Source organism: Peromyscus eremicus, chromosome 4, assembly GCF_949786415.1.
Source record: "Peromyscus eremicus chromosome 4, PerEre_H2_v1, whole genome shotgun sequence".
Lineage (NCBI taxonomy): Eukaryota > Metazoa > Chordata > Mammalia > Rodentia > Cricetidae > Peromyscus > Peromyscus eremicus.
Window position 1 is genome coordinate 113,080,986 of NC_081419.1, and position 72,089 is coordinate 113,153,074.

At 38.6% G+C, this 72,089-nt stretch overlaps 1 long non-coding RNA gene and 1 pseudogene across 2 annotated transcripts in view; both read right to left on the bottom strand.

Annotated features, from left to right (window-relative positions):
• Nucleotides 1–7,530: 7,530 nt before the first annotated feature.
• Nucleotides 7,531–55,722, bottom strand: LOC131907888 (mortality factor 4-like protein 1; annotated as a pseudogene).
• Nucleotides 55,723–71,927: 16,205 nt separating this feature from the next.
• The window catches only part of LOC131908573 (uncharacterized), a 7,828-nt gene continuing 7,666 nt past the window's right edge, over nucleotides 71,928–72,089 (bottom strand). For both annotated transcript variants that reach the window (XR_009378626.1, XR_009378623.1), the window contains one exon: nucleotides 71,928–72,089. This exon is cut by the window's right edge and continues 521 nt beyond it. This is a non-coding gene — a long non-coding RNA (uncharacterized LOC131908573).

Below are 72,089 nucleotides of genomic sequence, written 5' to 3' on the forward strand. Positions count from 1 at the left end.
TAGCATACAATAGGTGACTCAAAACCATTGCCACTGATTTGTCTTTCCTTTAATACTGGGCCTGACTGAATGCATTAGGAAATCTGCAAACTGGGTAATTAGCCTGACAAATCTCCTTTAGCAAACTCAGTCATCACCACACTGTGCTCCTAGCTCACCAATTCACTGGATCAGATGTTCAAGGACAGTGCCAAGAGCCACTGTTCAGTCTACAAACACGCAGGGTGATGGGATCTAGCTGGCAATGGGCACCTTCTGTCCACATTCCTTGTCTAAAAGAGCAAGCACTCTTCTTCCTGCCATTTCCTGCCTAGAGGCTCCTAGGAGCCTCAACTTTCTGGAAATATTCCTGAAAGAATTGATGGCTATCAAGAGCACAATCGCAGGCAAATTATTTTCTTTGTATAAGAACTGACTAGATTAAGAATCTTCCTTTGAGTTAGCAGACTTTCAGCAGTTTTATATTTTAAATTATTCTTACAATTGTCATTTTAAATTACTGTGCATGCTTTCTTGGCAATTTTACTTACTTTTAGACAATTAGCTTTACAGAACATTTACTATGTATAATGCTCCATCGTAGAGGATTATGAAAGTCCTGAGATGATTCTGTGGAGCCTATCCTGATGGAGCAAGCCCATTATTTCAGCTCTTCAGGAGACCAAAGTAAGACAATTCCAAATCCAAGGACTGACTGGGCTACAAAATAGGTTCAAGGCCAGCCTGAGCAACAAAGTGAGACTCCATTTCTAAATAAATAAAGTAAAAAGAAGGCTGGGGCTTTAATTCAGAGATAGACTACTGGCTGGTTTATATGAGACCCTGGGTTCAAGCCTCAGTACTACAAAAGAAAGAAAGACAGAAGGAAGGCAGGGTGGGAGAAAGGGAGGGAGGGATAGAATAATTAGGGTGACAGGCACATGAAAAGCATCATGCTGGACTCAGCCCAGCGGGTATTAGATGCCCTCCATTAAGGAGCTCCTAGGCTTATAATTAATCTCTGCAGCAATCTGTAGCTCAGTGAATGAGAAGCTTCTAAGTGAAGAAGGTCCTTCTTATGCAGTCAGCCTCTATTAAAGTGATTGACAAATGGTACCCTTGCTTTTTGGTACTTAATGAATGTGAGCACACTAAAATGCAAGCCAGAAGGTAGTGTCTACATCAGCTTAGGCTGAGTATCATGAGTAAGAGGACAGGACAATTCATAAGGAATGCTAAGATGCACTCTCCATACTAAACCTAAGAAGAGAGAAGACTTCCTGTGTGCAGGGTGCAACTTCAACACTCAAGTGAAGGCAAGTGTACCTGGAGCTCTGGGACAATGTTAGCTTCAAGGAGCTGAGACTTCTTTTTAAAAGTAGGAAAAATAATAGTGAAAGCTATGATGTTTACATGGATCATCTGTCTGCTGCCCTGTACCAAAGCTACACAGCAGCCAGTGTTATTAACCTTGCTTTGGAGATGAGCAGAGATTCTGGGAAAATGTCCCTTTTTTGCTTTGCATCACAGGTCTAGACTAGTAGGGATAGGTTGGAATGCAGCCATCTGTATACATGATCTAGGTTGGTAACCACTGGCAGTGGATCATGAGACCACGACGAGGCCTCGCAGCCTCAAGTCAAGAATCAGTTGCCTGAAATCATTGAGTTTACTTGGCATTCTGTGGAACTATGGGTTCTATCAGACTAATGCTAGGGTTGGAAATCAGAAAGTGTCATAGTTGTCTGTGGAAAAGCAATATTTCTTCAACTATATGATATTGGTGGCTGGTTTGAGTCAACACAGGAGATAAAAGTCAACACATTAAAGAAGAAATAAGTTATCTGAGGCAAAGACAAGACCCTTGGGACTAGGTTGATCATAAGGACTTCCTCTGCATTTGAGCTAGTATAGAAAAACAGGGCTGGAAAGACGGCACAGCAATTAAGACCACAAACTGCTCTTGCTGAGGACACGAGTTCAGTTCTTGGAACCTGTTTCTGGAAGCTCACAACCACCTTTAACTCTAGCTGAAGAGAATCTGACTTCTTCTGGCCTTCCCATGTACCAGAATACACCTACACACACACATACCACACACCACACACACACCACACACACACACACACACACACACACACACACACACACACACCACAGCACACCACACACATAAAATAAAATACTTTTTTAAAATGAAGGAAAACAGGGTAAACTAGAGGCACTTGAAAAGGAAAAGAAGTAAGTCTCTCACCTCTCACTGGCTAAGAGAAAAGAATTTCAATAATTGACCTAACGTGAGACACTATTCTCATTCTGTGAGATATTTTAAATAAGGGTTATACTAGCTAATTAACCACATTATAGGCTAAAATGTATATGACCTTTGGACATAATCTTACTCTTTGCTCATCTGTAAACCTATTATTTTTCTGAGAAAATTTCACAAACAAAATCGCAAACCATATTTACAGACAAAGCAAGTATCTTGACATCCCTGTGCCCTATGTATGGCAAGGATCCCTCTGGCCTTTATTTATCTTTTTTCATCATTTCTACATTCTGTTCTTATCTGTACACCAGCATGAAACACTTCATAAACCAATAAACCAATTTTCAATCTCATCATGAAAGAAGATTTTTATATAATATTTTTTCAATACACCCTTATTTCATTCTCTGGACTTGGATATAGGTTACATTCTATGAGCAACGAAGCTCCAGAAGCCACAGAAGCTATGCCTCTGCTATTCTTTACAGACTCTGGTGTGATTCTCTCCTAAGATACTCTATTTCTTCTGGAGTGCATACTGTTATACTTCTCTTTGTTCTTTAGTTTTTGAGATCATAACATAGTTGTGTCATTTATCCCTACCCTTTTCTCCCTCCAGACCCTCCCATACACCTCCTCTTTGCTCTCTTTCAAATTCATGGCCTCTTTTTTCATTAATTGTTGTTACATGCATATAGGTATAGGAATTTACATATGTATTCCTAAATATAACCTTCTCCAGTTGTATAATGTTACTTGTGTGTTTTTTAAGGATGACCATTTGGTATTGAATACCCAATCAGTGTATTCTTCTCTGGAGAAGGTGATTTCTCCCATTCTCAGCATTCATTAGCTGCCTGTAGTTCTTTGTGTTGTGTTGATGCCTGGGGGCTTTCCCCACCTACTTTGTCTTAAGTGCATGTATATGTGTATCTCATTGTCCACTTTTACAACTAAGCATGTATTTTTTTAATACACCACACTTTACTTAGTAAACCTTTTCTTAGTAAATCAAACTTGTTCCGTATTTTGACTCACTCTAAAATTTTTTACCTTGGCATAAATCAAGATCTTGGCTTTACTTGAGTAGTGGTCTACTTAGGCTTCCCACACTGGCAATGTTGAACTGTAGCTGTTTAACTAGTGTGATCTGCTGAATCCATCACTAATTTAGGCACAGTGAGTTTTTTTTTTTTTTTTTTTTTTTTTTTTTTTTTTTTTTTTTTTTTTTTTTTTTTTTAATTTTTATTTTGCAATACAATTCAGTTCTACATATCAGCCACAGATTCCCTTGTTCTCCCCCCTCCCGCCCCCCTCACCTTCCCCCCAGCCCGCCCCCCATTCCAATCTCCTCCAGGGCAAAGCCTTCCCCACAGACTGAGATCAACCTGGTGGACTCAGTCCAGGTAGGTCCAGTCCCCTCCTCCCATGCTGAGCCAAGGGACCCTGCATAGGCCCCAGGTTTCAAACAGCCAACTCATGCAATGAGCACAGGACCCGGTCCCACTGCCTGGATGCCTCCCAAACAGATCAGGCCAATCAACTGTCTCACCCACTCAGAGGGCCTGATCCAGTTGGTGACCCCTCAGCCATTGGTTCATATTTCATGTGTTTCTGTTTGTTTGGCTATTTGTCTCTGTGCTTTATCCGACCTTGGTCTCAACAATTCTCTCTCATATAAACCCTCCTCATTCTCACTAATTGGACAATCCGAACTGACCTACTCTGGTGATGGGATGGCCAAACACCCTAATTGTCGTGCTAGAAACCTCATCCAACTACTGATGGACCTGGAGGCAGAGATCCACAGTGAGTTTTGTTATGAAGACCATTATTTGAATATATCTTAGCCACCTTAATACATTTCCTAGGGGTTCCTACAGGGGAAGAGGCAGCTGAGGACAAGTGACCTGTTACCATGTCAATACCAAAAGCATTATGTTGTTTACTAAATATGCCAAGCAGATTCTGGGATGGGAGAAAAAACTTCAAATGTAGGTGAATTTTTTTCAATATTAAATAAGATACAAGTAATGTAAGCACAATTTTAGAACAAGGAAATACAATGATCAACAAAAGAAAGAACGAAAGAAACAAACAAACAAACAAACAAAGCTGCCCCCAGTTTGATTATTTCTTGCCTTCTATTCCTCTTGGATGTGTTTGCTTCTTTTTGTCTAGAGCTTTCAGGTGTGCTGTTAAGTTGCTAGTATTAGATGTTTCCAATTTCTTGACATAGGCATTTAGTGCTATGAATTTTCCTCCCAGCACAGCTTTCATTGTGTCCCATAAGTTTGGGTATGCTGTGCATTCCTTTTCATTGAATTCTAAGAAGTTTTTAATTTCCTTCTTTATTTCTTCTTTGACACAGTAGTCATTCAATAGAAAGTTGTTCAGTTTCCATGAATTTGTGGGCTTTCTGCTATTTCTGTTGCTTTAATTCATGGTGGTCTGCTAGGACAGAAGGACTTACTTCAGTTTTCTTGTATTTGTTGAGACTTGCTTTGAGACTAAGTATGTGGACAGTTTTGGAGAAGGTTCCATGAGGTACTGAGAAGGTATATTCTTTTGTGTTTGGATGAAATGTTCTGTAGATATCTATTAAGTACATTTGGTTCGTAATATCTGTTAGCTCCATTATTTCTCTTTCCAGTTTTTTGTCTGGATGACCTGTCTATTGGTGAGAGTGAAAGGGCTCATGGAGGGGTGCATGGATCTCCCCAGGAAGGGTAAATAGAAAATTTACAGGTGGACTAGGGGCAAGTGGGGTTGAGAACAGGAGGGATCAGGTGGGTGGGAGGAGGGATCAGGTGGGTGGGAGGAGGGATGGAAGAAAAGAGTAGTGAGAGAGATGACTGGAATGGAGGACATTTTAGTGGGTGAAGCAGAAACCTAGTGCAATGGAAACTCCTTAGAATCTATGAGAGTGACCATAAAGAAGACTCCTAGTAACGGGGGATACAGAGCCCGAACTGGCCCTCTTCTGTAAGCAGTCTGGCTTCTAGTGGAGGAACTGGGACACCAACCCAGCCACAAAATCTTCAACCTACAATTTGTCCTACCTGAAAGTTATGCTTGGGTAAAAGTGGCATAGAACTTGTGGGAGTAGTCAACCAATGACTATTCCAATATGAGACCCAAACCACAAGATGGAGCCCATGCTTAATTGACACTGCTTGGAAGCCCAGTAACAAGAAGCTGGATAGCCCAGAGACCTAGGATAGAACCACACAGGACTGGGGGGAAAAGTTAATGAAATGATACCTAATAATATTCTGGTATACCAGACCAGAGCCTAGCATAATTGTTATCAGAGGGGCTTCATCCAGCAACTGATAGAGGCAAATTCAGAGACCCACAGCCATATATTAGACAGAGCTCTGGGAATCCAGCAGAAGAGGGAGAGGGAGAAATGTAGGGGCCAGAGGGATCAAGGACACCACTAGAACACAGTCCACAGAATCAACTAACCAGTGCTCACAGGGGCTCACAGAGACTGAAGCAACAATCAGGGAGCCTGCATGGGTCTGACTTAGGTCCTCTGCATACATATTATGGTTATACAGCTTGGTGTTCTTGTGGGACTCCTAACAGTGGAAGCAAGGGGCTGTCACTGACTCTTTTGTCTGCTTTTGGGACCCTTTTCCTCCTATTAGGTTGTGTTGCCCAGCCTTAATATGAAGGCATGTGCCTAGTTTTATTGTAACTGGTTATTCTATGTCCAGTTGATATCCTGGAAGGCCTGCTCTTTTCTGATGGGAAATGAAGCATGAGTGGATTTAGGGGAAAGGGGAGGTTTGAGGGAGGAACTGGGAGGAGAGGAAGGAAGATAAACTACAGTCAGGATGTAATATATGAGAGAATAATACATATTTTTAAAAATGTGAAAAAAATAGAAAAAAGAAAACCATTTTTGATGTAATGGAAATATGGACAATAAATTATAATAAGCACAGTATTAGAATAGTACAAAGAAAAATAAGCAAGTTGGGACCAGAAGAATATGAGGTGGGAGTATAGCTTCAGATAAGACAGTTTCCATTAAGGACCTGAAACATAAGCTGAGTCCTGAGCTGCATTAAAGAGAGTGACAGTAAATGTACAGAAGAGGAGTCCAACAAGAAGGTAAGTTCAAAGACCTAACATGGGCGTGAGATGGGAGGGTAGAGAAATGCAAGGCCAGAGGGGCTAAAACAAAATGAAGCAAATCCACTCATCTGCTACCCAAAGTTGGTCCTCAGAGGCCAAAATAAAGAATTGATACATGGGTACTGAAGTTTTGAGAGTAAATTCAAGTTCAGAGTAGAGAGTGAAGGGGGAGAAAAGTGCCATTCAGAGAAGTAATCCACAGAATAGAGGAGATGCAGAGTCATGAAATCAAGTTTCCCTAGTGGAATCAAAGTTCAGGAGGCCTGAGGACACATTGCCCTATGTCTGTCATATGAGGGACTTTCCAACACAAAGCCAATCTTCAAAGGCACAGTCATCTCAGCCCTAAATTGTAATACTAAAAGCCAGATAATTTAAAATGTGGGGTACAAATAAAGCAACAAGTGCAAGGGCAACAAGGTCACAGAACAGGAAAGAATCAGTTCACAAAGGAAAACTGTCTTTACTACATTTACTTGGGATTTTTAACTTAAAATTATTGAATATTTGAAAAACAACTGCAAAATTGACATTTGGATATAACTGTAGATACAAAATGGCAATGTATCTATGATGTTAAAGCATGCATTAAACATGAATTCAAAGACCATAAAATAAGCCACCATTCTTCAGCAATTAAGCAAAGAAAAATGCCTTAGGAACAGCATGGATGAGTTGCTAAGGACAGGCTGTTTAAACACTGTTAAAAGAGAGAGAGGCAGAGTACAAATTGATGCATGTTGAGTTACACACACTGAACTGAACCTTTGGCACTAGGAATCAGAGTATTTTGTTGTATAACATTAAAACATATTATAAAAATGTGCTGTGTCAAAGGAGCACAACCACCAGCATTCAAAAGCAACCTGGCAACAAAATATTCACAGCATGTCTGTCTGTTGTCCACCCATGAATGCCTCTGTAGAAACTTTGAAATGGAAAAAAAAAGAAAAGAAAAAAGAGCCAGTGTGGTTTTTTTTTTCTCTGCTTAAAACCAAACAGAAAACAAATGCCAAATCTGCTCTACTTTAGCATCTTCAAAGTATATTATTTGTATAGAGAAGAACTAAGAACCATTCTGTTTATAGAGGTCCAAACACAAGTGAGTGAGGGTAGTGAGAGCACACCTCTCACGCCGCTTTCTGAGGGTACTCAGGAGCCACTTTGTCATCACTGACACTAAACAAAGTTGCAGAATTCACCTCTAGCTACTTGAAGAAGTTGTGATGGTAATTCAGGGAAAAAGCCAGGCTCTTCTCGTCTAGAGATGTATAGTCTAGTATTGTTCTTATTCCTACAAACGATCTTAGTAAACATGGCACTTAGTGCACCTGAGATATGAGTGCTTGAGGATGAGGCTAAGATGCCAGCATGCTGTGGTCTCTGAAACTTTTAGAGCAGGTGAGTGCCCAGCATTACACAGATGCACTCTTTTATTCTTGCCACAACTTCATTAACAGCATACATTTTATTATCTGTGTTTCCTCCAGACTTCTTATAGTTTGCTTAAGTCTCTGGAAAGGAATTCACATTCTTCTGAGCCGAAAGATAAGTAGCTGAGATAATCAAGTTCTTATCATCAACAAGTCATGGGGTCAACTTTTTGAGAATTTTTAACTTCAACTATACCGATGAATGTCTTTTGTCAACAGTTGGACCAACTGGGCCCTTTCCCCACAGGAGGCTGAGGTGCCTCATTGGTACTTCTATCATCTCCATTACCAGGTATTTTCTCCTTGTTGGTTTTCGCTTTTGTGTCTCCACTTTTCCTGTTGAAGACCAGATGTCTTCTTTCCTGGAGCAGCCCATGTCATCTTGCCCTCTGCATATTGCTCCTGATGGGCCTGTTTCTACACCTATTGGCACACTCTGCTTTCTGTAATTATGCTAGTGATTATTCCAACCACTGTAAGATATAAAGCATTTCACTTATTTGTCCATTGTGACAACTTTTACACACTTTGCTTTACAAAGAAGTCCATAAAAGGAAAGCACTTCAGGTCTTGCTTGGACTTCATTTATAATTGATCCACCAGCTCCTCCCTCTCCCACCACCCTGATTCTTTCTACTTGTTTTTAAACAAATATTTAACTTTAGAATAGCTCTAAGATTACAGAAGAGTTGGGAAAGGAGCACAGAATTTCCATAAACCACAACCAGGTTCTCCTGGTGTCAACATCATCCATAAGTATAGTCATTTATCACAGCTTCTACACCAGCAAGAATACACATTCTTCCCTGAAGTCTATGATTCATTCATATTTCCTTTATCTGGGCCAAGATCTCCTCCAAGGCACCAGGACATCTGGACACCTCTCCTTAGACTCCTTTTGGCTATGACACATTAGTATACTTCCAGAATCTGTGACAATCTTGATGGTGTTCAGGATTACTGACTATATATTTTGTAGACTTTCCCTCAACTGGATTCCTTCTGACTTTTTCCATTACTAGATGAGGCAGCAGATTGAGAGGGAGCTTTCCTATTTTTGGTGAGGCTGTGAGTTCAGAGAAAACTGACATGAGTAAAGTGCCACTTTTGCCATAGATCAACATAGTCGATCCATTCCCATGCTGATGCTCTTGCTCTACGGCAGCTGGGTATTGCTTGTTGGGTTTCTCACTGCAGAGTTATACTCTTACTCCACCATTCACACACTTTACTCACCTGAAGAAATCACTATGCACAGCTCATACTGAGGGGTGGGAAATGATTCTTCCACTCCTCCTTAAAAGGAAAGAACCAGATATTTGTGCAATCTTTTGTTTGAACCAATGGGGACTCACAGATATTTATTTTACACTTTAAATTATGATCAAATATTGTTTTTATTTTACTGCTCACTTATCCAGGCTCATTCTTTAAGATGTCTTTAATTTGGCCGGGCGGTGGTGGCACACGCCTTTAATCCCAGCACTCGGGAGGCAGAGCCAGGCGGATCTCTGTGAGTTCGAGGCCAGCCTGGGCTACCAAGTGAGTTCCAGGAAAGGCGCAAAGCTACACGGAGAAACCCTGTCTCGAAAAACCAAAAAAAAAAAAAAAAAAAAAAAAAAGATTAAAAAAAAAAAAAAAGATGTCTTTAATTTGGCTCCTAAATATATTGTTCCTTTGATATATTCTCAGGATAGTAGAGTATCTTCCTAAGCACTTACTTTATTCCTGGCAATACTATATTCTTCAAACTTTGTTTGTTTTTTTTTTGTTTTGTTTTTTTGTTTTTCGAGACAGGGTTTCTCTGTGTAGCTTTGCGTTTTTCCTGGAACTCGCTTTGGAGAGCAGGCTGGCCTCAAACTCACAGAGATCCGCCTGCCTCTGCCTCCCGAGTGCTGGGATTAAAGGCATGTGCCACCACCGCCCGGCCTTATTCTTCAAACTTAATATGTCAAGAAGCCCTGTACCATTATTGGTGAATGGAATCAGAAAATACTTGTAACCAAGAGTGGCGGCACATAAGTCAAGAGTCAATCAGTAGTACAATTTTAATGTCTACAAAGTGTTTTCAGACCAGCCACAAGCGCATAGCAAAATCTTGATTCAAAAGCAAAACAAAACAAAACAGAACCCAGACTCTATATGATACCATGGTATCACTGTGTCTAGGCATATAAGAATTTATTTATACATGTCTAGAAATATCCATATATATTTTCATTAAGATGAACATGAGTTGGTACAGATGTCTAATTAATTAACTACTTTCTATCTTCCTCCCCTTGCTTATTGATAGCATTTCTTTCACCAACTGGAAATCATGTTTCTGCTTTCCACTGTAAGTCTATTGTATTGTCCCAATCTAGTATGCATGTGTATTGGTATCAGAATGATATCCTGTAAATCCATGAAAATGATTTCATCAATTAGGGTGCAGTGACTATGTATGTGTACTTTTTTTTCTTTTAGCCTTAGAGACTCCACACGTATCCAAGGATCCTGGGCTCAAAATCTTTTCTTCTGGTCTGTTCAATAAGGTTATTTCATGTACTATAATTTATATCACTTTGTCACATAATTCATTCTATCCTGGGCTCTCCCCAATTTCTATATTTTTTTTGCATTTGCATATATTAATATTTATTCTTTGTACTATACGTTTCTATGAGTTTTAAATGTTTGTGTAACTTTATGCACCTACCATTATATTATAAAATTGAAAACCCTACTGTTCTAAAGAAATTCCTGATTTTTCACTTAGACACTTTTCTCCGCTCTCTCCAGCCCTGGCAACCACTGATATTTTTAACATTGCTATGGTACTTGCTTTTCGAAAACATTATACAATTGGAGTTTTGCAGTATGTAGTCTTTTTGCTAGCATTTCCACCTAGGAATATACATTTTTAAACCTGCCCATACCTTCTTATGGTTTAATCACTCACTTCTTATCAATGAATAATACTCTCCTTTAGAGATTATCTATGGATTGTTTATACATTCATATGTTAAAAGATACTTTGATTTCTTATAGATTTCTGTTACCTCATCATCACAAGGCTGTTGCAAACTGTTTTGTTAATGTGTTTTATTGGGGTTATTGTGTTGAAGTGATATAGGTAAAATACTATCTAGGGACACAGTGGCTGGATCACTTGGTAAGAGTATTCTTAACTCCAAAAGCAACTGCTGATCTGTGAATGAAGTAGCTGTGCCATTTATATTTCCTGCAGCAATGGATGAGAATTCTTGTTCTTCCACATTCTTGTCAGTAATTAGTGTCAGATCATTGAAGTTCTGTCTTTATAAAGCAATTCACATTAGGTGTAGAGTGATATTTCAGCTCTGTTTTAATTTGAAATTCCCTAGTTAGAAATTATATAGAGAATGTCATGTGCTAACTTGCCATTCTCTGTGACAAAGTGTCTCTTTAGATAATTTGCCCATTTAAATACATTTGGTTCCTTCTGAGTTTTCTCAGCTCCTTACATATTTTGCATAAGTTCATTAACAGATAAGGTTTTGCAGAAATTTTTCCCACTCCATGGCTTATGTTTACCTCTATCACTGGTATCCTTTGCATAACAGAAGTTGCAGCTTATGGATAAACTCCAGAGAATCAGTAATTTTCATGGATTATGCTATTGGTACTTTCTTTAAAAGGCAACAGAAAATTGAATAGTCATGTACATTTTCTTCTTGATCTATAAATTATTGAGTGACTGTAATGAAGTTTCTAACACAAATAAATTTGTCCCCTGCTTCTTAGTCTATCATATACTCTCCAGGATGTACACATCGAGAATTTTTTGTGTTTTAAGATAAGAGGTCCTTTTCTCTTATGCAATATTTACTTTTGTACTATTCCAACTTCCTCTAGATTACTGCTTTCATGGCATGCCTTTCTTCATCTGTTTAACTTTGAACATTTGAATGCTTCCTGAATATTACTGTTACTGTTTTCCACATAAATCTATCACCCAGGTCTCAAAGTATCATTAATTTTTATATATGTTTAAATACAAGGGATTTTGGTTTATTTGTTTATAATTGATTAACTGCTTCAGGTGGACTAGATGAAGGAGAGGAGCTATGGTCATATATAGCACAAACCTAGTCATTAGAAGTGATTATGGTTCATGTGTTATTATTCAAATTTATTTAGCATTAATGTTAAATTGAATTAATATTTGCCATATGTCAATACAGTTAACACTTGCAGGTCTCATAAAATACTATTCTAGTTTAAATATGTGGTCATTGATTCTTTTAAATAAAAATCACAGTGAAAATTCTTTAATAATACAAAAGCCAGTGGAATAAAATTTAAGGGCTCAATTTTAATAGCAAATGAATCATATTATCAGTATAATTGTAGAAAAAAATTAAGAAAGACTGCCGTGTATTGCATTTCATTTTTCTTCCTTTTAGATCAGTATATATTAATTGTACAAAATATCTGGTTTCATTGTGCAAATCTCATACACTTATGAGAGCTGATCTTGATTTTCAACTTAACACATATGGGAAGAGGGAACCTCAGCTGAGGAATTGCCTCCATCAGCCACCTGATCTGACTTTGGTTATGTCTATGGCCGTGTTCTTTGATTATCAGTTGATGTAGGAGGGCCCAGTCCAAGGTGAACTATACCAGCCATAGGCTGCAGACCTAGCTGTGTAAGAAGGCAGTTGAGTAAGCAAGCTAGTAATCAGTGTAGCTCCATGGCTCTGGCTCTAGTGCTTCCCCTGAGTTATGCTATAAGGCCGTCCCTCCCCCAGCCACATGATGGTTTATAACCAAATATAGCCAAATAGACCCTTTCCATTCTAAGTTGTTTTTTCGTCAGTGTTTTATCACAGCAGAAAACTACTTTGATCATATCTTCACTGAAACCAATGCCCATGTTTATTCTGTCTTATTCTCTAGTCTCCATCTTCTTCCCAAATAGTATCCTTCATACTTTTATATCTTTTAATTTTTTGGCCTAGACATATGAGAGAAAACAGGATATCTTTATTTCAGTGTCTGGTTTACTTTTCTTAACATGCTGATCTCTAGAAACATCTGTTTTTCTACAACTGACAATTTTGCTCTTCCTTATGCTCGAATAATACTCCATTTTTGTGTGCATAAATATATGTGCATATATGTACAATATTTTTCTCATCTATAAGCAAATCCTTCCAAAAAACTGTCTTGGGTATTACTCAGTCAGAGCTGGGAAGATACAGTCCACACTGTGAGAAAACCAAACTGGAGGCTGAACTCAGAGGACAAAGAGGGTGTTGATCCTGGGCTAACCTCAGATGTGCAATAGACAAAGAAAATCATAAATCAATAGATTTCCAACTTGTACAATTCCTGAAAAGCAATCTGAAAATAGAAGGATGGAGCAGAGGGACTGCACAATATCTCAGAACTTGACAAGAGCTGAACACATCCCACCAGAATCAATCAGCCAAGGACAACAGCTCAGCAATCTGGGGAGATGACTACAGAAAAAGGTTGGGGATTTCTAAAGTTGGAGAATCACTCCCTTGTCCCCTCACATGCCTGCTACTAGTTGCACAAGGAGTAAGACCTGTCAGAACTCTGAGAAGAGTGGGGACAGAGCAAGAAGTGTGGTGTGGCATCTGGATCAGAGCAAATGGCTCTGAGCACAGAGACAATGGAAATAGCAACAGCAGTGTGGTAAAGGAATCTAAAACTGAGAGATTTTCAACATTCCCCTGACCCTCGCCATAGCAGGGGAGAGCTAAAGGGATCACAGGACATTTGTGACAGAAGGTGGTGCAGTGTCCTGACAGACAGAACTAAAGTAGATCCAGGTGCTGGGCTCTTCTTCATCGTTGGCTGAGCTTTCAGCATTGGCTAAGAACATATCTTCCACTTCATTGCAGTATTCATTTGTGTCTATATATTTTTAAGATGTTTTTTAAATTTTTTCATTTTCTTTTACATACTATCAGAGTGAGCTTCACTTGTCAGTTTGACACACCTTGCAAGAGAGAACATCTATTGAGGAACTGTCTATATCACATTGGCCTGTGATGTTGATTGCTAATTGGTGAAGACAAGCTTACCCAACTGTGGACAAGATCATCCTGGCCTGGGCCGTATAACAAAGGGAGCTGAACAAACCACAGAAAGCAAGCCCATTAGCAGCATTGCTTTATCATCTCTGCTTTGTTTCTTGCCTCCAGGTTACTGTCTTGAGTTGCCTCTCTGATTTCTTTCACTGATGGATTGTGATATGGAGGTTGGAAGATGAAATAAACCCTTTCCTGTTTTGGGTCATAGTGTTTATCACAAAACAAACAAAACAAAACAAAACAAAACAAAAAAACAGAAAAGCAAACAGGATACAAATATTTTTTTTTAATTTTTAAATCTTTCAATGTTTTCTTAGTCTGCACACTTTTGTACTTCAAGTGTCAATTGATGTGTTGTAACTTGTGCCTTGAAAGATGCTCTTACATCTTTTCTCCAAACTTTTCTCTAATGCTTCTCTTATCTTTAACCCAGATACTTTTCTTCTGTTTCTTTTAAATTATATGCATATGTGTGCGCATGTATGAGGGAACGTGCACATGTGAGAACAGGTTTACTGAGAGTCCAAATAGGTTTTGGGAATTCCCAGAGCTCCAAGTGCAGGTTGTGAGCTGCCCAATGTGGGTGTTGGAACCAAACTCTGGTCCTCTGCAAAAGCAGTGCATGCTCTTAACTACTGATTCTTATTTTCTCTCTTACCTGAACTTATTCCCCATTCACTTAGTTGTTAAAGATACTCCATTTTCCCCCAACTAAGCCCTAGGTACTCCTGTTTCTAAATCTCATAAGTGCTGCAATCAAGAGACAAGTACCTTCTTCTATAGGTAATACGGAAGCCATCATAGGTTGTGCTGTAGTTTACTTTCCCCTTAACATAAATCCAAGTGAAGAGAGCCTACTAGGAGGGCTTTTATAAAATAAAACAAACAAAAACAGTGTGCAAAAGGAGAAAGACTACAAACTAAAAGACATACACACTTCAACAGAGCGGTAAAACACAGCAAAGGATGTAAAACACAAGACAACAGACACACCCCACTGCAGCATCTCCACAAACTGACAGCTTCTTAATACTGCTAATAAAAAAAAACAAACATGATAAAATAGCAAAAATATCAAAAACATTCTACCAAGTTCTGTCTTTATAAAATATCAGCTGAGGCCCAGCCATCAGACTCCAGCAAAGCTCTCACCCCACACCATGTGGCCAGGATGGGCAGAACTCAGCAAAACACCAAGCAGGAGCCCACCCAGGGCACTGTGTGGTTGGGCACTGCAAGGATCTCTTAGTATTGGGGAAGCATGGCCCAACCCAGCGTCATGGAGACCTGAGTAGGACAAGGAGACCCAGATGCAGGACTGGGGCTGTTTGCCCCAGGCTCTGAGGAGAAAACATGGGCCCAACTGGTAGCTTGCAGCACCAGCCAGATGGACATTATTAGAGTGAACAGAGGTATGGTGTATTGTGCTATGGGAGTGAGACACACACACACACACACACACACACACACACACACACACACACACACAGAATGGTTCAGGTTCTATTGATGAGAGCACAGCTGAGCCATTCACACCTGAGAATGTGAGCATAGAAGACCTAACCCCACCCCTCATTTGCCACATGGCAGCGTGGACTGGGGAGAGTTGCCCTTCCCCTGCCCCCACCCATCAATGCCTAAGTCAGGTGGGAGAGTTGACCCTGAGGTAACAAAAGTTGGGAGAGCTGTTCCTGCCCCCGACAAGCTACAACACTCAAGAGAACAGGCATTGAACCTCTCCAGGGCAGCACAATAGAGCCAATCCTGCTGGCTCAGGTGTGGTTGAACCAGTCCTAAAATTGTGAGCATGAGAGAGCTGTCTTCATTATTCATCTGTCTTGTCAGTATGGATGGGGGAGAGACCCTGTCCCCCCTGCCCATCAACACCTGGGGCAAGTGGGAGAGCTGGCCCTGTGGTCATAGGAGGACAGCTGTCCCTGCCCACCCCCCATCAGCTGCAATACTTGGGAGAGCATGCCCTGCACCTCACCTGGGTAACACAATAGATCCAACCTTGCTGGCAAAGGTATGAGTGAGCCAGTCAGGAAGTTGTAAACATGGGAGAGCTGTCAATACTACTCCTCTGTCATGTGGCAGTGTGGGAGGGTGAGAGATACCCCCCTTACCCCTCACCTCTTACCACCTGCAACAGATAAGAGAGCTGACCCTCCCCCTTGCCAGCTGCAGCACTCAGGAGATGGCCCCTGCCCCTTGCCTAGGTAGCACAGCAGAGCTGCCTGGTATTTGGAGGCGATAGTGACCCAGCCCTTATTTATAAACAAAGGAGAGCTGTCTTCATCAGACATGTGGTAGCATGGGAAGAGGAGAAATGCCCTCCCCTGCCACCTCCTGCCCATCAGTGCCTGAGACAGATGGAGGAGCTGGCCCCAGGGTCATAAGAGCAGGAGGGCTGTCCTTCCCCTCACCAGCTGTAGCACTCAGAAGAGTGACTCCTGTACCTCACCTGGGCAACACAACAAAACTGATCCTTAATGGTGTAAGTGTGGGAGAGCCACCCCTGAGGGTGTGAAAGCAAGAGAACCAGCTGTAACCTTCACTCATTGCTACAAGAGGTGAATTAGCCAGGCAATGCTGGAGAACTCATCCTGGTCATAAGGACAGAGGAGAACTGGCTGGAGGACCAACTCTACAGCTGCCCAGGCCCAGAACCAGGGTTATGACTTGGCCCACCCCAACATCCACCCCATCTATGATCTGCTAGAGCATATGAAGGGACCTGACCCACAGACCAGAAAATATAGGATCTCCACAACACAGGGCAACAATGGGATATCCAAGAAGAATCCCAGCATTGGTAGTTTAATAGAAACCAGAGGTCCCGAACCAGACCAATGATTAAAATGAACAAAGGCAAAGAACACTTACAAGTAAAGATACACAGACAAAGTGGTTTACTGTGTGATTCACTGAGTCACACTGCAGCTTCCATGATGAGATTTTTCATTTTTCCCTTCTTTTTCTTTCCTTTTTATCTCTTAAATTTTGTTTTATTTTCAAGGGGAGTGGTGCAGAGGCAGAGGATGGATGAAAAGGGATGGGAAAATGAATAGGATCAAGATACATGATGTGAAAGATGCACAGAATAAATAAAAAGAATATATATATATATATATATAAATTGACCAAATAGGAGATTCAAAGAGATAATGAGTTTAATTCAAGATGTAGACAAGCTTACAAAATCCATTCAAGACATAGTAAGAAAGTTACTCAAGTGAATGAAACATCAATTACTTGGAGGAAAATTAAAAAAAGAAAACGTGGATAAAATCCTCAGAAAAGAAATTGAGGTACTGGAAAAGAACAAACAATTTCTAGAAATGAAAGAATACATCAATTAAATATAAGAAGTCTCCTTAATAGATAAAGCCAAGAGTAAAAAGAATGAGTAAAATATTGAGGTTATAATACACACAGACATAAAGGGTGGGGGGGAAAGGAACATGACCCAAAGTTCCATGAAATCTAGAATACATTTAAGAGATCCAATCTAAGAATTCTTAGGATAGAAGAGGGAGCTGAGATGAAATCAAACACTTTAGACAAGCAATTCAATTCAATTGTAACTAAGAATTGTCTAACCCTATGGGAAGAAACAGACTTCCAAAACATAGGAAGCATTTAGAACCCTAAATAAACTTCATCAAAGAAGAGTGTCTCCATGATATATCAAAGTCAACATGCCAAAAGTATAAAGCAAGCAAGCAGTACTAAAGCTGAAAGGGGAAAAAAGGTAAAAATATCAGAATAAGACTATTCTACTGTCAACAGCCCAGGAAAAAAATGGTCTGATATATTTCAAGACTTGAAAGTAAATAAATACCTAGCAAAAGTATCTACTAAAATAAATGGATAAATAAGAATATTTCCAGGCATACATACCATGTCAACTAAGCTAACATTTCAGAAAATTCTTAAAAGAATGCTATACATAGGAGAAGAAAAGGGTAGTTTCACACACAGGATGGCTACAGGTTTGCTGTGTTGGACATGACTGATTCCTTCTGAGTTCCTCTGTTCATCAATTGTTCTCATAAAATACATTCTTTTCTCTGTACACATTCTACCAAGGGAAGAATAATTACTAATTAACAAACCAATGACAGCAACAAACAGTAAATGATGAATAATAGCAAAGTCTTCTCAATTATAACCTTGAATGCAAGGAGCCTTAATAGACCAATTAAAAGACACAGACTAAATGACTGAATTAAAATCAAGATCCAGAACTGGAAAGATGGCTCAGCAGTTAAGAGCATCCAGTGTTCTTGCAGAAAATCTGACTTCAGTACCTGGCGCCCACATCAGTGGCTCATAATTACCTGTAACTCCAGCTTCAAGGAATCTAAGCCCCTCTTCTGGACTCCTCTGGCACTCACACACATGAATGCATAAATACATGTAGACAAACACACACACATAAATAAAAATTAAAGTATTTAAAAAGAAGACTTAACTGTCATCTGTAAGGAACTCGTAGAGCTAAGAAATACATTCAAAAACCAGAATGAAAGGTTGAAATCAAAATATAAAACAAATGAAAGCTACAAGCCAGTTGTCTTGGCAATTCTCATATCTGATGAAGTAAAGTGCAAACCACAACTTGTCAGAATAGGCAAAAGCCATCACTCTCAATAAGAATCAATTAATCAAGAGGATAAACTATTGTAAATATCAACACACTAAATTTTAAGGGCCTAAATTTCATTAAAAAAAAAAAACCTCAACGGTAAAAGACCACATAGGTCCTGACACAATAATAGTGGGGGAATTTAATACCTGACTCTCACATCCAGATAGATCTATGAAATTAAAAACCAGTCAAGACCCCTCAGATACTACTTATACCATATATCAATTAGATTTTACAGATGTCTATGGAACATTCCACACTACAGGTAGAGAATTCACATTCTTCTCATTAGCATATAGAACCTTCTCTAAAATTGAACACATTATAGGTCCAATTCAATCCTCAATAATTTTTTAAATAAAATAATTCCCTGTCTTATCTGACCTCAATGGGGAAAAACATAGTAATCAATAGTAAGAGTAACATCGGAATACACACAGATACTTGGAGACCAAACAAAACACTTTTGAACAAGCTTTGGATTATTGGCAATATCAGGGAGGTAATTAAAACATTCCAAGAAGCAAATGAAAATAAGCTCACAACCAACCAAACCTCTGGGATACAATGAAGGCAGTCCTCAGAAAAATGTTTATATCTCTAAGTGTTCATATTAAAAATCAGAGAAACCTCAAATAAATAAGCTAACCAGATACTCCAAGCCTCTAGAAAAACAAAAAAGCCAAATCCAAATGCAGCATATGTCAAGAAATAATAAACATTAGGGGAGAAAATAATGAAATAAGGACTGAAAGAAAAATAGACTGAATCAATCAAGTAACTAGTGGTTCTTTAAAAACATTAACAAAACTCACCAACCACAAGACAAACTAACCAAAGATGAAACAGAGAGGGAAAAACAAATTAATAAAATAAGATGAAATTTTTAAAATAGACTCCATCAAAATCCAGAAACTCATCAGGGAATCATTGAAAAACATTCTAAGAAGGTGGAAACTTTGGCAGATATGTAGCTGGAGTTTTTTCTAGTCCCGCTCAGCCCTGCAGCCACTCAGACTCAAATAAACACACAGACACTTATATTATTTGAACTGTTTGGCCTAATGGCTCAGGCTTCTTGCTATCTAGTTCTTATTTCTTAAATTAACCCATTTCTATTAATCTATAAGTTGCCACGTGGATTGTGGCTTACTGGTACCTCACATCTTGCTTCTCATGGTGGCGGCAGCTGGCAGCATCTCCTGACTTAGCCTTCCACATCCCAAAATTCTCTTCTCTCCTTATCCCACCTACACTATACTTCCTGCCTGGCTACTGGCCAATCAGCATTTTATTTATCAATCAATCAGAACAACACATTTACAGCATCCCCAACACAGATATGAACAAATTTCTAAGTTCATGTCATCTACTCAAATTAAAATCAGAGATAGAAACAATTTAAGCAGACACATAGCAAGGAAGGCAATTAAAGAGGCAATTAAATGTCTTCCTGTGGTGGTATTGTGTTCCCCAAAATATTGTGCACCCTAATAAACTTATCTGGAGTCAGAGAACAGAACAGCCACTAGATATAGAAGCCAGAAAACAGTGGCACACACGCCTTTAATCCTAGCATTCCAGAGGCAGAGATCTGCCTGGATCTCTGAGTTCAAGGCCACACTGGAAACAGCTAGGCATGGTGACTCACATGCCTTTAATCCCAGGAAGTGAGCCTTTAATCCCAGGGAGTGATGGCAGAAAGCAGAAAGATATATAAGGCGTGAAGACCAGAAACTAGGAACATTTGGCTGGTTAAGCTTTTAAGCTTTTAGCAGCAGTTCAGCTGAGATTCATTCTGGATGAGAACTCAGAGGCTTCCAGTCTGAGGAAACAGGATCAGCTGAGGAACTGGCAAGGTGAGGTGGCTGTGGCTTGTTCTGCTTCTCTGATCTTCTAGTATTCACCCCAATACCTTGCTTCAGGTTTATTTTCATCAATAAGAACTTTTAAGATTCGTGCTACATCTTCCCACAAACAAAAGCCCAGAGTTGGACAGATTTACTGTCAAATTCTATCAAACTTACGGAATATCTAATGTAAATACCAGTGCTTCTCAAAGTATTTGTTCTAGTTTGGTTTCAATTGCAGTGACAAACACCATGACAAAAAATCAAATTGGAGAAGGAAAGGATCAACTTCATTTTATAGTATAATTTCTACTATTGAGGTAAGTCAAGGCAGAGACTCGAGTAGAAGTTTGAAGTAGTAACTATGGAGGAATGTTGCTTGCTGGCTTGTTTCCATGCCACCTTTCTTATACTGCCCAGGCCCAACTACCCAAGGATGGTACTGCCCACAGTGGGTCAGGTTCTGCTACATCAATTAGCAATTAAGATAATGTTCCCCCCACCACACACACACACACACACACACACACACACACACACAGAGAGAGAGAGAGAGAGAGAGAGAGAGAGAGAGAGAGAGAGAGAGAGAGAGAGAGTGTCCAATCTGATGGAAGCAATTTCTCAATTCAGATTTTCTTTTCACAGTTATGGTTTAGATTTCTATCAGGTTGACACAAACTAAGAGGTACACTATTGCAATACACAGAAAGGAAAACAACACTCCCACACTCATTCTAAATAGTCAATCTAAGCTTGTTACAAAAAAATTAAAGATATACAGAAAACCGTAGAGTAATTTCATGGATGATCACGGATGCAAAAATTTTTGACAAAATACCCTCAAGCAAAATTCAAGATCATATTAAGAGTAGTATATATCATGAACAAGTTGATTATGATCCCAGTTATATGATACTGCTTCAATACACACTAATCAATAAATGTAATGTAACATTTTAATAGAATTAAAGACAGAAATCACATGATTGTCTTAATAGAAGCAGAGAAGACATTTGACAAAGTTCACACTTTTATTTTAGAAGAACTGAAGAAACTGGGAATAGACAGAATTAGGCTCAACATGATAAAGGATGCATACAGCATACCAATAGGCATATGCAACACTTGTGTGGCCTCTTCAACTCAACTGAGCAAATATTAAAGAGTATGATGGCTGGATCACAGTGGGAGTGTGTTCAGATTCATTAGAAAATAACTCATCTTCCAAAGTCACTGTGCCATTTTGCATGCTCACCAACAATGAATGAGGCTTTTTCACAACTCTCTTGGCATTTGATGTTGTCATTATTTTCAACATAAATCTTTTAAAGAGGTATTTACTGGTACTTGGTTTTAATCTGAAATCATTTAATGGACATGGTGCTGACATTCTTTTAATATGCACATTTTTCTTTGTATGTATTTAGAGGAGTTTCTGTTATATTATATATATTATATATGTAGTTTGCTCATAATTGTGTTATTTCCCTATTTTTGAGATTTATGAACTCACAGTACTTTAGCAGATATGTGTTTTGAAAATATTTTCTCCCCTTGTATGGCTGAATATTTTATTTTAGGGGTAGCATTTTTTCCTAAGCAGAAGTCCTTTGTTTTAAGAATTCCCACTTAATTTTTTTCTCTCCTGGGCCATATTGTGTTATTGTATCTTAGTCATTGTCAAACTCAAGCCTGACTAGATTTTGCCCTATGTTATCTTCTAGTTAGAGATTTGTACTTTATACTCAGATCTGTAATTTATACTTATATCTATAATCCATTTTAATTGATTTTTTAAGGTACAATGCTTAGAATCTGGGGGTTTTGTTGTTTATTTGTCCAACTGTCCCAACATCATTTGTTACAGTGGCTGTTTTTCATCCAGTGTCCTTATTACAAAGATCAATTGATTACAATTATGTGAGTCAATTTTCTGATTCTCATTTATGTTTCATTGATCTGTTTGTCTATGACAAATATTCAAAAGTCTAGTTTTTCATATCTGAATAATATGACTGTAGGAAGAGAAACATCGGTTATCCTTTCTTAACTTTCCTCTTTTTTTTTCACAAGTATACTTGTGTTGTTATAGATGCATGTTGGTGTTGGGGTTTACATACATAATAGGGGTTACCATACTACTCTATCAATATTCCCCAAACTATCACCAGAACATAAATACATGAGCTTCCTTGTACACTCGTCAGTAATATTTACATGAATAGAATTAGCATCACCACATGATAAATGACATGAATCATTTGCTTAGCTTGTTATAGCCCCCAGAGTTCTTCAAAGGAATACAATGTGATATATGTGGGGTACTTTATTGAATTGACTAGAATGTAACTGTATCGTGGAAAGTAAAACTCAAATGATGGCCTGTGTTCTACATACTGAGTCAGTTCAAATGTCAGAATCTTCAAAGACTCAACTTTCTGTATTTTCCTCTCAAGATACCATAGTCCCTTGTTTTAGATCTACAAAGCATTATCTGGCTGAAAATATCCTCCAAATCACAAGAACATCTTAAACAGACACACATACACACACACACACACACACACACACACACACACACACACACACACACTTGCTTCCTGTCATGACTGATATAAAGGAAAATGACCTGTGCTTCCAAAATCAGTCATCATGTCTCTATGGAACATGGCCAATATAAAGGAGAGAAATGTAATCTCTGCTAACACATTGTCCCTGCTGTATACATTTTTATTTGCTAGTAATCCTGACATGATCCACATTACATATTGAAGAGCTCCTGTCTTTCATTTTCTCTGTCTCGTGAGCATCTGCCCCTGGCTATAAGCAGCATCATTTTTATATTGGCACGTCATTCAGAGCCATCCCCCATCAAACTCACACAAAAGAAATAACCAGGTGCTGAAATGAGTACAGACAGACTTTACCTCTTGTCACAGTAACCATTGCTCAAAACCTCAGCATCTGATGGCATGTCATATCAAGCCCAAAAAGTCAAACATTTTACCTCAATGAACAATTCCATACAAAGAAAAGAAATAGATCCTCTGTATCTTGCAAGGAGATGACAGAAGTTCTCTTTTTCAGTCGGAGTGACATCTCTGCTCCAAAAATCAGTGTCGCTCTAGACAAATGCTCTTTGTAACATTTATCAATTCATTAGTTACAAGTAAGTGAAGCTGCACAGAAAATTGGAGCCATCATTTTCCTGATCACCAAGTCCCATAGAAACCCGCTGTCTGCAAACATTTTGCAGTTTAGGGACATACAGGGCTTCTTTTACAAAGGAAGTAGACCTGGTTTTCAGATAAGTTCATAACTCTAAACTGCATACTACTGAAAAAGAAACGCTTTGTCTTCTGTAATTCAAGATGAGTAGGAACATTCTCATATTCATTTGTTTCTTAGAAACTGAGCTTGGAGGATATGTTGTGTTTGTTCACAGCTGCTTCCTACCCAAGTCCAGCTCCCATCTGGAGACCAACAACTTTCTTCCTTTTAGTTGTTACCAGAGTCTAGGAAACACAGCAGAATAAGTGTGGTAATATTGTGTTGCCCAATATATTGTGAAACCTAATAAACTTACCTGGGGTCAGAGAATAGAACAGCCACTAGATAGACATAGAGGGCAGAAAATGGTGGCACACACACCTTTAATCCTGTCACTTGGGAGGCAGAGATCCATCTGGATCTCTGTGAGTTCAAGGCCACACTGGAAAAAGCCAGGCATGGTGACACATGCCTTTAATCCCAGGAAGTAATGGCAGGAAGCAGAAAGGTATATAAGGCGTGAGGACCAGGAACTAGAGGCTTTTAAGCTTTGAGGCTTTTGAGCAGTTCAACTGAAACTCTCAGGGATGAGGACTCAAGGGCATTCAGTCTGAAGATTCATGAAAACAGGATCTGATGAGGAGTTGTTGAGGTGAGATTAGCTGTGGCTTGTTCTGCTTCTCTGATCTTTCAGAATTCACTCCAATACCTGGCTCCCAAGTTTTTTTATTAATAAGACCTTTTAAGATTTGTGCTACAAATAAGTTCTTATTTTAAGTAACAATTAACTAGTTGGCAGATCCTATTATTTTTCCAATGTTCCTGATGTGATTTTTATAATCAAAGATTGGCAATTTCATTTTTTAATCATGTCAGGGGGAAGATACAGAAATGTGATAAAATTCGGAGCAATCATTCTGGTCACTTTTTAATATACATCTTATAAAAGCCTAGGTAGTAATGAATTCTAAAGTTATTTACTGAAATGGAGACAGAGAAATATTTATATTTTCTTTGGGTCTGTTTTCTCATGACTTTGCGAACTTTTAGTGTAATGTAGATATTCCTCAAGTAATAAGAATTCATTAAAATTTATTGAATGAATTAATTAATGTATAATTACTTTGCTCCATGCCTTCTTGTCTCATATCTCACCTCTTTGTCTTTCTCTTAACTTTATCCATCATCAATCATCTATCATCTATCTGTCTGTCTGTCTATCTATTTTATCAATCATCATCTATCACACAAACACACATGCACACAAATACATGACTTTACAAATTTTAGTGTGTATTACAATTGCCTAGAAGACTTGTTTAAACTCATAGGCAACACTAGGACTAGACCAGATTTTCTGAGTCAGTTAGTCTGGGAGAAGACTGGAAATTTGTATTTTTAACATCTGCTCAAGTAACATTTGAGCTACCTGGCCAGATGACCACACTTTGAAATTTTCTGTTCTGATGTATACTTCTCAAAATTTAAGCACCTTTCTCTCCATTCAAAAATGCTTTGTACCAGACATTGGTTGTCTCTGCAACATCCTCTCATCCTCTCACAAATTTTAGCTAAAGTTACATGGGTATCTCTGAAGGTTCAAGCCACCAGAGATCCCTTTCAATTGGCCAAAGTTTATAAAGGTTGAGAAAGGGAGGATAAATGTCACAGTGGGGACCATTCTGAGAAGTACTCTTGCAGGCCTATCAGAGGTCTATAGAACTCAAACATTTGTTTCCCACAGCTGGGACCTTTACATAGCAGACTCATATTCTGTTCCACCATTTCCTCCTTCTCACTGTTTCTCCTCACTCCTCACTCCCGACACACATTCCAATAACCTGTGGCAGGGACTTTGTCCTAAGCTTTGCTTTCAGCATAAGCTAAACTCAAACATGTTCCTGAATCATAATCTCATGGAGCTATTGATCTACTTCTCCTAATCCCTCCAACACCACCCAACTCCATGAGCATGCCTCGATACTCACTGATTTGTCATGTGTGTCTGCGTACAATTTTTTTTTAGAGTGGATTATAGCATGAGCAAATGAACATATAGAGCATGAATTATGTCTAGATATGAACTTTACTTACATAAAATAACATTTTAAAGTACTAGGTAATGGGGTATCAACACATTTTGGTTCAACACAGCACATGAATTGTGGAAAAATGGATTACAGTGCTGGACTGCCTATTCTACTGCAGTTCTTGGGACTTGTCTGCCTCTCCAGTGACAGGCGCTAATTCATCATTTCTGTTTCTCTGACAAATACAACCAGTAACTACACTGAAAAGTACTACTCAGTTTCCATTACTGCTGCCATTTCTCTATTGTAGGATTTGTCATCTCATCTTCATATAATGACTACAACATCCTATCTGGAGTTCACCGACTCAAATATCAGTGCTCCAAAACTGACTCAAATATTCCTCTGCTCACATGCACTTAAAACGCGCCCCTCCACACACACACATACACAAAGGCTTTAATACTAAAGCCCGATATCAAGACCACTTGGACTTTGACTACATTTCTTAGATGTACTAATAAAACAAAACAAAAGCCCCCAAATATTTATTTTAGTCCTATTGAGTGTGTCTGCCTCAATGCCAGGCCTTGTATGTTTTCTCTGTTCTAATCTCTCTCCTCCTCTTTCTCTGTTTCCTTCCTCACCCAGAGTTCTGCCATGTTCTTCCTCCAATTTGTTGAAGAGTGGCACTGTTGACCTATGCCTGATATACAGTCCAATGATCCCAAGCCTAGAAGCCTTAGATTTTAAGATCAAGTTGCAGATAAGGTAAATAGCATCATCATATCTTACCAGGAAACACTCTGATTTCAAAACATAATGCGGTTCTGCCTTTTACAAAAAACAAAGTTAAGAGAGATTAGAATTCCTTCAGTAACTTTCTCATCTAAATTTTGGTGCAAATCAAAAAAAAATTACCCCTTTTATTTTTCTAGTAGAATAAAGATTTAGCTTGCAGATGATCTATGTCATAGTCAAATAGAATTCCAAAAGCAGATCTTCCTGTTTATTAAATAAAATAGTCATAGGACTTACTTTATCAAGAGTAATCAAGGAGATGTCTCTAGAGAAAATGAAACCCAAGCAACTCCAGTTGTAACAGCTACATAAAGTACTTATAGGGGAATCTGATTAGTGAAAAATATCCTGAAAAATAAGAAAGGAATTAAAATACTTTTGCTACTTCAAAACATCACAGTAATCAAGACAGCAGGGTAAGGGCACAATAATAGAAATATTGATTAATAGAATAAAATTGAGAGTCCAGAGATAAATATGCATGTTTACAGTGGAATGATACGTAACAAAGACCAAGAGAAATGTTTCCAACAGAAATAACTGAAATAAGTGGCCATATAGAAAAGAATAGTGTTGATTGTTGTTTCATACTCTCTCCCATATTAACTCAAATAGGGACATTCAGCACAAGAACTGAACATATAAAAGTATAGGTGGAAATCTTCATGGCCTTGGATGAAGCAATGATAGTGACCCCCCAGTTATAACAACAAAAGCATAAGCGTCTGAGAAAATGGTAGGTATGTTTCAACTAAGTGAAACTTTTTAAAAATGCATGCTTTAAAGCACATCATAACCAATGTAAAGACAACATATAGAATAAAAAAAATGTTAACATCATTTGTATGATAAAACATATCAAGAATATAGAAAGAACTCTATAGCTCAATGACAAAAGTAGCCCAATTCAAAATGGATGAGATGATTTCAATAGGTAGACTTTTCTCTAAAAATAAACATTCAAATAGCCAGTACATGCATAAAAAAATGGTCAACATGGCTAATCTTCCCGTAAATGGAAATTAAAACATAACAGGATTGTTTTCGTATGTCTACTAGAATGTCAAGTGTTGGCAAGAACTCCAAGAAAATAGAACACTCTTACATTTTTATCATGATATTTGCTAATTCTTAAAAAAAAAAAAAGTTAAGCATACATAGAGTTGCCTTACAACTGAGCAATCACATTTCTGGAAATATAACCAGGAGAATTAAAAACACATCCATTCAAAATAGATACACAGTTGTTATAGCTAGAATAGTCATACTGATCAAAAATAGAAACAATCCCAATTGATAAATCAATAGCTCAAATGTGTTTTAGGCTCACACTAGAATATTATTAGTGAAGAATACAGTACTGGCAATGCTACAGCACAGGTGATTCTTGAGAACACTATGCTAAATTAAAGCATAAAAATCTGAATACCTCTGTGATCACATTTCTATAAAATATCCATAATCCATAAATTCATAGCAACTAAAAACAGATAAGTGTTTCCATGTGCTGTACTGTGGAACTTTATGTCTCCCAAAAAAAGTGTGTGTTCAAGGCTTAGTCCTCAACGATGGCACTATTGGGAACTAGAAAAGTCTTTGAAAGGAGGGACCTAATAAGTTATCTAGTCACTGTGTTTTTTAAGGGGCTTGGAGAACTATATCCTCTCCTGGATGTTTTTGTTGCCTGGTTATTAAATGACCCTATTACTTTTCTGCAAGTGTCTGTAATCAAGGACTAGAGCCCCCAAAACTTTGAACCTAAGCATGTTTACTCTTCACAATTCCATGATCTCAGATGTTTGTCATGGTGGTAGAAAGCTCGTGAGTCCAAAGGGACAGGGGTAATAGGCTGAATTGACTGCTAGAGTACGAGGCCTATAGGGTGAATTATATGATAGGTGAATTGTATCTCTATTAAAAAATAGAAAATGACTCAACTCCTTCCTCTGGACCAGTGGTTGATCTGATTCCAAAGGAGATCCTGGAATTTTAAAGTAAACTTCCACAAGGCAAATCCATTGACAGTGGCATCAAATGAAAAACGAAGAAAAACAGATAGTTAGCCATTGCCCTCTAAGCAGAAAGTTTTTCTTAAAGGACTAGAAATAATGGTTTGTCTTGGCTCCAGTTGAATAAATGTGCTGGGGCATGGGCTGGCCTTTGCTAATAAGCTCTGCTTCTAACCAGCAGAGGCGACTAAAGGCTCAAGCAGGGAGGGTGGACTAGACAGGGCCCTGGTGAGGCACTAGGATTCTTCAAACAGAGGAGTCAGTCTCTGCAGAGCTTTTTCTAGCTGGGAAACTCCAGGAAATGATTTAACCCTGACCACAGAGTCTTCATTTCTAAACTGACAGCTATGTGCACAAGGATTGTTATGAGGACTTAATGAGTTGATATTTATAAAGCATTTGCAAATATGCCCAGATCATAGTATCACACGAATGTTTATTGATTAAATATGTCATATTAAACATAAATACACATACTCAATATAGTATCTAGTAACATTAAGTAGAGCAGAAGTTGATGATTATTGGCCCACACAGGTTGAGTGCTTTGACTGCAGCCCCCAGTTTTGCACATCTTTTCACAGTCCAGTGTCATCTATGATTTCTATGAATTTCTAAACTGAATATCCCACAGTCAATCCTCCTTCTGTCTACTCTTGAAGGCCATGTGCATATCATCTGTTGCCTGCCCCTGTATGACGGAAACCTTGCACAAATCTTCCTTTCTCTGTGTAGTGAATTGAATTACATGCGCCAAAATTTATGTAGTAAGGTCTTAAACCTGAAAGTAATAATATATTAACAGTAGCTAATTTGGGTGGGGCTCTCATAGTGGTATTGGTGTCCTTACAGAAAGAGACATCAGAATCACAAGTGCATCTTTTTTTAAACTTCACTTTTACTTCTTCCTTCCTATTTCCTCGTACATGTGCCAAGAAGACCACATGAATACACAAGATGGTGACCAATTATACCTCAAAAGAAAATCAGTATCAGAATGAACCTTACTTTGTCAGAACTCTGATCTTGGACTGACTATCCTCCAGAACTGCAAGAAATTAATTTCTGAAAGAAACTGAGTGCTCAGTCTTAAATGAGATATCTTTCTCAGCCCCATCTCACCCCTGCTACCACCACCAAGGCACAAAGAACACTGCAAAAGAGGAGGTAAAAAGAATGTAAGAGCCAGATGATGACATAGAGCTACGAAATGCAAACTTCTGGGGTGGTAAAGCAATCACATTCATAAACTCATACCAGCTATGATTACTTGCCCAAGAGATGCAGAAGATCAGCCCAGCCAAAGTTCCGGCATAAATGGGAGAAGTGCCCCGGCTCTATCCCTTACTAAGGAGCTATTGGTAGTTGATGGGTGCTGAGGTAGGGGAGAGAATCAATTTTTTAAGGTGTGGCCACTGCTAGATTTCCCATGATTCAGTGGGTAGCCACTATCTATACACATAAGGGCATCATTACTTGGTTTTAAAAGACTACATTTAAAAAATGGGACACAGATTGGGGGCTATGGCTGTATTGGTGAAAACATGTGGGAAGTTGGCACAAGAGGGGAAATTGGGAGTGGATATGATCATGTTTCATTGCATACATTTATCATACATTTATGAAATTCTCAAGAGTAAAGAAAAAATAATATTAATTTCTGTTTTTAAGCCATTCAATATATAGTCCTCAGTTCAAGTTGACTAGTGTGCCTTACTTTTGTAAGAACGGAATTACAGGGACAATGGCTCTTAGCCCTTACGTCTGGACAAGCAACAAATGTTACATTTTTAAAGTTTCTCTTTACTACATTGAATCTAATTATATGCACATATTTTCTTGAGATGTAGAAAAACTGTCAAGAGGCCCTTTACTGTCTCCTGTTGATGCCAAACTCATGTACAAAACCTGATCAAGATGGAAAGTCCACTGGGTGCAGGGTAAAACTCTCTCACCCCTGGTGCCTGCGACTCTAACAAGAAGTAGTTACCGTGACATTCTTCTGGTCTTCCAAGTCTAGACTGGTATTCTTTATTGGAAACTTGCTGGCTGTATTTTTTGGAAGGCTGTTTGCTTCACATTTTTTCTCTCTTTCTCTGTTGTGCATCACAGTTTACGTGAATTATGGAACGGTTCTAATGACATCTTAACTGGGTAGCATTCTTCTTAACTCCAGTGACTCCTCGTTATTCACAGTGTGTAGTCCAGCATGTATCACACTTGTTGCACAGTTTCACATCTGAGCACAGCATCTTTACCTGCCTGCTTATATGTGGTTGCCAAATAGACACAAGTATCAAAAATATTTTTTAAATGCCACATACCAAGAAAAGCGTTGTTGGGAATGTCCCTAATGAAACAGAGCCATAGGGCTGGAAAGTGGCTAGGTGGTTAAGCGCATATGCTGCTTTTGCATAGGATCTAGTTCAAGTCTCAGCTCCCACACTGTGTTCAATGTCTTTAACTCCACTTCCAGAGAATCTGAGACTTTTTTCTAGCTCCCAAGGCACACTTCAAAAACACAGTGCATATGCAGACAAATAAGCATACATGCATGTATTAATTTTTAAATAAGTAATTAAAAAGAAGCAGGTATATCAATCTTGGAGACCATAGAACATAATGTCTTGTAGAAATCCTAGTGCTGATAGATGATAGTTCCCAACTTATGAAGCATTTGCAACCCATCAACTTACTCATTGTGAATTCTAAACACCCCTAGTCAAAATTTCACTTAATACATCTAGCCTGCCAATATCCAGATTAGCAATATGGTCCTCTATAGACTATTGGCTATTTCACTGCCCAAAAAGCATGTAAGAGGACTTTAGCGGGGGAGCATACTCCTAGTTTCAGAAAAGATCAAAATTCTAGCATCCTTTCCTTTTAAATATTTATTTTTGATTGTGTATATATGTGCATGCACACACGTAAACACATATATGCCACAGCTTGTGAGGGTGTCAAAGACATCTCCTGGGAGTCACTTTTTCCCTGGCATATTGAAGGATTCTAGGATAAATCTTAAAAGTCAGTATGTCCGTATTCAAGTTCCTTTATCTACTAAGCCATCTAGGCAGTCCTCGGGTATTATTTCTAATGACTTCTGTCTTAGTTAGGGTTTCTATTGCTATGAAGAGACAACATGACCATGACAATTCTTATAAGGAGACCATATATTTGTGGTGGCTTGCTTACAGTTTAGTTCATCATCATCATGGCAGTGATCATGATGGTATGCAGGCAGACATGGTGTTGGCTACATCTTTGTCAGAAGGCAACAGGAAATGGACTTAAGCAGTAGGTGTGGCTTGGGCATATATGAGACCTCAAAGCCCCTCCCCACAGTGGCATACTTCCTCTAACAAGGCCATACCTACTCCAACGAAACCATACCTCTTAATAGTGCCATTCCCCATGAGCTTGTGGGGGCCAATTACATTCAAACTACCACAACTACTAATTGCATTTGTACCATCTAAAGAAAGAAAAATTATATTAAGGACCATCTGTATATGTGTTATCAAATATATTAGCAACCAGCCACATGTAAGCATTTAATACATACATTGCTGCTAGGGAAAGGGGCACCAAAACATTTGAAATGAAGGATCCAGGAACGAAGTTTTTCCTTCATTTTCGTTGTATCTTAATGTAATTATTTCTTTGTTTTACATATTGAAGGAGGTTCATTTGTTATCATAATTAACAAGAGTTTACAAATTAATGAAATTCTCAGTGATACTTCTATAGAAGCATATATCAGGCAATGATCATGTCGATCCATTCTATTCACACCTCCCCACCCCATACTTTATACCCCTTCCTAGTCCCCAGTGATCCCTCTCTTATTCTTAGGTATGTTTATTTTTCTTAACTTTAGTTTCCTTCTAAGAAAGAGAAGTAACACTTATCTGAGTTTGGTTTATTTCACTCAACATGATACATTTACATTTGCTTCAAGCAGCCCTTCAGGCTCAGAACCGCTATGTTCAACAGTGCAGAGAATTTTCAATGTGAGTCCACACTGCTTTCCCAACACCCTCTTCACAGGGGTCTTTCCCATTCTGCAGCATTTCTATTCCAAAATTTCTGAGATATCTGTAATATCCAGATATACTTTCAAAGAAAAACAAAGTTTCTAGGTCCTATTGTTAAGACTCAGGTTTGGTATGCCTTTGGTATATTGTTTTATTGTGGCGGCACATTTTTCCTCCAGTTTTCTTTTATTAAACAACCTCAGATCCTTATAGGCAGCATGTAAATATTTCTCTGAGCTGTCACCACTTGTCTCTCTGAATTCAATGCTGGCATTGCCATGGTGAGACTTTTCTCTGAGGAGCCTCTGTGGGATCAAAAATGAGTTTACAATATTGCTCTTTTATTCCCTTGTCACATGGAAGCCTCTTATCAAATGCTGCATTTCTTTTAGAGATTCATGAGTCCAAGTTTGACTGATGTTACCTTAATGCCGATTTTAGTATGTTCTGTTTCACGGAACTGAATTCTTAGCAAAAACCTCCAGTTTCTGGAAGTAAGTAGCCCAGTCACATGGGTTCAGCACTCTGTGACACTCGGCCTCGGAATGGCACAGTCTAGTCTCTAACATGCAGTTTCTTCTAACAGATCAGGAATGACTATTTTGTAGAATATCGTTTATTCACAGAAGGAGAAAAAGAAGGGAATGGGGTAGGGAGAGAGGAAATGGGGATGGGGGAGGAAGGAATGAGTGAAAAAATGCTTAAATATCACCAACTTCCAGCCTAATTCATAAGTCACTCCAATAACTTGGTATCATTCTCCAGGCTGACTCACATATTTGGTATATCGCCTGATCTTGAGGATGTTTCTAAGGCTCTGATATGAATCACGAAATATGATCCACATCTCTGCACTTATAGGGAAATGAAAGTGAGTTTTTTTTTTCTTCTGTGAATTGGTATTTAAACCCTGCACCACTAGTTGTACTCTTGCTGTCAGGAGCTGTGACACAGCTGTATTTATGGGGAATGATCGACCAGTGTATCAATGACCAGTGTAGATCAGCTTGACTTCAATCCCTCACACCCTGTCAGAATTTAGGTAATCCTAGTTATAACAGTTAGTTCCATGTGTAGGTGGGTCCAGTACCGCCCCATAATTTTATAATGTCTGTATTGAGAACTTCTCATTGTGGTTTAATCTCATTTTCACACTCCTGGCTATGTCAGCCATTTAGATTGGCAGATACACTGTTCAAGCTCTTAGAAGCTTCCTCAAGGAATACGTTCATGATGTTTAGGGAACTCATTTGACCTGTGTGGGGTGTAAATCTGGCATTCTCTGGCAGTGTAGACTCAGCTTTTTATTCTCTTAGCTACAACTTCCAATGCCTGCCTGTCTTCTGTCACCCATATCTCTTCTGTAAGACTTTTCCACCTGTCATCACACCATGGGAACTATTGCCTAGAACATCTGCGCCACATTCATTTTGTGTTGTAATAAGAATAAAATAAACTATCCACTCAGGGAACAGTTTATAAAGTCACATTTTAAAAGACTATTTTTCAGAGAATCTTCTTTTCATACATAGTTGAAGTAAAGTGGTTATTTTGTCAAACCTCTAGTTATAGCCAAGTGTCATGAGACATGCCACTTTCATATTCAATCCCAGTCACATTAAATCAGACAAAATTTTCCCCAAGAGGGAAAAACTCTAAATAGTACCCTGACTATGGCATTATCCCACTCAAATGGAAATAATAGTGGCAATTTGTCTGCTACAGAATGAAGTTTAATGACTGAACTCAGATCTTCGGAAGGTGTAATAAAACAATAGAAAACATTCTGAAATGCTCAAAATCACTGAAGATGTGATACAAAGTCATGTATAAAGTTATGGCTTTATTTATTATTTATTATTTTTATTTTTATTTATTTATGTGTAGTATATCTCTTCAATGATAACTGTCATAGTGAGGAAATGGCTTTAAACACCTTGACTCATCAGATGAGCTCAATAAAAGCTTCTATGTCCACACCCCTCCCAGCATTTGATCTTCTTAATAGTTTTCTAAGTTTTCAACATCATCCAAATTTAACTTGCTTTCTAGGCAAGACTGATAATTTAAATATTCAAATAAGCTTGCTACTGAAATGTTACAGATGACCTAATCAGTAGTGGAAATACAGGTTCTACTGAAGGGGAGGGGGCATCAAATATTAATGTATGTCCTCATTTAGTTTTGCTGTACAATGAACAACCCTTATACTAGGTGGCATGAAGTTGTAATCATTAATTTTTTTCTCATGATTGTGTGATGAGTAATAGGAGTTATTCTGGACTCAGATAGACTGACTTATGTGTCCAAAGCCAGTTTTGAAGTGACTGGGCCTGGTTGTTTTAGGATGATCTTGTATTGGGACATTTAATTTCTGTTCCACGTTTGCATTTCTTCCACCAGGTGAGCTTACGTTTTTTATCATCAATAGCCGTGGTGTTGTGAGAGAAGATAGAAACATACAAGATCTAGTTCTATGGCTGGACTTAGAACTGACTGACACATTCAGCAAAGCAATTCACTAGCCAAATTGTATTCACAGGATGCAGAAACAGTTTCCACCTCTCTGGAAAGTGGCACAGATATGGGAGGGTGGTGGGGAGGTGTAGCTCTGGTCATTTACATAAGCAATTTATTAAAAACATACAAAGACATTTTGAACTTTAAAGTACTCAGAACCTACAAGTGTTTGTAAAAACGATTCTCATCAGAAACTCCCAAGGAAAAACAGGAATATCATCACCAGTAACTGTTGCTCAGTGATAAGCAGTTCCACATATGACTGTGTATCTTTGAAGAGGCTCACTGCTGGCTCATTCAGCTGTGCCTACATGCACCAAATACACTTGATCATCCTATCTTCTTTAGTTTTCTGAGATTTGCTGTTACACTTGATGCTTCGCATGGCAAGTATTTGTGATCCTTGACCTAGTTGAGGGTCCTAGATATTGAATAAGAAATTCATATTATCTCCTAAAGAAAACCAACTATACATTTGTCTAAGAAAAATAACTTGTAAATTATTTTTAATAAGCAATATGACACCTGAGACTTTGAGAGTATATATCTGTACTAGAAGGCTGTGACATCCATTGGACTCCTAGCAGTACACTTAAAGCTGCCAAAGAACAGTGTTATCAGGGAACCTGACTTCTGTATGTGCAACAGTGTTGATGAAGGAGGACAAAATGTGATCTACTTGCATAACTTTAAATACTTTAGTTATCGCACTTAAAAGGCACATAAACAGGGAGTGTGTCCCAAATATTAGATATTCTACACAAAACAAAATAAAACACTTTTTGCCTTTTAGGATGAAAAGTAGGCCATAGTTTTCTTGTATGCTTTGTATCTAGCTCAGTAATTACCATGTAATATATGGCCAATCAACCTGAGCTGAAGGAAAGAACGAAGCACAAACCAACGCATTTCCTAGGCATTTACTACATTGTACAATTCATTCTCCATCATTGCTTGGAGAAATACTATTTTTACTTGTGCCTTTTGCTTTAAAATTCTTGAAATTAAGTGTCAAACCAACTGGTTTAATAATTCACTTTTGGTCCTTAAATTATATAAACAACTTCTATTGTCCCTGGATTCTATTTGGCAGCTTATTTGAAGGAAACAATTCTTTAGACCTAGAGTAAGTTCACACTGAGATTAGTGTAAGAATAACCTGTAAGGACAGCCCTTGGCTGCTTTAGGGTCCTTCAGAAGGACATATATTTATTTTCCAGTAAGTGGATTACATGTGGCTTAAACTTACAGTGCCCACTCAACTCCGAGTTCCATGACAGCTATTTTTCCTGCTACAAAAGCACTTAGTCTGTTAACTCCACATGATGGGCATTCCCTCAAATATTCATAAAGTTTTCTGTAAATGTCCAAGTCTCCTTTGCACATCCATAAATATATCAGTAAAAGAAGAATTAGAGTAAGCCAAGACAGGTTCAAACTTTAGACTGAGGTTCTCTTCAAAGTTAACCATCTTTAAAATGCATACCACATTCTTCAAAAATTGATTTTTCAAGAAAAAAAAGGCTTGAATATAGTATGAGGAAAAATCTGAGCACAAAGAAGTCTGTCTACTCAGTATATGATGATAAATAAAAGCAAAAAAAAAAACCTAAACTGAACGCACCAAGCTGATATGCGAATGGTATATTTCAATGGGCCAATATCTCCACAGCTAAGGCAATCAACAAGGCACTTCTCTGCTTTTCAGCTCATCAACCATTCAATAAACTACCAACTAAACATTTACCCTTACACCGTGCTGGGCTAAGAGTGATAGACTGTGCTAGAGAAACACAAATTAGAATCTCCTCCTTCACATTGCTTAAATTATATTTGAAGAATAATCTCAAGTCCACATCAATGCCACTATCCCTCCTTATTTCTTTTTTCCTTTCTTTTTTGTTTGTTTTTGTTTTTTTTTTTTTCAAGACAGGGTTTCTCTGCATATCTCTGGCTGTCCTGGAACTCATAGACCAGGCTGGCCTCGAACTCACAGAGATCCACCTGCCTCTGAATCCCTGAGTGTTGGAATTAAAGGTGTTTGCCACCACTGCCCAGCTTCCTTATTTTTTTATAAAATCTCTTTTGTGGGAGCAGAGTTACCCCTTAAAAGACTTTTCAATTACCCCAGTAATAACCTATACCACAGTTTGCCTTATTATTTTTAATTATTTATATCATCATCAGCTAGAAAAGATGGCACACAGATGATCCATGTCCAGTTCTTTCTCTCTATAGTTTCATTAAGATCATAAGACTCTGGGAATAAAGCAATAGATTGCAAGGACTTGACAAACCCAGTGCATGGCAAAACTAACAGATGACAGCACCTACAAAGAAAGCCTTTCCTACCTCTCTATCCAGCTCTGAAAGAGTAAGAAACTGACCATCAAAAGGGGGTGTAAATGAGGAGGGAGGAATACTCAAGAGATAAAAAAACAGCCGGGCGGTGGTGGCGCACGCCTTTAATCCCAGCACTTGGGAGGCAGAGGCAGGTGGATCTCTGTGAGTTCGAGGGCAGCCTGGTCTCCAAAGCGAGTTCCAGGAAAGGCGCAAAGCTACACAGAGAAACCCTGTCTCGAAAAAACAAAAAAAAAAAAAAAAGAGAGAGAGAGAGAGAGAGAGAAAAACAAAGAAAGAGCTATCTGTGGCTAGAATCCTTTCCAATGACTGGCTGGTAAAGTGAAGGCTTCTATTAAACAGAGATTATCCTGATTAGTCTGTGCAGATGGAGACCTGCTTTATGAAGCAGAGCTTTTGACATTTGGGGATTAGATCATCATTTCTTCCCAAAGAGAGTAAGCATTAATTTCACAGAGTTTTCATAAATTACTGAGTGAAAAACAGAATGCGCCTTGAGTCTTTCTAACTAAATCTCAATTTTCCAGCATATTACAGATTTTGTGATGGGCAAAGATTATTTTGTTATTTTTCCCTAACTCCCCAAGGGAAATTACCATTTTTTGTGTTGATCACAGATATTTCTGAGGCAAGAAAAAGAGTAAGTACTTTATGAAGACTTAGAAATATTTGTTGAATACATATATAAATGTTGATAGAAAACTTGAGACTTTTGTTCGAATTTGTATAGACTTTTTTTTTTGGTTTTTCGAGACAGGGTTTCTCTGTGTAGCTTTGCGCCTTTCCTGGGACTCACTTGGTAGTCCAGGCTGGCCTCGAACTCACAGAGATCCGCCTGGCTCTGCCTCCCGAGTGCTGGGATTAAAGGCGTGCGCCACCACCGCCCGGCTGTATAGACTTTTTAATATTGCATACTATTTTACATTATTTTTTCAAAATTTTTCTTCTCTTGTATATTCCCAATTGAGGTTTCCTCTTCTTCTCCTCCCAGCTCCCCTGACACACACACACACACACACACACACACACACATACACACACACACACACACACACACACACACACCCTCTCTCCCAGAACCACACCTTCTCCTTTCCATTTGGAGAAGAGCAGGCCTGCCAAGTATATCAATACCATATGTCATGTCAATTTATAATAAAGCTAGGCACATACTCTCATATTAAGGCTAGACAAGGCAACCCAGTAGGAGAAAAAGAGTCCCAAAAGCAGTCAAAAGGGTAAAAAACATCCCCTACTCCCACTCTTAGGAGTCCCACAGAAACACCAAGCTACACAATCATAACATATATGAAAAGGACCTAGGTCAGACCCATATAGACTCCCTTATCAGTTGAATCTTGATGAGCCCCTATAAGCCCTGGTTAGTTGATTCTGTGGGCCATTTTCTTGTGGTGATTTGACCCCTTTGGCTCCTATAATCCTTCCACGGCCTCTTCTACAGGGTTCCTGGAGCTCCACCTAGTTTGACTGTGGGCTTCTGTATCTGCTTCCATCATTTGCTGAATGAAGCCTCTCTGGTGATGATTATGCTAGGCTCCAGTCTATGAGTATAGCAGACTATCATTAAGAATAATTTCATTTGCTTTTCCCCCCTGACTGAGTTTGGTTCTATTCTTGGTCTCTGGGCTATCCAGACTCTGGTTCTGGGCCTCACAGGCAGTGTCAGGCATGGACTCCCTCTCATGGTGTGGGTCTCAAGTTGGACCAGTCATTGGTTCAGTTCCACAAGTTCTGTGTCACCTTTACCCCAGCACATCTTGTAGGCAGGCAAATCATAGGTTGAAGGTTTTGTGGCTTGGATTGATGTCTCAACCCTCTTGGTTATAGAAGACAGTCACTTCAGGCTCCATGTCCCCATTACTGGGAGTCTTCTGTAGGATCACCTTCACAGATTCCTGGGAGTTTCAATTGCACTAGGTTTCTACTTCACCCTGAAATGTCCCCAAATGCCAACCATCTATCCCAGTACTTTCTCCCTTCATTCCACCCCACCCTCACTTAATTCATCCTGTTACCATCCCCACCTGTCCTGAATGTACCCATGAAATCTATTCTATTTCTCCTTCCCAGAGAGATACATGCATCACCCCACTCCCAGAGCCCTCCTTGTTACTAAGCCTCTCTGTGACTGTGGATTGTAGCATGATTACCCTTTACTTTATAGCTAACAGCCACTTATTAGTGAGTACATATGTTTGTCTTTTGGGGTCTTCATTACCTCACTCTGGATTTCTTTTCTAGTTCCATCCATTTGCCTTCAAATTTCCTGATGTCCTTGTATTAAACAGCTGGATAATTCTCCATGATGTAGATGTACCACATTTTCTTTATCCATTCTTTGGTTGAGGAACATCTAGGTTGTTTCCAGTTTCTAGCTATTATGAATAAAGCTGCTATGAACATAGTTGAGCAAGTGTCCTTGTGGTATTGTGGAGCATTGTTTGGGTACATGCCCAGGAATGGTATATTTGGGTCTTGAGGTAGATTGATTACCAATTTTCTGAGGAATCTCCATATTGATTTCCATAATGGCTGTACAAGTTTGCACTCCCACCAGCAATGGAGGAGTGTTCCCCTTGCTCCATATCCTTGCTAGCATTGTCACTTGTGCTTTTTATCTTAGCAATTCTGACAGGTGTAAGATGGAATCTCAGATTCATTTTGATTTGCATTTCTCTGATGCCTAAGGATGCTCAACATTTTGTGAGGTTTTTCTTAGCCATTTGAGATTCCTCTCTTGAGAATTCTCTGCTTAGATCTGGACTCCATTTTTAATTGAATTATTTGGTTTGTTGATGTCTAGTTTCTTGAGTTCTTTACATATTTTGGATATTAGCTCTCTATCAGATGTGGAGTTGGTTGAAAATCTTTTCCCATTCTGTAGGCTGCCCTTTTTCCTGTTGATTGTGTCCTTTGCCTTACAGAAGATTTTCAGTTTCATGAGATCCCATTTTTTAATTGCATTCTTTCTTCTACATGTCAACACCCAGTTAAATGAGCATTATTTGTTAAAAAAAAAATACTTTTTTTCCATTGTATATTTCTGGCTTCTTTGTCAAAAAGCAAGTGTCCACAGATCTGTGGATATATGTATGGATATTTGACTTGATTCCATTGATCAAACTTTCTCCTTTTATGCCAATGCTATGCAGTTTTTATTACTATAGCTCTGAGTACAACTCTGTAGTACCTGAAATAGACGACAGTTATACCTCTAGAAGTTCTTATATTGCACAAGATTGTTTTATCTATCCTGGGTTTGTTGTTTTCTTTTTCTTTTTTTTTTTTTTTTTTTTGTTTTTCAAGACAGGGTTTCTCTGTGTAGCTTTGCACCTTTCCTGGAACTCACTCTGTAGCCCAGGCTGGCCTTGAACTCATACAGATCCACCTGTCTCTGCCTCCTGACTGCTCGATTAAAGGTGTGTGCCACCACCACGGGTTTTTTTTTTCTATATGAAGTTATGTATTTTTCTTTCAAGGTCTAAAAAGAATTGTGTTGGAATTTTGATGAGTATTGAATTAATATGTAGATTATTTGGGTAAGATGGCCAGTTTTACAATGTTAATCTCTTTGATCCATGAGCATGGGAGATCTTGTTTGTGTTTTCCTGGATTTCTGCAAGGGATTTGTTCATTTCTTTTTAAGGGACTCTATAATCTTTATAAAGGTGGTTTTAAAGGTTTTTTTCCTATGCTCCAGCTGTGTTGGAATATTCAGGGCTTGCTGGAGTAGGTTGGTCTAGTTGGCAGTCCTCTGGGGATTTGAGTGCTGGTGTGGCCTTTGATAGAACAGGGACTTCCACTGGAGGTGTTTGCTGGGATACGGTGAAGAGGAGAGGAAGGGCTGCTGTGATTACATTAGGTGGGTTCTGGGGGAGTATTAGTAGTCCAAGAGCAGGGGGTTTACCTGGGGATCTGGGTGCTCCTGTGGCCTCTAATGGAACAGTGGGCTTCCACCCAAGGTGTAGGTGAGACTTTTCTTTATGACTTTATTTATTTTATTTCTTTTTTTTTTAGAAAAAGTCTTGGTTAACACAAATAAAATAAAAAGTGGAAACATAAAAGCTTTTATATAACACCTGCAAAAAGAATGCCTCGCATTACTCCTTCCCCAGTTTTAGGCATAATTTACACTGGCTTGAGTGGAAGATCAAAGACCTTTCTCAACTCCCCTCATCTAAAACTACAGCTGCCTAAAAATATTCAGCTTGTGTAACTAATTACTACTGCAGCAGCTTTTCTTCCTCCTTGCATTTTCTCCTTTGATATTCTTGCTAATAAAACTGTCAATTTTCTTTTACTTCAATAAAAGGTCACTTGTGACAACAACCCCTCTGCCTACTAACAGCAAGAGCCTGTATTAATATTTTAAATGTACACAGTGATATTTCCAAAAGGTCAGTTTTTTTAAAAGACATAAAATGTCAGTCCTAATTCTTTTCCTTCTCACTCTCAGCTCCTCCTCACCACCACATTGCTGTTCAGCCTCAGATTTGGGGTTCAGTATAAATCACATTTGGCCAGATAGACATCAGGTAGGGCATCAGATAGATCACAGGAGGCACATGTTTTTATACTTATATCTCTATAAGAACTAAATACTCAAACAGGACAATGACAGGGAAGGGCTTTCTGAATGAGGCTATTTTGTGAGCTTAAACATTGTTCGTTATGTAGAGGCACAGAGAAAGTTAGCTCAAAATTTAGTGGTTTGAGGCATCTAGCATTCTGTGAGTGTGACTTAGTGGGTCTTCAGATTCTGTGTTTCTCACTGGCTATAGCCATGAGGTTGTCAGGGGCTACTGTCATATCAAGGCTTAACAGAGATCATGTATGTGGATGTTGATAAGATTCATTTCCTCACAGACTGTCGTGATACAATCTGGATTTTGGAAAAGTTCTTCCTCGTGTCCTTGCCACCTGAGAAACTCCTCTCTAAGGCAGCTCCAAGCATGGAAGTTGGTCTTGTCCAGCATAAGCAAGATGCAACGTAAGAAGAATGAGTTGAATGGACATATGTACCATTGTAGTTTGGTCTAAAATTGATTTCCATAATTTGAGTTATATTCTGTTTGCTGGAGTTAGACATTAGATACAGCACACACTGTAAGTGAGAAGACAACACAGAGGAGGTGTCCAGAAGGTAAGAATCATCCCTAAAGGCTGCCCACCATAATATGGAACATAGATTTTCACCAATACTTAGAGCAGTGTTTCTCAACCTTCTTAATACTGCAACCCTTTAATACAGCTCCTCATGTTGTGGTGACCCCCAACCATGAAATTATTTTCATTGTTGCTTCATAACTCTAATTGTGCTACTGTTATGAATCATAACGTAAATATCTGTGTTTTCTGATGGTCTTAAGCAACTCATGTGAAAGGGTCATTCGAGATCCCCCAAAAGGAGTTGTGAACCACTTCTAAGAGGGAGAAGACAGTGAGGAGTAGTAGGAAGAAACAGGGGAGAAGGAGGAGCCTTCACCCAGAAAGAAGAGGAAAAAAAAATCTCTTCACTGTTCTGGGCAAAATAACAGGATAATAATGATTCATTATTTTAGAAAAAAATCTATAGAGTACATCACCCTTGGACCCCAACTGGTGGCTTTATTTTGTGAGGCTATGTAATCTTTAAAAGGCAGAGCCTAGTTGAAAGAAATAGTCATTGGGAATGTTGGATCTTTTTCCTACCCATCCTTCCATGACCACTCCATGATGGTTTGCTGAAGTAACTATGGACTAAGATGTCCAGCTGTGGAGCAAAATGAGTCTTCCTTCCTTTAATTGCTTTTGTCCATTTAGACATTTGATCACAGTGTTGATAAACCTTATATAGCTAAGCCCATGCATATGGTTCAGGACATGAACCCGAACTTACATGCAACGATATGTTGAAAACTAGATATTGAATTAGTCAAATACATTATAGTGTGATGGGAGACAAACCTATGAAAACCATGACACAAGGAATACGGAATGATGGGCATCAGGAAAAGGTTTTCTTGCTCAGTTTGCCTAAGAAAGTCAAAACACAGTTTCTGATGGTGGACAACTCATATAAACCTATTCTGCTCCTAGTGGGAATGAGACGAGAAGGGTATCTCATGCTCACGTAATCATTGCTAGTGGTTGGACTGCAAAAGAAGTTTCTTCAGCTGTTTAAATTCTCTAGAGTAATTAATTTTTATTTAATTTGGGGCACAAAAATGTTTAAGTACTAATAAAAGATGAGTTACTTCTCAGACACATTAAGATACTCAGAACATTAATATAATAGAGATTTCCCATATCATTAGAAGTTCAGATCAATAAGTTTCAACTTAAAATGTCTTTTTAGCATTCAGGAAAAAATACAAATTATTTTATTTAAACATCAGAATAATAATGAGAATTGCTTATTAATAAGGGTGCCTATCCTTTCCATGCACCTTGAACAAGGAGCTATGAAAATTATATCTATGCAAGAATATAGTGTCAGAAGAAATTTTCATAGTCTTTCTTATTGATACCAAATGAGGCTGGAACCTCACTGTGTTGTCAGTGGAGATCAATAAAGGAAATGAAACTCCAACTCCAACCCATGAGTAATGAGGGTTACAAACCATAGTTCCAAACCAAACAATGTCTTTCTGAAAACAAAAGGGGAGATAGCACTCCTTAATTTACTTTATGAAGTGAGTGTGACCCTAATAGGAAAACAGAAAAGTAAAGGCAACACAAAGAAAAAACAATTGCCCACTACCACTCGATAACAAATAGAATTAAATACTATGTAAAAAATCCTGTATTATGACCAATATATATTGATTCAAAGGCTGGTTCAAAATTCAAAACTAGATGGATATAATCCACTGTATGAACAGTTCGAGGAGGGGAAATGACATGATCACACCCACAAAGACATTCACTTAACCAAAGTTAGCACTTATTCCTGAAAGTGACAAAATGTACATGCAATATATACTATAGTTAGCCATATAATTAATAAGATCATTTTTCCCTAAGAAAGAAAAAAAAGGCAAAAATACTCTCTCTTACCCCTTCAATACAGCACTGGAAGCTCTCTCTAAACAGCACAACACAGAGAATTAAACAGACAAAAATTAATAACATGCAATCAGAAGCAAAGTGGTCTATAACTGCAGATGATAGAATCCTCTGTTTATAAAGCTCCAAGAAATCCATACCCTCATATTCATAAAACTGAGGAGTTCAGTGAGATGTAAGATACAAGATAACGAGATAGCCATACGAAATTCAGTTGCATTTCAATGTCTTAGTAGTAAACAACAAAATTAATTACACTATTTGCAGACACTCAACATTTTAAATATTCAGATAATCTAACAAGATAATTACATATCTATAAGTCAAGGATAAAAGAAATAAATGATGCAAATAAGTGGAGAGAAATAACAATTGGTAGATGCTACTTGGTAATTTCTATACAGGTATAGTGCAATGTCTATGGAAATCAAAATATATGTCTTAGTGATATGGACAAGGTTTTTGTGGAGTTTCTAAGGAAAATAAAAGGAATTCATAGTTAAGTCTGGATAGTTTGTATAGGAGACATCTGTAAATTCCTTATGTCTGTACATAGATCTATATTTATCTCAGAATAAAATTTTCCTTTCTTTAAATTGGGATGGGGAGGATAGTACACACAAAATATGGTGTACTTATCAACTATAAAGTCCAAAGATATGTGCCACCCCAGAAAGTCTGAACCACCCTGGCCTTCCAAATGGAAAGAAGCTAAGTCATGCAGATGCAGAGTTTGTTTGCTTACTTTTAAGGGAGGATTGTTGTTGTTGTTGTTGTTGTTGTTGTTGTTGTTTTAATTTTTCTTTATTAAGAAATTTTCTACTCACTCCACATACTATCCACAGATCCCCCCCCCCACCTCCCAGCCCTCTTTCCCAAGCCACCCCGAATCCCCACATCCTCCAAATCAAGGTGTCCCAAGGGGAGTCAGCAGAGCCCAGTACACCGAGCCTAGGCAGGTCCAAGCCCCTTCCCACTGCACCAAGGCTGTGCAAGACGTCAGGTACCTCAGGCACCGGATTCCCAGAAGCCTGCCCATAGACCAGGGACAGATCCCGATCCCCCTGCCTGGGTGCCGGGAGGACTGGTTTTTGTCTGTTTGGTTGGTTGGTTGGTTGGTTGGTTGGTTGGTTTTGTTTTTTAGTTAAAAGGGAGGTTTATTTAGTGACATAACTTACAAATGAAGGGATAGGTAGGTTGCAGGGTAAAGATGTAGCACAATCTGGCAATGTTCTCTGGAGAACTCTGCTTGGTCTACCTCCAGCGTCCAGGGTCCAGGAACCAAGAGAGTGTTTTTTATATGGTTTTCATCCCTATCTATCCTTAGAAGTAACAGGCTTAGTAAAGTTAGACATTAAGATTTCATCTTCAACTATCACCCACCTAGAGATGCGTGTAGACACTGTAACTGAGATTCAGTATTTCCACCTATTCAATAGCTATACCCATCATAGATATTCTCCATATTTTCTTATTTTATGGAATATTAGAAAATTCCACTTTACAAATGAGTGTTTATTCTGTAGCCAGGGAATAACTATTAGTATCCAAGCTATTATTAGTTAGTATTAGATTGCCAGTATTGGTTAGTTGGAGTTATATTTTTAGTTGTTATTACTTTGGAATAAAAGAGTTCAGAAAGATGTGATTTGAGGCTTATATTTCTATCATTGAATAAAAAGTCGTAAATGAAAATGATAGCACCTTAATACTTTTTTTCTAAAGTAGGATGTAATTAGAGAACTTTCAAGAAAGATATAGAAATGGCCAGTTATCTCATCTAACAGAGATGCATATAGCTAATGCTTGACATCATTTTTAGTTTTCAGTCTCGTGCTTTTCCCACAAGATCATGTTGATTCTATCTATTTAGAGGCAATAGTGAGCCATTTAACATCACTGGACCAACTTTATCATCATTTCTATTTATATTTGGATATTCAACATCCTTTGAAGATAAAAGGAGCATATTAATTATATCACAGTGATTAACCTCACAATTTAGGATGATTTATTTTAAAATATACCCACAGAATATATGTGCAACATTGTATAGCTGGCATATAGGAAACAGAAAGGGGAGGCGGCAGAATAAGGTCGGGAACCGAGTCTCACAGCTGTTACTCATTTTCCGACCTATATAAAGTCCACTTCTTTCAGCTTCTTTTGTGTGATGGCTAACCTTGTATTTTTGGTTATACTGAGGGGTGAGGGGCATAGGAGATTAGCAACATGCCTCTGGTTGTTTCTATGAAGGTATTTCCAGAAAAGACTAGCAAAGAGAAGAAGGCCTTTGGTGATGCAGAGAGCCCCATCCCATAGCCTTCAGGCACAAATCAGATGAAAGAGTAAAGAAAGTAGAGAAAGGATCTATGAGTTCAGGCATTGTTATTTTCCCTGCCTCAGGTTACCCAGGCTCTCCACCAGGATGGACAAACCCATGAGCTGAAAGAGATAACTTCTCCCTAAAGTTGTTTGTGTCATGTTTTCAATAACAGTCAAAGGAGTCTGGCACACTTTGAATGGGTTTTATTTTTGCATTCCCAGTTGTTAGAGTTCTTGCCTTAAGATTCATTAAATGGAGCAAGAGAGATGGCTCAGCAGCATAAAGTATTTGTTGCATTTGCAGAAGACCGAGGTTCAACTCCTAGCACCCACATGGCAGCTCACACCATTTGTAACTCCAGTTACATGGGATATAATGACTTCTTCTGACCGCTAAGTGTTCTTCAAACACTGCACATGCATGCAGGCAACATGCATGCAGGCAAAGCACCAAATACACAATTGTTTTGAATTTTAAAACTGATTGTATGAAATAAAATACAGATAATCATAAAGTTTAAAGTACATAATCATTAAAACAGCGAGAAGCTGAAGTGTCAGAAATCATTCTCCTAACTAAAGATGCCTACTTCAGATCATGCCTGGATTCTTGCCTTTCTCTAGCTGCTACCTAAAGTCTCTCAGTTGTAAATCTCAATAAAACCTTTACAAAGCAATTTGGTAGAAAAATGTTTTAGCTAACTGCCTTTTGCAGTGATATGTGGAGAATTTAATTCCTCTTGCTGGTGATCTCTCTTCTTACAAGGAGGCTGAATATCCAAATGTCTGTTTCTAGTTGGGTCCTTAAGCAGAACACAGTTAGCTTCCATGAGGTGATCAATTTAACTCCTGGGCACATTAAAATGAATTTTTTTAAAAAAAAAAACTACACTGAAGTGAAAAAGAAGGAAAAGAGAGAGTAAGGGACTGTTGTAAGAATGAGAGTTTTGTTTGCATCCATTTCTTAAGAGTAATTTAAAACTGCCTTCATGAGCACTGTTCAACTGATTTGACATGGTGCAGCTTGGCCTGCTGGAAACTGTGTTACCCAACAGACGAAACCCAATTCCCAGTGATTAATCAAGCAGGACTGATAGCAGGGGTCTGATATGAAGTTTTCAAAAACAGAATAAGGAGTGGCATTTAGACAAACCAGTATGTACTTACTATGAAAAAGGCATTAGGGGTAGTCAAGTTTAAGGCTACCTGGTAATAGAATTTAAGAAAGTGAAATCATTAGATTTTTTTTATTTTTCCTTTGCCTTGGAGACAGCTAAGACACATCTTAGACTGTACATTTCCGTTCTAGTTAGAAGAGTCATCAAGACATCAACCCAGAGACATAGAAATGACTAAATAGCGATGAGAGTTTTCAAAGGAATGCTAACACTGAAGATTTGAAAAAGATGAGTGATAATAGAATGTCAGAAAGTGACCTTCCCTGACAGAACATCAGAACTGTGTGTTTTCAACACTGGAGAGGTGTCTTCTTGTAAAGCCACTCTGTCCTCCATTCTGCATCCCTTTTGAATGCAACACAGAAGAAAAGAATGTCTTTCCTAGGACAGACATGATTCTGCTTCTTTTTACAGGTACCTTCATCATCACAGAACAAACTGTCATCTGTTCCATGTGATAGCCTTTCCAGAATTTGAAAAATGCTATCACATTCTTTCCATTCCCTTCCTCACATTTGTATAAGAATATAAAAACATAAGCACCATAATTTTGACTACATGAATGTATTGTGAACAAGAAAGAATGAAAGAGGTACGTTAAAACAGAATAAAGATGCGAAGGATGATTTTTTTCCCTCTTTATTTTCTAGACAGTTTCTGAGTTTGTGAAATTGCTTTTGTAATAGGGAAATGAAGGTATAAAACTTCAAAAACACAATGGTGTTTCTACTCTGAAAAAAATCTAAGTAAAAAGAAAAGCAAAATAATTTTCTAAATTTGAGCATCAGCAAATGTAATCTAATCCCCATTCTCCTTGATTACATAGTAATACTGAGGCCAGAGGGTCTGTGAACAAGGTCACTATGCTAAGTGACAAGGTCATAGAAGCAAAAGCAAGGCTTATACACCAATCTAGCAATCATTTTATGCATGAGGTCACCCCCATAAGCGTAAAGTATAATGTATAATAACAGCATTGCAGTTCCTCCAATTTCCTTAGACTTTGCCATTCTTACTCCTGCTTAGATTGTCTCTGTGTTTTCTTTCCTTGATAAAAAAAAATCTACTTGTATTTTCAAAATTTTGTTTTTTATTTCACTATCAAAATGAAGAAATAAAATTTGGAGATGTGCTTTTCTGTATTTCTTCTTAGCCATAAGCACATCTTAAAGGTGCCCAGGGGTTTTCATATTTGTGTCCTCACTGGAAGAGTCACTGGGAAGAATACCAAGGAGAAATGCAGAATTGGATACCACGAGTTTGTAAGTAGAAGGAAACTATTGAACATTTTATAAAGATTGATTCCCAGTGCATCTGTGTTTGACTGACAGAGATGCTATTTTGAAACCAAAGGTCAAGAATGCCAAGTAATAACAAAACATTTCTTTAACCCTCCATTTGTTCTGATTTACCAACCAGCCTCACTCATATTTTTAAACTTGTACATTCTCCTTGAGGAGACAGGCAAACGTAGCAGCCTGCACTGGAAACTATGAACACAGAGTATCTTACTGAGTGATGCTGCATGTAGAATCTCCCAGGAGGACTGAATGCTGTCGGCAAGATGATAACTGTTCCTTAACACATGCTTTTCTTCCCAAATTGGCTTCCTCTGGATTCCCTTCTAGTACTTTCCTTCAGTCAATTCTCAAACAAGCAGCTGGCACACATGTATTTTTTTCAAGGGGAGAGGGTCTTTGGATCTATAGCAAGCCCCTCAAACGCATACATATACCCAGGACCAGAAGACATGTTATCATAGATATCCATTAGAAGTAATACAGAAGCTAGAGAAGCTAGTAGAGAATCAAATATTTCATCATTTCCTAGGCATAACTGGGCAGTATTCAGCCATAACTCAAGATTCACTAAAATTCGACTGAGACAAAGATACTTAGGGGATGAATTTTGTTCCTACCTTAGAGCCTCGGTTATTCCATATCTGCCTTACATGTGTATTTCCACTGGATGAAGAAATGGTATTAGCTATCAACTTACTTATATAAAAGGTAGATTTAGTTTGTCAAAACAGTGTGGTGGTTTGAATGAAAATGGCCCCCAGAGGTCATAGGCATGGCATTATTGGAGGTGTGGCCTTGCTGCATAAGTGTGGCCTCGTTGGAGAAAGTGTGTCATGGGGGCTTTGAGGTTTCAGAACTTCAATCCAGGCCTTCAAGCCAGGCCCAGTGTCACTCTCTCTTTCTGCTACCTGAGGATCCGGATGTAGAACTCTCAGCTACCTCTCCCGCGCCCTGTTTGTCTGTGTGTGGCCATGCTTCCCACCATGATGATAATGAACTGAACACTTGAACTGTAAATCAGCCCCAATTAAATGCCTTTCTTTATAAGAGTTGCTGTGGTCATGGTGTCTCCTCACAGCAATAAATACCCTAACTAAAACAGCTGGTATAAGAAACTCTGTAGACCCCAGAGGAGAAAGTAGAGTTATAAAGCCATACTATAGTAACTAGCGAACAGTGCCTTCTCCCTTCTCAGGGTATATCACTTTATAGTGATTCATAGCTTTTCTGAAATTTTCCATTGAACATCTGGGTTTAGAAGAAAAAAAATCCCTTTGCTATTAAAAGTCACTTTACTAAATCAGGCCACATATATTACCCAAATCACCCAAGACTTCCTAGATAAGGAAGACAAGTGAACCAATGAGAATCCCAAAATGTGCTGCCTTTGTGATTGCCTACAGTGCTTTGGAAATTATCTTATTGAGAACAGAGTTTAGGGACTTTAATACAATTTCATTAAGAAATGTGCAAGGAAGGAGGCTATATACTAATGACCTAAAAGACACCATCCATAGGTGATATCCTAAAACCCCTTCTTCTATGACAGGATATTGAATAATCAGGTCAGTATAGCAGTCTGAAGGAAGATATTAAAGAGCTTAGCAGTGGGTTTGGGGCTGCATAGTACCAATATATCATGCAGAGGCTCAGAACAATGGGTTTAATCAATCTGTTAGAGAAGCACCTGGGTATAACAACTAGTCTGACCATCCTGGTGGGCACTAACTCAACCTCATGGCATGAGTGACCATATCCTGTCACTGCCCTTTGTTCTGGTCTCCATCAGGGTTTTCCATTCTGTCCCTGATTTCTGTCATATAACAAGAACTGGAAAGTGCCAATGAGTGGCAGATGCTGTGTAACAAAGGCCAGTCCTCTTACCTCACATGGCAAGTTAAGCTTCAGAGAACCCTCGAGATGAGTCCTCCCACATGGTGCCCTTGTTTGGCCTCTACACTTTATTCTCCTTATCTGTCTTCCCTGCATCCTCACCAGGTCCTCAGAACACTCAGATCATGACTCCAGGTCTGATTCATAAAGATTTGACCAAAACAGCTTCCTAAGCCACAATGACTTTTAGTGTCGAATCTCATAGATTTCACTTATTCCCATGCTGCCCCAGGAAGCTCCTTTGGCACCTGCCCTACACTGATCTTACTTATGTCTTAATGTTCCTTTCCCCTCTGATCCAGAGTCTGTGTACTAATTCCAGAGGACATTGTATCTGCAAACCTCAGAGTGTAGTTCTGAAATATCACCAAGTCTGTGTCTACTGTTTCAGCTATTTCTGTTCTGAGCTATTGCTGCCAAGTTCCATGCAAATGCGAAACTGCCAGATCATGGTGTTCCTGCAAAGCAAATGGCCCCCCTATAGCATCACACCAAATGGCTGATCATTCTTCTTCATAATTGCAATAATTTTACTACCAATGGTAATAGCTATTCTGCAGAATACTTGGGGGCCTCTGGCAGAAAGAATTTGTAGTCATCTCTTCACTTAAGTCTTTAAAGTAGAAATCATTAGCTCCAATATACTGTAGGAGAAAGTGAGGCAGGAGTCAGTGAACTCACTAAATGTCATACTAACTATCCTGTGTGCTAGGCTACAGCTAGGAATCTGATCCACCTACTGTCAAATGAGTTTCTAAGCCTACTGTTAGTGCTGTCTTCCATAGGCAAGAGTGCGATCAACTTCTTGGCATTGGTTGGAAATGGATGATAGAGATGAAGTTACTTTTGCTAGGAGAGGAAAGTCCCTTAGGCTCTTCTCACTCTTTCCTTTGATTCACATTAGCAAGGCCCTTGCTTTAGCAGCCTGGAACACAGACTGCTGATTTCCTACCCTACTGGGCCTGCTCTATCACCCACTTTTGCACCAAATTACATTACTCCTTTATGTGGTTCCAACTGCCATTCCTCCCATTATCCTTCCCTTTCTCTGAGATTCTAAAATAGAACACATACACAAAAGCATTTATGGGCAATGTAGAATTGACTAAAGCAAGCATTTTAGCAACCATTTATGTAGGAAACAATGTAGTAAGTTCCTTCTACTCTGAAGGTCTTACCCCTCCTTGAACTCCCTTAATACTCACTTCTCAGCTGGCCACTGCAACTACTTCTTCAGTTATTGGCATTCTCTCCCATCTTTTATGTGAGTACAGAGGCCAGCCCAAAGCTAACTTTTGTGCAACAGACACATATCAAAGGCATTTTTCAAAAGAGCTAGTCTTTCCAAGAAAATGAATTTCCTGAATCTGCTGCTAAGATGATAAGCACTTTGTTTTTAATGTGACAAATGTAAAGTTACGGAGAGCTATCAGCACTGGATAGAAAGGGTAGCCATTTGCACCATTGTCCCAGACCCAGGAAGTGCACACAAGGATGGAACGTGGTTTCATGAAGCCAAGAAAGAAGGAACTAACATCTTTTGAAGTACTTCATATATTAAAAAGAATTGAGAAATGCAACCAAAGTTCAAAAATTGTAGCCACTTGGAAATGTTTATGTTGAAAAAATCATCTTTACCATATACATATATGTGTGTGTATGTATATATGCATATAATATGAATCCATAAATGCCCAACAATAAAATGGTACTACTTACAACCTAGCTGGAGGAAATGTTTTGCTGAAAGTATACCTCAATGTTAGAGAATATTTCTGAGAATGTCATGAATTCATTCCTCATTGTCAAATTGTAATGAATTTTTTATCATAATGTCTACTCTACACCATATAATGACTGTCTTTTTCACTTACACATCTCTTGGATTGCATATAATTTCATTTGAATAACAATACCTGAGTACAAATGTAAGAGTCCCCCGCAAAAGTGAAGATCCCTCTCCCTTATCCTAACCTCATAGGCAATAATCCCTGGATGAAAAACAGTAAATGACTAGATCAGTGCTTCTCAACCTTCCTAATGCTGTGACCCTTTAATAAAGTTACTCATGTTGTGGTGATCCCAACCATAAAATTATTTTCATTGCTACTTCATAACTGGAATTTTGCTACTGTTATGAACCATAATATGTCTTCCAGTGGCCTTAGGTGACCCTTGTGAAAGGGTCATTTGACCCTCCAAAGTAGTTGTAACTCACAGATTGAGAACTGCTGTGCTAGACCAATCCTTAGTGAAATAAATTTGTCCCTAACACATGCATCAATTAACACATAGGAATATATATTTACATATGAGTACATATATATGTAAAACAGCATACATATTAATAGAGTATATAAAATACATGTATGTATATATGTATATGTATAGAAAGGAAGAGGGGGAGCAAGGAAAAATAAACAACCTGGTTGAATAAGTGGAAAGACACATTTAAATGGATCAATTGTTTGTAGAAATATCCCTAAGCAATGAATCAATCTGTCCAATTATTGCTTTTATTTAATTGTATAAACAAAAAAGCTTCAAAACTCTCCAATAAGCAGCACATCATGCTGTGTGTACTGCATGTATTTGCAGAATCAAATCAATTTTGGGTTAAGAAATTATTCTACAGTGTATGATCCAGACTGTATGATATCCTATAGCTAATGAGACTGCATAAAATATTTAGCTACCTGAATAAAAAGTGGCCACAAAAAACAAAGCAATTGTAACTTAACCCACTTCAATTTAGTTCTTCTCTTCTTAAAAGGAGACTAAAGCACACTTAAGTTTACAAAACCAAGAGACATCAATGCCTTGCAATGAGAAATGAAAGGGTATATATACCATCCCTTTATCTTCTATTGGCTTGGAATGGCAGAGTTTCTTAGACTTATGATATGATAGATGGACTTCAAAAATAATGGATACCAGTTCCTTTCCTCCTGTATCCTCATGCTTCAGACCAAGACATGAAGTCTAAATCCTCGTCCCTTAAAATTGAGTCAGTAACTTTTTTGACCAATGTGACATAGAACAAGTTGCACTTCAGAATTTGGAAGCTATTTTTTGAAGAGTCCTTTCTATCATGTGTATAGAAAGAAAGAAAGGGAACAAGGAAAAAATAAATGATCTGACTGAATAAGTGGAAAGACACATTTAAATAGATCATTTGTTTGCAGAAATGTCCCTAAGCAATTAATCAGTCTGTCCAGTTATTTTGGACAGACAGAAATGTTATCACAGAAAGAAACCAATTATAGTTTCCCTAGTCTATAATCTACATGAGGTCAACTCCAATGCCAGCACCAACTTCCAGTCATAGGAATGAACCCAACAAGATACTAAGCCCAAGCATTGCTAGTCAGCTAATTAGGCCCTTTTACTTACATGAATAGGGGCCATGAGTAAGCAAGATACTCTTCCTATGCTGGTCATTGGCAGCATTTGAATCCTTGGTTGTTTGATGGCATCAAGTAATTACAGCAGTAGGCAAGTGGACAACATGGTAACCAGTGGCACCTTCTACAGATCTCTTATAGACTTTGGATATCTTATCTGGACTCTTAGCTCTTTATATATCATAGCTCTTATGGAGCTGACCTATGGTTGTAGCTGTCATTCCAGGTGCAAGTGAGCCTAGGCATCAGGATATAGCCAATGTTATATCACTTGTGTAGGCCTAGGAAGTCTAGATTCCTAAAACTCTTATAACCAGAGTTACAGCTCTTGGCCTAGCATATATGAGACCTTGGCAATACAGATTTGACAGCCCATTAGATATTCTTCCAATAAGCAGTATCTTAAGTTTCTCTTCTCTAGCTTCTTACAGATGTCTGTCTTTCTTTAACCTCAACCCTCCACCCTCTCTGGTCATCTCTTCTTCTACCAACCTGCCTCCTTGGACTGTTCTGGTGCTGCTCTTATAGCTTTCAAGCAGCCAGCTGCCATGCTGCTTCCACAGCCTGGCCTGCTGATGACCTCAGCTGCCCCTGCCACATATCAAGCACTGCCCAAGGTTTCTAGGCCTGGGTACACGATAGAAGAAAGGCAATAGCTCCAGAAGAAAAGACAAGTAATGCCTTGTTGCTGGGGCAGGCAAGACTCAACCAAGCGCCACCTGTGACCTAACCAAGAACCCTAGTGCCAGGTGGTCAGCCACCGTTATGGTGAGCAAATACAGCATGGGGAAATGGAAGAGAGCAACAGACAGAACAGTTCATGGGCTAGAAAGAGAGGTGGATCTGCAGAGGTGAGGGTCGTGAGGAACCGGCTGATGTGAATGGCACGCTAGCCACTTGAGTCCAAGATGATGTCTGGGCCTGGGCTATTGCCAAGGGCCAGTTCTTCATCTGAGTCCCTGAAGCAGCTAAGAGGGCCTATATTGATGTCTGTAGCTCCTGTTGCCACTGAGTGCCAGTGCAGAGGCCTGTGGTCCAGGTCACCAGCTGGGGCCATGTTGATGTCCAAGGCCCATGCTGCTCCTAGGGCCATGCCAGTCTTGGTGGCCTATGTTGCTACCTGGTGCCATGGTAACAGGCTGCTGCCAAGGACCATATATGGGTCCACGGTCCTATCACAGCCAGAGTCTGTATTAATGTCCATAGGCCATGTTGCCACCGAAGACCACACAGATGCCCCAGGGTCTGGGATACTATCTGTGGCCATGAGAGTGTCTGAGGGCAGTTAGTGTCATCTGGGCCAGGGCTGCTTCCGAGGGCCATGTCCTGGTCTGGGACTCTGCAGCAGCCAGGGTCTGAGTTGATATCTGTGGCTCCTGTTACCAGCAAGGGTTCTGCAGATGCCCAGGGTCTGGTCATCCACCTGAGGCCATGCTGCCAGGGCAAAACTGATTCAGGTAGCCTGTGCTGCCACTGGGGCCATGGGGATGTCTGGCCTGAGGTGCTGCCAAGGGCCTTATTTGGGTCCATGGCCTACTGCAGCTGGGGTCTGTGATTATGTCAGTGGCACATGGGGTCTCTGGAACCATGTGGTGTTGAGCCAGCCCTGTTCTTCACTGGCCCTGGATTGCCTGGCCCAGCCTCTTGCCAGATACTGCCGAGGAGAGCTGGCTCCACCTCTCAGGGGAGAATTGGCCCTTGCACTCAGGAAAGATGGCCCCACCCCTGACCACAGGCTGTGTACCTCACCTGGGCAGCACACTAGAGCTGACTCTGTCATCTGGACACAGGTGAGCCAGCCCTGAGGGTGTGAGAGCAACAGAGCTGACCCCACCCTCCCTTGTCTGCCACGCAGTGGCATGGGTGAGGGAAAGATACCCTCCCACCTCTACCCTTCGCTACCTGTGGCAGGCAGAAAAGCCACTTCAGTACATAGGGGAGCAGGCCCTGCACCCTGCCTGGACAACACACCAGAGCTGACCCTGTTGCTGGGTACACAAGTAAGCCAGCCCTGAGTACATGAGAGCTTGAGACCTGATCCTGCTGCACCCCCACCACCACCCTCCATACGCTCCCTACAGCAGTCGGGAGACAGGGCCATGCACCTTGCTTGGGCAAAACGGTAGAGCTGGCCCCAGTATTGTGAGTGTGGGTGACCCAGAGCTGAGGACCTGAGAGCAGAAGAACTGGTCCCAATCTTTGCTGCGGGCTTCACTGAGTGACCTAACCAAGGCAGTGCTGGGGAGCTTGTCCCAATAGTGACAATGAGGGAAAACTGGCAGGCTGACCAACCTAGCTACCACCCAAGCCCAGAATCAGGGCTAAGAGTTGTCCAACCTCAACATCCACCTCATCTATGATCTGTTGAAACAGGCGAAGGGGACAAAACGATAGATCCAAAACAGCATTATCTCCACAACACAGGACAATAAGGAGATATCCAAGAGGAGCCCCAATGAAAGTCCGTTATCGGTGGTGGTGCAGCAGAAGGCAGAGGCCTTGAGCCAGACCAATGACTCATGGCAATGAATACTCACAAGTATAGATGAATGAACGAAAGGGTAAATTGTGTGACTCAACGGGCCACCCTGCAGCTTCCAAATCAAGACCTCTCTCTCTCTCTCTCTTTCATTTTTTGTTTCTTTGTTTGTTTGGTTTGGTTTTAGTTTTTCTTTTAAATTTGGTTTTGTTTTGCAGGAGAGGTTAGCAAGGGCAGAGGGTAGATTCGAAGTGGGTGGAGAGATAAGTGGAACTGAAATCCATAATGCGAAATTCACACATAATCAATAAAGTTAAAAAAATGCACGTCAACAGGATCTAACCAACATATCTGTGTTTTGATTCAGTCACACTGCCACCCAGTTTACCCTTACTGAAGCATCACCCATTTTGAACATTCCACAGACACTTTGAGAAAATCCAGGGTGTCGTGCATGCTGAACAAGTGACTTTCTAGCTGGTCAACTCAATTCAGGACTGAGTTGTGAAGAAGCTGAGTATTCCAATTGCCTGATAATTTAAAAATACTGCCCTCACTTTGTTAAGCAGTGAGGCTGCTATTTTATATGTGAGTGACTATAGGAGATAAGTGATTCCCTAACAATAGAAATTCTTCAGTTGATTTAAAATACAAAATTATTCTTGAGTTAATTATGCTCACATTGTATAATCCATTGCTATGTTGTCTATTGTCTATTCAGACAGAATTCAAATTTGAAGACTTAAATCTTTAGAGTCTTCTTTAATTTTTTAATATTTTTAATAATTTTTATTATTTAAGACAATTTTTAAGTTTAAAAAATTTTTTATCATATTCTTCCCCTCCCACAAGTTTGTCCAGATCACATCCTCCTCCCTTTCCACCCAACTTCAGTTCTTTCTCAAAAAAAATCCAAAAACAGAATACAACAACAAAACATCTTAAAACTAGGAAACAAAATAAAACATCACCCCTCAAAAAGAAAAAAACAATACGAAATACACCAAACAGGAACCAAATAAAAACATGTACTTGTACGTGAATGTGAGCGCGCGCATGCGCGCGCGCACACACACACACACACACACACACACACACACACACAAGCTGTGGAGTCCATTATTTGTTGGTGAACTACTCCTGAACAGGAGATCTACCCTGGAGTGGTTGATATTCCCAGAGTCATTCTATTGGAGAAAACTGATTTTCCCTCTCCCAGCAGGTATAAATGACAGTTCTGTTGTTAACCTTTCCCTTAGTGGCTAGGATTACATTCATTCAATTTTTTTAATGTAAAAAATATTAATAAGACAGAACAAAAACTATCACATTGAAATCAGACAAAACAGACCAACAGAAGGAAAAGAGCCCAAGAGAAGGCATAAGAATCAGAGACCCACTCATTCACATGCTCAGGAATCCCATAAAAACATTAACCTGGATGCCATAATATAAGCCAGGAGACCTGGTACAGACCCATGCAGGTCCTGTGAATGCTACTTCAGTCTCTGTGAGTTCATATGAGCATTGCTCATGCTGATTTATTTAAAAAAAAAAAAAACTGTTTTCTGTTTCCTCTGGCTCTTACATTCTTTCCCCATCCTTTTCCTTGAGCTCTGAAGGGAGAGATTTGATGGAGACATCCCATTTAGGGCTGAATGTTCCAAGGCCTCTTACTCTCTGTGTAAGGTCTCTTACTCTGTGTGGGTCTCTGTATTTGTTCCCATCTGCTGCAGGAAGAAGCTTCTCTGATGATGGTTCAATAAGACACCGATATATTAGTATAGCGAAATACCATTAAGAGTCTTTTTATCACTGTTTCCTTTCTTTCTTCCTTCCTTCCTTCCTTCCTTTCTTTCTTTCTTTCTTTCTTTCTATCTTTCTTCTTTTTCTTTTTCTTTTTTTTTAAGACCAGTATTATCTGGCTTTGCCCTAGGCCCCTCAGCTATCTAGTCTCGGGTTCTTTGTTCATCCAAGTAGTATCAGGTTTCATCTCGTAGAGTGAGCCTTAAATCAGATCAGATATTGGCAGGTTACTTCCACAAGCTTTGCGCCACCACAGCCCTAGTATATCTTGCAGGTAGTGTACTATTGTAGGCAAATGGTTGTGGCTGGCTTGGTTGTTAAGTTTCTCTTTTGATAGCATGCAGAGTACCTTCCTACATATAACCAAGATGCTGGAACATGAGAGTGAAGGCTCTATGCAGACACCAGCATGACATGAACATGTTCAATGAGTTGTATAAGTATTGTCTTCAGCAATGGGACCTCGTGGAGAGCAACCTATAGTCTTGGCAACAACCTGGATTGCTTGGGGATTCACATTTGTCCCCTTTGGCTAACAACTCAATTAGATGTAACCCAATGTTTTATTTGTATGTAAATAAGTAAAATTTTAATTATTACTAATGAAGTCATCTTTTTCACAGTTTATATAATACTTGCATATATTTCCAAGTTTAACGTGGCCGCCCATGGAAAAAGGAAGATTTTCCTTTTTGCCTCCTTGCCCCAACTCTTGCTGGCAAGTTCACCTGCTCTATGACTGAGGTACTCCTTCACCTATACTAGAACTAATCGCCTTAGGATTCCAATATAGACTGAAGATCAGCAGCTCTCAAGGAATCTTCTAGGACTGTAGTGACCAACTGGAACTGCTGAGAAATCCAGCCTCGTGGACTGAACAACTACCAGATTCTCTGATTTTTCATTGGGAGATAACCACAAAGACTACATCCTGCCAATAAGTCTAATAAAGTCCTTTTTAATTTGTGTATATGTATAATATATATAATATATAATATATATATATATATATATATATATATATATATATATATATATATATTTCCTCAGTTCCATCCTTTAAAGAACTCTAATTAATATATCTGGGATACACAAAAGAGTCTTTGCTTTTTTTTTTATTTGGTACATGACTATAATTTGGCAACTCCAACTGGGAAATAACAAATTTATATGTGGAATATACAGTATCATGAAAAACTGATGGAATTTCATGAATAATAACAACCACTTTTCAAATATGACCTTTTTAGTGCTCAGTTAAACACAACTAAGAAAGTGCACTTATTCCAGGACTTCCTGGGTCTTTTAATATGTAATTAATACCAAAAGATAGATGGATGTGTGGTTTCCTAAGCCTGAGTTTTTGCTTTTAAAGCTATCACTACCAATAACTTCTTAAAGGGACAGAACCATCTTGAGAGACTTTTAGAAACACACTCTTATGCTCATGGAATACAATCTGGGGCTTAATAAAAATTTCTGTGGGATTTCTGTGAACAAAAAAGAAGGCTAAAGTGTCGCGCTGAATCCAGCAAGCAGTGTGCTGCTTAGTGTGGTCCTGCTAAGAGTTGTTCCCATGTTAGTTTAAAATGGCTATAAATCCTGTCTGTTCAAGGGGAAGGTTTGAGGGGCCTGCTGTTTCTTATAGGTGGTGGGTTGACACATAGAGCAGCCTGAAATAGCAGCCCCTGTGCTAGAAATTCACCCACTGTCAACCTGGAAAAACCTCACTAACCAGAAAATTGCCAAAAACAAAGTCATAATTTTCTTTCTTTTTAAATATGCATGAAATGTTTAAAATAGAAACTAATAAAAATGGCATTTTTGACCCTGATGTGAAATGAGTCTTGATAAAATAAGAATTAAACTAACTGGCTAAAATGGAAAATTTTGGTGACATTAGCTTGTGTTGCCTGTGGTACTTCTTAACTCATTTTTGGGGGGAGGGGAATTGCTCATATATTAGGCTACCAATAGATTTCCCCCTTTGTTTATAGCTCTTCATTTTCTCATTCATGTTACAGAAAAATAGAAAGAACCTAAGTCCACACTGTCACTCAGTTATCCACTAACAATGTAGCTTTAGGAAATCCATTTAGCTTCACTGAACTTGTTTGTTTCCTGTAAACCTGAAGTGGTAAGATTAGATGACATAATATAAGTTGCTTTTCTGCCCTTCCGTAGACATAGAAGGTGATTAAAAATGATTTATTTGCTCGCTGCTTTCTGCTTTTCCTTTCTGTTGTCTAATGAACCGTCGGTCCCAGGACTGCAGAGAACAGCAAATTGTGAGTACCACGAAAAGATCAACACTATGTTTATGAACCATAATCTGAGATGCTAAGCAGAGGTCACCTTGGCAACGGAGGTGGAGTTTTCTATATTTACAAGAATGGACCACAGCTTTGTAGAGAAGATTCAAAAATGTGTGATCTCAAGCATGAGAGACTGAGTTTTAGAAGTGTAAGTTGTGAGGAGCGTGGTCTCTGCCAAGCTCCTTTCTCAGGCATGAGACTATATTTGTGACTTACAAAGCATCTTAAAGGCTCACTACACTCTTTGAAAACCTCCTCTGTCTTTTCCTGTCACTCAAGTCTTCTGCCAGTTTCCCCAGTTGGAAGGCAGCAGCACATTTACAGTCAAGACACTCTCCTGGGCTTGTTTTAGCAACTCTAGAGCACATGTTTTGAATTTACAGTTTTTTATATCCCTGACTCTACAAAAGCTCAATCAAGGAAATGTAAAGTACCCAAATAACTGTCAACAATGCTTCCAGAACTATGATTGCTGCATAGTTAATTGATTTTCAGTGACCGTGGTGAGAAAAATTTGCCCAGAACCTGTCCCAGAAGAGATAGGAAATCTAAGCAAATTAGATTCTCTCCTTCTGCATAGAAGGAGACATGTTCCTAAGAAATGCCTCAGCACAAAAGCACCAGGCAAAGGTGACCCCAGGGGACCTTGGTTACATTTTAAAGAGCAGATAATTCTTATGTTTGCGGTTTTACATTTGTCTAAAGTGTAGAGAAAGAAAATATTCAAAATTCTCTCTTCCTTTGGAATTATGATAACAGTGATGCAAAAACCTTTAATGCTGAAGATTCCAAATCAATCTTATCTTGAGAAATGGTAGAAAACCCACAGCAAAATTCTTAATTTATAAAACACAGAAATGCACTAAACACCACCACAGAATTAAAACGTACTCCTCAATTGAAAATATTAACATTTGTGAAATTATCAATATAACTACCATATTAAAAACAAAATGAACATTTACCATCACAGAAAGGTATTGATTGGCGTGTACAAATCAAAATTACTCCTTGTTAAGAAAAACTACTATAAAGTAGGCATAAATTAGCATTTGATATACAAATGATGATAACCCAAAGTCAACACTAAGTTTATTAAGGAAACATTAAAAATGCTTTTTCATTAATGACAGAAATATAAACAGAATACTTTTTACTACAATTTTTACATAGTACTGCTCTAGGAATACCAACTAACAGGTAAACAAAATGTAGGAAAAACATTGTGAGGAAACAAGAAATAAAATGTCCATATGTAGATGTTAATATGGATAAATTAAAATAATTTAGTACCTACCACAAGCATTTTACAAGTTCAAAAAGTATCTAGATGCAAAAGTAACATACAGAAACCAATATCCTCCTCCATACACTTGTATCAGAAGAAGACAGAATGCAATCATTGACAACATATAAAATAGCAAATATGAAAATGTTATACAGATAAACTTAACAAAAATATGCACAGTCTATTAGTGAAACTTTGTTAAACAAAGAAAATAGAAAAGAAGAAAGAATTTCTTATCACTATAAAGATACTAAGCACTCCTGGCTTAGCTGTAACTGAAACGGATGCAAATTAAAAAACAAAAACAAAGCAAAAAAGAGTGGTAGAATATTCAGAACCACATAAATTTACTCTATATTTCATATAGGAAAATAAGCAAGCAAAAATAACCTTGAATACTATGAGGGTAACAAAAGCATCTAGAGCTAAAACAAACAAACGTAAAAGCCTACTACAGAACCTAGCCATGGAAATTTAAATAGTGTGACTTGTGATAACAGAAAACAGGAGAAGTCCAGAAATTTGCATACACATATAGCAATTAAACATGAAGATATTTCAATTTAGAGGCAAGAAAACAAAGGATTATTCAGAAAACATGATGGAATTATGTAGTAGACTTCTGAAAAACTACACATAAAAATTATGTATGAAATAATATATAAATTATATATATAATTTCAGTAGATTTATATTAAACTATACACTTAACCTTAAAACAAACTGAAAATTGATTTAGAAAAAGTATTTATTGTAACAAATAACTAAAACTCTTTTTATGTAATCTTGAGGTGACCAAAATTACTATTTCTAAAACCAAAAGTAAATAAAAATCTCATAATATCCAACAACAGTAGACCAGAAACATTCATGACAAACTGTGGTACAGTTTGAAACAGGAGGTCAATCACACAGTGCTGATAGCGAACACTGGCTGCATCAAAGAAGGGGGGCTAACCCCGTGCACCTCAAGCTGAATGACAGATATAGGGCAGACAAAAGAGGAAGACTAGATGATCCCATTTGTAGAAAAGTTCAAAGTTCAAAGCTAGGCATATATTAGTGGTAAATGAATAAAGCAAAGCAAAGGGAGTTACCATAAGAGAGGACTTTGGTGGGGAAAGAGGAATTGTGACTGGCAAGGAGGGCAGTAGGACTTCTAAGGGCTTTCTGGTTCATTCTGAATGATGGCTTTGTCAATGCACAGTTTACTCATAAGTGTGACATTTCACAAGAAAAGAGCTCAAAAACTAAAAATAGCCTCATTAAATTTGTGGTCAATATATAGAAAATCAATTTTCTCAAATACAGAGAGTCTCTACAAATCAATTTTACAAACAAAAGCAATGCTCTCTTGGGACACAGAGGCAAGAGTATCACGAGTTTGAGGCCAACCTGAACTGTACAATGAGTTCTTGTCTCAAAAAAATATTTAAGGCAATCCAAGAGAAAAGGTGAACAAAGCTTATAATAGAAATTTCATTATAAAGTCTCACATATTTTAAAATGGCAACTTGATCTACAGAATGGAAATTGAAGTTTAGCACTGACCTTGGAAGATAAGAAGAGATCTAAGAAATTGAAGATATGTTTATTTGTACTTGGCAGAAAGTCAGTTTCTTTCATTCTCAGTAAAAATAAGAAATTAAGACAATTTAAAAGTTGCAACAAAATTAGAAATCTACAGGAATGGCAACTCACCTTCTAGGAGTTTTTTCTTTAGATATTTATGTGTGAAAAGATCAGTTCCCAGTGTTATTCTGTGGGGTATTGTTTGTAACTGCAAATTATTATAAGCAGAAACTGAGAAGACTCAGTGGGCACAAGCAGGGGGACCAAAATTTTTATCGCCAGCACCCATGGAAGGGCAGGGCAGATGTGGCAGCCCACCTACAATCTCTGCATGTGAGTATTAGAGGCAAGAGATTGCCAGAGCCAGCTGGCTAGCTTGACTTGTCTATTGAGTAACTCAGTATACAAGGTGGAGAGTGAGAGAGGAATACACCTAACAACAACCTCTGGCCCCTATATGCATAAGTATAAATATATAGTATATGTACAGGTGGGCAGTTGTATGAACACCACACAGAGATGTAAATAATTATAAATAAACTATATATCTGTCAAAAAGGATTTGCTAACCTATGTGCACAGGGACTACACTCTCCCTACACACACACACACACACACACACACACACACACACACACTCACTCACTCACTAGGTAATCCAGTGATCAGCAATAAACACACATAGATAGAAGTAAAAGTAAATGGACCCTGTATGTGACAATAGTAAAAGAAGAAGAGAAGGTCTTGAATTTGGGAGGGAGTGGGGCCATGGAAGAAGTTGGAAAGTGTAGAGATTATCTACATACAGTACTCATGCAGAAAGCTAAAATCTAAAAATAAAAAAATGCAGGCAATTATACAATTAAATAGTACATAGCTATTTAAAGAAATCTGAAAACTTTGTAGACCTATTTCAACTGATATGTGAAAAAATAACCTTTAAAATCATCCAAGCAGAGAGTTATTTAGTATACATCATTTATAGGATTATAGAAAAAGAATACAAATTTCTGTCAGTAATTTCACAGATAATTTGCTTCTGGGAATGACAGCATTGTGATTTCAGGACGAAGAAGAGGAGATGACTTATGTCTGGTTCCTATCCAAAAGCTTCCACACCTTTTCTGTCACTTCTGTTTCAACATTTCTATTGCCCTCCAACTGCAGAATTTTCCTTGTTGCTATCTTGGTTTTCTTTCTTGCTTTAGAGTAACTCTGAGAAGAGGACAAATATAAGCACAGATTGCATCTTAAAACTAGTGATTTCCATTGTTTATTGGGTTTTGGAACTTTATTCTTATGCAGATCTCTATGTGGTGTGCAGGCGTGTGTCTATGTGTGTTTATGTATATGGGAGTAGACATGTGCACAGTGCATGTGCAGCTCCGAGGTTGGCATCAGGAGTCTTCTTTGAGTGCTCTTCTCCTCATACATTGATGCTGACTATTTCAATTGAACCCAGAGTTTACCTTTATAGCCAGTCAGAATAGTCACCCTGCTCTGAGGGTTCCCCAACTCCATCTTCTAAGCAATGGAATTACTGGAAGGTTGCTACACCCACCAAGCATTTATTTTGGGTCTGGGAATCCAAATTCTGTCCTCATGCTTGCACACTGAGAGCCACTGAGCCACCACCCAATCCAGGGATTTGGAAATTTTAACCAAATCTACTAAAATAATAAACCATTTTCAAAGAAAAAGTCAAATGTTTACCTTTAGTTAAATAGCTTTCCTAATTTGCAAAAAGTCCCAATGATGATCACAAAAGGCAGGAAAAAGGGGTGAATGGTCATCCTAGTTCATATTGTAACTAGAGTGGTTTGTGATTTCTACATTCCAACACTAGAGTGCTATGGAAGTGATCAGTAAAAAATAAGTTTTACTGGTCCAAAGTTTTTGTGGGATTTACAAATAAATATCTACCCATCATTTATGGCTACTGAGCTTAAACACAAATTTATTATTTCAAATTATTTTCCTAGTTTACAGTTTTCTATTTTCTATCTACACTATTTTTAAGCAATTTTAGAGTAAATATGAGCCCTTGAAGATACAAACTCTAACTTTGCCAAATTTGCATTAGAAATTTTATTTTGTTTCCTGCCAGTTCATTTACTCTCAGTATGTCCCTGAACACATACTGGAAAATTTAAATTTGCTTTTCCAGTGCCTAAATTTTGAAGAAAATCCACGGTCAACTGATATATGCAATAGAAACATGTTTCAGTGTCCTGGACCCATCTCTTCTCACTATTGGACCTAGTTGCCTCAGCAAATGATTACACATTTCCTGTCTATTTACAGAAAAAAGCTAGCATTATGTGGATCTCTGTGCATTAGGGAAACATGATGAGCAGCCTTAAGGCAATGTGTAATATGTAATTGGTAGAACTCGATAATTTCAGTGACTGAGTGGTGTGATGTAGATGAGAAAATAGAAAACTAGAGGTGGACAAAGTTTGTTCCTCATCTGTAGGCTTCCAGTTGCTACCTCTCAATCCTCTAGCAATCAGGGAGGATAAGTACATGATGACATTTAGAGAGATAGCACTTCTGTTCCTCATTAAATGTTAAAGAACCAAGGTTTATTGTTGCTGGTACAAACTAAAGCATAGAGAGATGCGATGGCAACTCTCTGGAATCCATGTTGCACTCTGATCCACAGTTCACGGCTCACACATTATAGTTATGCAATTTGTTATAAATGACCACATTCTCCTTAACTGACAAAAGGATGAGGGAGAGAGAGAGAGAGAGGAGGGAGGGAGGGAGAGAGAGAGAGAGAGAGAGAGAGAGAGAGAGAGAGAGAGAGAGAGAGAGAGACCAAATCTTATTGACTTAAGAATCCTCCAAGGTATCAGCATTTTAAATCATTCTTTTTCCCTGCTTTCTTCGGAATCTTCCAAGCACCACTATGTGGAACTATGGCTTGAAAGTAACAGAGAACAGATGATGGAGTGTATACACATCTCTGTCTTTGAATTCCTTTTCTAGTTTCCCGTAATCTGATGGTAGAGATAAAAATGAATCAAATCCTAAATTTGTCCCTGATATGATGATGGTATGAAGGGTTGTGTGATTGGATGGTCTGGTAAGGCACTACACAGAGTGCATATGCTAATTTATAAGACAGATAGGCAGACATTAAGAGGAGTCTTGGGGCAAGACTCCTCCAAGAGAAGAGAATACTCTTCAAAGAGAAGCGGATTGTCCAGTTGGGCACATAGACGGGGAGCAGATAAAGAAGTAGCAGCAAATAGGATCATAGAGAGAGAGCCCAGAAGAGTCTCTGACCAGATAAATATAACCCCTTGTAGAAGATTTTGGAAGACTTTGGGGCTCAGTTTCCTTTTTCTGCTAAGCAAGACATGACAGTGGATCATTTCATAGAGTTCTATGACCTTCTCTGCTAGGTGTCTAATGTTGCTGGAGAGCTTCTCTCCAGGTCCCACAAAGTCCCGCAGTCCCACAACCCACATATAAAATAATCACTCAGACGCTTATATTACTTATAAACTGTATGGCTGTGGCAGACTTCTTGCTAACTGTTCTTATATCTTAAATTAACCCATTTCTATAAATCTATACCTTGCCACGTGGCTTGTGGCTTACCAGCATCTTTACATGCTGCTTGTCCTGGCGGTGGCTGGCAGTGTCTCTCCCTCCTTCTTCCTGTTCCCTCAATTCTCCTCTCTGTTAGTCCCGCCTATACTTCCTGCCTGGCCACTGGCCAGTGTTTATTTATACAGAGTGATATCCACAACAGTCTAACCCACTAACCTGGAGTTAGATTACTAAAACTCAAATTAATATCAACATTGGAAAGCAGTGGAAGAGTGGGGTGGCGAATATCTCTGCAGCTATAATGCCAACCTGAGGGAGCTTAAGTATTTGATGAGAGTCTGCAGATGAAGAAATGTGCCTTCAAATTCAATCTTGGACTCAAGTTTGTTATGTGACTCTAGGCTTCACACATATTTTGCCACTATAAGGGAAGAACTAGAAAATCTATAAATTCAAATTTATTCTCCTATAATTTTTTGATTTTCAGTCTACATCACAGCATTACCCTTTGATTGAAACACTTGGGTTCTACAAATTATATTTTGGCAGTTCAACTTTGAAAATGCACATTCAGCTTTTCATCGTAGAATCCATTCAATGTTAAGTATTTTCATTTCTGTAAGCTCAAAATTTAATCATGATTTTGCAAAATAAGTAAATCCGTGATTATAGATATATTCAGTTATTCATGAACCCGTATTACCAGAATGTGTTTGCATGTAGGTATAAAGGCAAATGATCAGCATTTTTCTCAGCACTCTGAAAAGTGATTGTTTGAACAGAGAAGGAATGATGCTCACAGCATTACTAGAAAAAGATGACTGTATATAGAATTAGCTATTCAAAGTAGACACCCAGATGCTACCCACTCAGCACCTGCAGTGAAGAGAGAAACATTCTAGAACTATCCAAATCACGTTCCAAATTCTTGAACAAAAATCAAGCAGACCTGTATTTTGTTACACCAGAAAATGTCTTCTTAAATACTGTAATTGTGAGCACAATTTCTAAACAAATTAAAGTAGACAGCTCTTTGTGTACAGGGATACCACACAAAAACAGACAAGTTAATGATTATATCCCCTCTATTAGTACTCTGGCCACCACTTGCAGCAAGTCAGGAAGTCAGCTGACTTGTGGAAACCTGGCCAGGTGACCACTCGAGAAGTGATTAGGGATGGCTGATAACTGTCTCTCAGGAATTCTGCTGAACCCAGCTAATGTGATTTTACTTGGGATTTAAATCAAATTTTAGTCTTTCCATTAGGAGATAAAGAAGCTAATGTATCTTAAACCTGTCTGGTCTTTCTCCCTCCTCACCTTACTCTCACTTAGCCTGGACAAGATTCCTTTAAGGGAATGGAGAGAAGTCACTATTTATTGCAGCAGGTGCTGAGTCCACAGAGAAGGCCTTTTTCTTTGTCTATTCTGTGCTTTTGTTTTAGAGAGACCTGGGCTTTTAGAATTATCCTCTAGTTTCCTCTTTTCTGTAGGAAAGGCTATCTACTTATTCCACATCTCAAACATACTTTTCTAAAACTTATACTCTTGACATAGTCATTGTCATCTCCTAAATTCCTACTCAGACTCCTCCGCCCTGTAAACTAACCTAAAATGTGCATTATAATTGCATTCAAAGCAAAAGAAAAACCTAGAAACACTAAAATTGATTGTTTTCCCTTGAATATTATTCTATAACATAGGTGCTATCACACAGTGTTATACAAATACTATGATACATCTTCCAAATAGTATTTTAATTAAAGAAATGGTACTGTTTTCCATACCAACTGTGGAGATAAATGAAATGAAAAACAAATTGTCAAAGACTACTACCAAAATGTATAAAGCTTCACAAATGTTTTCACACAAATGTGAATTCCTTATTTTGGAGTCCATCTGAAGAATACCACTATATGTATTAAAAAGTGAAAATTCAGGCTGGGGAGATGGCTCAGTGGTTGAAAGTAGGTTGCTCTTCCAGGGGGCATGAGTTTGATTCCCAGCACCCACATGGCATATCGCAACCATGAAGAACTCTAGTCTCAGGGGATCTTACACCTCTTCTAAACTCTACAATCACCAGACATGCACAAAGTACACAGAGATACATGCAGGCAAAACACTCACATCTATGAAATAAAAAACACAAATTTAAAAAATAAAAAATAGAAGAATTTTAAATTATTTACCCATAGGATATCTTTGCCCCTGATACCTACAATTATATTAGTTATTTTTCGATATTTTATTAATACTTTTCACATGTGGTAATGTATATGGTAAAGTAATAATAAAGTATTATTTCAAAAATAAACTCAATGGGGGAAATTCACAGATGTATGATTAGATTTTTCTCTGTAATCTCCATTAAAACTATTGAGCAAACCTAATGTGGTAATATATTGTGTACCCCAATGAAGTCAACAGACCACCACAATTTAAGACATTGGAAAGACTAGCACACCTTTCAAAATGATTGTTTCTTTTCATATTTCCTCACTGCATTGACTACTAAGACATTCACTAAACAATCCAACATTGAATCCCTTTAGAATAGAAAAAATGCTGGGGTTCAAGGAAGTCAACCTGCTAAGAAAAACGCCACAAGACAAACCTATAATAAGGCTGGAGAGATGGAGATCAAGGAGCAGACACCACTGTGACCATTACCAAAAACACAACACCCAAAGTTAGAGACAGACACACTGCACTGAAACTTCACACAGCCATGCCTCTCCTCCTAAAAGTTGATTGGGATTTGGCACCCAATCCTGATTTAGTCACTGATTTCTTCTTTGTATACTGTTGTAGATGGACATCCACAGGCTACAACATTAAAAACAAAAACTACTAACGAATAATTTACAACTGAAAATAGAGTGGCAAAGAGAACCATTAAATTGCTGCTTGAAGTCTTTGTAAACCATTTCCTACAATTGTTCTACATTCAAATTGGTCACTTGTGACAAATAAGTAGTACTTCTGTATGAGGTCTGTTTTTTCCGAAATGCTGCTTAATGTTTGGAGATTGTGATTAGCCAGAATAGATTCTCTGACTCAAGACAAAACTATCTTCTGTTAGCCTTGACATCAGATCTGGTGGAGGAAGGAGACTGTGTTCTGGAGTTGTCAGAGGGAGAAAACAAATCACTTAAATCTTCAGCTAGTTACTAGCTTGAATGTGTTCTAATAATCATGCTCTTTTGTGAAAATCAATTAAGCACAAGACGTTTCTAATTCTTTGTCTATGGTCTTCATGGCAACCAAGCAAGTAGGTACTATTATTACTCTGCCTTTGACAGAAACCAAGACTCCAACTAGTTACATGGACTCCCAATATAATAGCTAATAAAGACTGGAGTTAATGCATTAAGTGTTATTGGTTCTAAAACCCATGCTCAATCTACTATTACAGTTTTCTATCTGTAGCTTATGATACATTTTAATGAAATGCAAAATGTATGTGGATCCATAGTAAGTGAAGCAGATAAAAGAAGGGGGACTCTGGTTGAACTATATGGAAAAAGTCTGCAATCTTACAACTTAGATCCTTTCTGTATTCCCTAACCTCCCCGCAGCAGCCCCATGGGCTTCTGTGGGAAGCTAGGTCTCTGTGGAAACTCTGTGTTGAAGCCAGGGTCATCTCCCCACATATATAGACATATCCTTATATGTGTTTCGGGTCACAGACTCAGATGCTCACTTGACCTCACTGTTCCTCTTAAAGAAACGAGGGTTTCTTTTCCTCCTCAGTCATGAACTTCAACATCATGAGTCTCTGTAATTTATGTGATCATTTCCTCCATTGGTTTTTAAGTTCTGTACTCAAGTTCCAAACTCAAAATGCTAAAGAATAAGATTAATCAAAAGTGATAGAAACTGGTGATAATCAAAAAAAAAAAAAAGAAAAAAAAAAGAAAGAAAGAAGAAGGTCTTATTAAGAAGCAAACACGGCGGCGGCGGCGGCGGCGGCGGCGGCGGTGGTGGTGGCAATGGCGGTGGCGCACACCTTTAACCCCAGCACTCGGGAGGCAGAGGCAGGTGGATCTCTGTGAGTTCGAGGCCAGCCTCGTCTACAGAGCGAGTTCAGCAAAGCTACACAGAGAAACCCTGTCTCGAAAAACCAAAAATAAATAAATAAATAATAAAAAATAAAGAAGCAAACATGATATTACATCTAGACAGTCCACATCAGTTGCATTTTGTGTACTTTATACCAATCCACTGCGTATGTACACATTTAACTGGTATTTGTTTCATATTGTGTCTATGTTTACAAATATAAAAAGCAACGTGTAAACTACCTATGTTTCTCTATGAATCAAATATGAAAATTTAAAAAAAAAACAATTTGTGGGTTCAGGAATTCTGTTGGCAATGCTGGTCAGAGCAGAATGATGTTATTTTAAATTCTTCTCTCATTAGGAGAGGCG